Here is a 72,089-nt window from a genome sequence, read left to right as displayed (position 1 = left end):
CTATTTTATGGGCACTGCTGAAGTGAGCAAAGAAGTAAATGTGTTGATGTTCGGATCAGGGTCTCAGTGTGAAGGAAGGGAGATTAATGTATGTGAAATAAGAACATGTTGTAAGTTCTCTGCTTTGTTTCAAAAATCAGGTTATTGTACTAGAAGACATCAGTGAATTGTCGAAGTTAAGGAAGAAACCTTTGGGACTGAACTGGTTTTGAAATATATGTATTTCCTTTTTCCATCTGCTAAACAGGCTTATAAGCAATATTGCCTCAGTAGTAATGAGCCACTCAGAACCCAGGTTCTGGCTACTAAATACCATTCCCCACTAAGAGAACCAGGGCTCTTTGAAGAAATGCCTGTCTCCAGAGCTGGAACATCTTTTGTCAGAAAGTAAGAAAATACACGCTCAAAGGATGATGGGTATATCAAAAGGACATAAGAATCACTTTCAGCTGGCTTCTACTGGCCACATCTGGTACCAATTTAGCATCACAATAACTAAGATCACTAAGGTATTTTAACCTATTGAATAAATAAGAATCCACGGATCCATACTGAAAATAAATGGACAAAATAATAAACAAATAAGAGAAAAGTCAGGGTTCTTCCTTATCTTAGAAAACCAACTGATGAATGCGGAGGGAGTAGGGGAATTAGAAAAATCACCATTTTGCAACCAAGTGAGGTGGGTTCAGACCAGAATCATCAAAAATAATGATCTCCTCAAGGACTGTTTCTTAGCTGCAAGGGAAAAAGTACCCAAAATGCAGGGAAGAAACTGCACGGCACCCTGACTGGTACCACAACTAACATTATCCATGAACAACAGGTAGACATCGTGTGCCCCCGGATGCGATATCCTGGGAAGGACACAACATTACTTACATAAGTTCTGACTGAAAATGCACAACCTGAATCTTTCTTATGAGGAACCATGTTTGCAGAACACTACAGAGAATAACTGGCCTGTATTTGTCAAAAATTTCATTATCATGAAAGCCAAGAAAGGTTGAAACACTGTTCTAGACTAAAGGAGACTAAACAGGACAAATATAATAATCTTAGACTAGATCCTCTACTAGAGGAAAAAAATGCTATAAAGGATATTATTGAGACAATTTGGACAAAATTGAAATATGGAATGTAGAGGAGATAAAAATATTGTATAACTATAAATTTTCCTGAAATTGATCAATTATTCAATATATAGTGTGACTATATAAGAGAATATCCTTGTTCTTAGAAGTTAAATACTGCAATATTAAGGGATGTGATGTATGCAATCCACTCATGTGAAAAATAATAATAAAAATAAATCATAACATCAGTTTCTCAAAATAAATAATAGTACACACATAGGGATGATAAAGCCACGCAGTAAATGTTAAAGAAAACTGAATCTGGGTAAAGCATATATAGGAGTTGTTTGGGCTATTCTTGCAACTTCCTATAGATTTAAAATTATTTCAAATAAAAGTAAGAAAAGAAAGACTCTATATTTCATTGGAAGAAATAAACAGTAAGACAAGACAAGGAAACTGAAAGAACAGACTAAGAAGGATAGTCATGCTCTATCAGATATTAAAGCTCATAATAAAGTTTTAAAAAATTACAGAGGTGTACTACACTTCAAGGATTGATGAACAGATCAAAGAAAGAAAACTAAAGCTCCGGGTCTTCCCTGGTGGCGCAGTGGTTGAGAGTCCGCCTGCCGATGCAGGGGACACGGGTTCATGCCCCGGTCCGGGAAGATCCCACATGCGGAGCGGCTGGGCCCGTGAGCCATGGCCGCTGGGCCTGCGCATCCGGAGCCTGTGCTCCGCAACGGGAGAGGCCACAGCAGTGGGAAGCCCGCGTACCGCAAAAAAAAAAACCAAAAAACTAAAGCTCCCCTCACCCCACCCCCTGCCCAAAGACACTATCATTACGTATGTCAAAGTTGAAATTTCTATCTCTTGGCAAAAAATTCATGTCTTCAATAGGTAATGCTGGTACAATTTTATAATGATTTGAGAAAAAATTAAGCTAGATCCTTATCTCATAAAATAACGAAAACATATCAGGTACAAATAAGTGAGTATAAACAAATGAAAATACACACACACATGCAATAAAAGAAAAATACGGAAGAATAAAGATCTAACTTAAGAATTAGGAATGTCTTTTAAAGAATGAGACAAATTATAAAATTAAGGAAAATGTTAATTATTCTGACATAGAAATAAAAGATGGCTGTATGTAAAAATGTAACCGTAAATAAAATTAAGAGCACATAAAAAATTCAAAAAAATATTCATATCAGTTATGGCAAATAAAAGTTTAACCAATAATGATATACTCATTGGTCAAGTGGCATGAACTCTAAGTTGAGAGCCAGTGGTAGAGCGAAATGCCTGCTCTGTAAGGCATGAATGAGTTGACAGCACAGAGACTTGGGGGTCTTTAGCAAATAAGAGCCAATAAGGGTCCATCCAGCCACAGAGCTTCACGGAATTTTCACCAAGTCAAGGGAGACCAGGATACAAGTTACACTAATCAAAGACTCCAAAACCAACCCCAGATAAGTGATAGGACTGCATCACAGCAAACTGCTAAGTGAGGAATTCTGCCTTGGACATCAAGGGGACAGAGGACTCCTACTTGTCCCAACCTGCATTCAGTCACCCAAGTCATTGCTACTGCAAGTGTGGTCCATGGGCCTGCAGCATCACCTAGGAGCTTGTGAGAAATGTAACATCTCAGGTCTGCTCCACACCTACTGACTTATTTAATGTATTTTAACAGGATCCCAGATGATTCATAAGCATCTTAAAATTTAAGTACTGAATGAGGCCACACCCTCAACTCCTATATCCAGGCACTATCTCAGAAAGAGAAATGGGGGAGAGGGTGTTTGAGATACAGAATACCTTGACCAGAGATCAGAGCCCTTACTGTTTAGCTGGGGAAAATTATTAACTAAATGTCCAATCTAATTTAAAGTTTGGACCATAATTTAAAGAATCTAATTTGTGCCCACGCACCTGGGTGTTCTTGCAGGATTGACCTGACAGCAAGAAAGGCACAGAGCATGGTGAGGTACAAGCAGGCCATGGGTGATTATTAAAGGTGGTAAGCAGGACCAGAGGAGATAAGCAGGAATTTGAATATCCTTGATCTTGTGCTCAAATCACTGAATCCACTGCACATGCTGAAGTGAGGACTGGATTTCCTTCTCAAGCTCCTGCAGCGCCAAAATGGCATTAATAGTTGGAGGAAACTATTCACTTTCCCTTCTCATCCTGAAAGATGTTTACAAAAAGACATCAGTGGAAATCAAATGGGGACTTTCTCAGTTGATCAAGGTCTAGGTTCAAATTCTTGCTCCACTACTTATTTTTTTTAATTGAGGTACAGTTGATGTATAATATTATATAAGTTTCAGGTGTACAACAGAGATTCAAAAATTTTAAAGGTTATGGTCCATTTATAGTTATTGTAAAATATTGCCTATATTCCCTGTGCTGTACAATAGATCCTCGTAGCTTATTTATTTTATACACAGTAGTTTGTACCTCTTAACCCTTTACCCATAAATTTCCCCTCCCCCAAGCCTCTCTCCACTGGTGACCACTAGTTTGTTTTCTGTATCTGTGAATCTATGTTGTGTGTCCATCTACAGATGAATGGAAAAAGAAGATGCGCTTTATATATACAAAGGAATACTACTCAGCCATAAAAAAGAACGAAATTCTGTCATTTGCAACAACGTGGTTGGACTTAGAGGGTACTATGCTAAGTGAAAGTCAGACAAAGACAGACAAATACTGTATGATATCATTTATAGGTAGAATCTAAACTATAAAGCAAACTAGTGAATATTGTTCCACTATTTGTAAGTTATGTAACTGAACCATAAGTCACTTAAACTCTCTGAGCCACAGTTTCCTGATCTATGGTGTGTGGATAATACACATCCACAATCCATAATCCACAATTCTGAATCAAAAGATCTGAGAAATGAAAGGTTTACAGAACTTATTTGGTAGCAAATCTGACCTGACATGAACTCACTGGTGGTAAAGTGTGACCTGAACCAACATAGGACCATGGATAGTCTTTACTTATTCCATTTAGGATGATGATGTATGCATTCCACATGTTTTTCTGACATCAGAAAAGCACATGGGGACTTCCCTGGCGGTCCAGGGGTCAGGACTCTGCACTTCCACTGCAGGGAGCGCGGGTTCGATCCCTGGTCAGGGAACTAAGATCCCACATGCTGTGCTGGCATGGCCAAATAAAATAAAATAAAATCCAATGTCTAATTGTTAGAAAAGAAAAACACGTGATTTGATGACAGTGTTCTGCCCAAGATCCCAGCAGAATATGTACATTGTATAGCCTTTCTAAAATTAAAAAAAAAAGTTCTAAATTCTAAAACACATCTGGCTTGTAGGGTTTGGATAAGGGATTGAAGACTGCAAATCATTACAAGGATTTAATAAATGAAGTGTCTAATTCAACATCTACAACAGAGTAGATGCCTAAAATAAATTCATTTCCTCCTCTCTCTTTCTTCATCCCTAAATCTCTCACTTAAAAAGAAAGCCACCATGGTAAAGATTCATAAAAATGCATATTTTTAATCATTAAACTTTTAATGTCTTTCTCTAAGATATGCAAGCTAATCACAATTCTGTTTGGTAAAGAAATGCAACTGACCATAATGAAACTATGTGAATGAGCTATAAACATGAAACAAGCCATAACAATATATATCATTAACAACATTTTCTGGGAAAGGCAGTCATGAGTCGTATGTAGTTAACAACGTGAGGTTTGGTATCAAGCCTCTCTGGGTTCAAGTCCAGGCTTTGCTTCCGACCATCTGCATGACAGGTAGTAAGTTACTTAGATAAGCAAGTTAATTTACCGAGCCTCAGTTTTCTAAACTATAAAACAGGCATTTAAAGTTGCCCCCAACCCAAGTTTGTGCCAAAGATTAAATGAGATGATGTATGTAGAGCACTTAGCACAATGCTTGTCATCTTACTGTGTGGTAACAGTAACAACTTAATAATTGAAGCTGTTATTCTTACAGATTAAAGTTTCAGCCAACTAGATACTATAATCACCTTGATTCATTAGGCATCAACTGCATGAAAAAGCATTTCAGTTCCACATCTGATTATGCACTGAGTAAAAATATATTTATAAAGTTAATTTATACATTAATTGGGTTTTTACACTAACAAACAGGTTGTGAGAGCTGCCTAACATGTGTTGACATCCTAACAGCTATTGGGCATATTCTCACACTAAATTATAATTTTGTAAATATTTTGTCTGCCAAAAACCACAAAGTAATTACTGTATTATACTTCCAACTGCTAAATCTTCACCTGAAGATTAAGATATTATGTAATACACAGAGAATCGAATTGCTACTTTGCGTAGATTTCCTACAACAACCCCAAAGTTATGGGAAGTACCATTTACTCACTCTATCTAAACTTGGGAAAAATTTAAGAAACCAAAGACACACATTTGATTTTACACATTAGCACATTTTAATTAAATCTCTCAGAGTCTATAATAATATATGTGGATCTAATTAACTAACTCATCAAGCTTCTAAGTGGACCAAAGAGTAAAATATTTGAACTCATGCAAAGCAAGATCATTAAAGAAGAAAATCTGTCAAAATTTGTTGGAGTCTATTTGTTGGAAAACTGGCCTTTTTGTCCGTGCTGAGTCTTGGCTTTCTGAAAATATAGATCCCCATTTAGAGAAGCCTGAGGAATCCTCATTTCAAAGGTAGTAGATTAACATTATAGACAGTTGTTAGCCTATGAATAGACTGTGATTCAAAGGTTCAAAAGGTGTCAGCTGTAACTCAGAGGACAGACTGAGATAGACAGTTCAAGAGAGCTGTAAAAGCCTGCAGAGGAAAAACTGGCAATTCTTAATTATCTATGACAAAGATAAAGAGTTTGAAGAAGCAAGTGGATTTGTTGGCAGCATTTGGGCCGGATATAACCTACTTGTTTGCTTATTCCTTTAATCAAATAGTTATTGTGTATCTAATGTGTGCTGGACACTGTACTAGCAATGAATATCCAGGAGGTCTGGGAGCAGAGAATATGGGTGCCAAACACAGAAGCCAAGGACTAAAACATCCCCAAAGATCTGAGCGAGGAAGCTAAGGACTAAACTCAGAATTGTCAGCAGTGCAGTCCAGTAGCATGGAAATTAACTGAGTCACATGGCCAAGGTCCTGCATAGATGCAGGTGTATATAATGGCAAAGATCAAGCTAAATTAGCATCCATTGCTGTGGGGATTGGAGAATTGAACGGCAGGGCAACTGAGTGAGGCATTATAATTTGTGAACTTGGTTGTTTGGAACCCACAGGGTCATTTGTCCTGTGAAAAAGTCCACAAACATATATTTCATGAAAATCTCACGTACTAATCTAGTGGTGGTGTTAAAGAACATTCCCTGCATTTTTAAGTGTTTCATAGGGGGGAAGGTGTATGTGACATCAGGGGACACATCTTCCACCACCTGCTGGACCGACCTGGCAGTGAAATTAGAGACACTTCTTCCCTCTCTCCAGTCACTGGCCACACATTCAATGTCCATGAAAAGTTTCAGGCTGATCTCACACCTGCCCTCCATTCCAACTTCTTTATTAACCTCAGATACCTCTAACGATGGTCCAGTGTAATTTCCAAAGGGTTAAAACCATGACTCTCATATAAATACACAGCGAACACATACTGAAGTTTTTCTTTAGCTCATTCTTGAGAGAACAAGCAAGTTGGTTTGTATGGGTTGAACTGTGTCCCCCAAGATGGTATGTTGAGATCCAAGCCCCCAGTACCTCCAAAGTAACCTTATTGGGAAATAGGGTCTTTGCAGATGTGATGAGTTAAAGTGAGGCTGTGCTGGAGTAAGGTGGGCTCTAAATCCACTCTGACTGGTATTCTTATAAGAAAACATCCTGAAGGTCCAGAGAGAATACCAAGTGACACAGAAGCAAAGACTGGAATGATGTAGCTGCAAACCAAGAAACACCAAGGGTTGCCAGGCAACCCCAGAAGCTAGAAAGAGGCAAGGATGGATTTCTCCACAGGTTTCAGAGGGAGCAAGGCCTTCCGACACCTTTATTTTGGACCGTGAGAATGTGAGTTTGGACTCCAGAACCATAAGACAATAAAGTTCTGTTGTGTTAACCTCCCCAAAATGTGGCAATCTGTTAGGGTAGCTCTAGAAAAGTGATATCCTGGGTAAAGCTGGCCTAAAGAGCATTTGAGAAACTGGGTATTTATCACCATTTGGGGGAAAAAAAAGAATCTTGGAATAACATTGTCAAAGAAACAAAACTGGTTTATGTTCTAGAGGGCAGTAAAATCATTACCTTGGTGGAGACAAACTTTCTCTCCGGGATGAAGTTCTACAAGTTACCATGTAACTTCACCAAGCCTGAGACTTTAATCAATGGCATATGGCAAGCCAAACAAGTCATACCCCCTTAGATAATTAGAAAACCCACTGGTGTGCCCATTTGAAAATGCTCCAATATGACCTCAAAAGGACTTACTCCCACCCCCCTCCCACCAGTCTTTTTACATAATTCCCAAGATTTGCACCATTTTTCTTGACAAGTCCCTTATTCACATGCCTGCCCCCCTTGAATCTGGGGTTTTACTAGCATGCTACCCTGGCCACCACTCACCTACCTGCTGACTGCTTGCAGATGAAGCTTGTCTCCCTGCCCACCACCCGCAGAACTCTATTCTTGTCCCAATCCCGATAATGATCAAGCTCCTCCCCTTTAATATAATTAGCTCTTTATCAATTCTAGTCCACTTCTCAGGTGGACAGGAGGCTTAGTGAGATGCAGCTTATTTCAGTAGGAAACAAACAGCAAGACCTCATGACAGAATCTGGGAGGAAGTACAGCCCATTTTAATGTGAAAATGTAACTGCTTTTTCTTTGATGCACGAAGAAGGTGAAATGAAATACTCTCTCTCATCTACCGGGAGGGTGTGAAGAATAAGGCCACCCTGCCTTCCAAGAAAGGACACAGAGATCCTGCCTCACTAAGGATTTAGACTCCAGGTTGAATGGGCCAGCAAGGTCTGTTGTGAAAGAAAAAGGAACCTGGGTGGGGGTCTGTTCAGCATATTTAACACACAGTGTGGCAAGAGAACTTAGCAAGCAGCATGAAAGCTGGTGCTGCAAAACACAAGCAGGGGTCTGGAGGTCTCCAGCCATGCCCGGGGTCAACATTTTAAGTAACTGGGGGTTGGTGAGGGGAACTGAGGGATCCTGGGAAACAGATCAGGGCGGGGGAGTGGGAGGGGCACTTGGAGAGGGATTCTTAGAGGCCACTGATTAAGCACCATGAAACTGTTTCTAAAAAGGTACAGCTGCATCAGTACTTAGCAGTACTTAGCAGTACTTACACCTGCTAAGTATCGGTCCTGAAAAATTATAAAGGTTGAACAGAAACAGAACAGGAAATAGTTTGGTAAAATGAAGACGGGAAAAGGATGGACTTCCCAGATATCCCAGGACAACCAAGAGTCCAAGAGAAGGATATTAGGGTCCTTGGCTTTTGGCGAGTGGGTGTCAGAACTCTCCAGAACACAGGTATTTCTGGTGGTTGGAGAGCACAAGTTTGAGAACCCCTCAGCTGGAAGAATGATCCATGACACCCTAGTGCAGTCGATTTCCATTTTAAAGCTTAAAATAAAATAGAATCCATTCATTTATCTTTTATTTTTCCCCACTAGGCAATGCAGCCCAAATAAAGGATGAAAATCTAGGGATACATTTTTATATTTTATCTTGGGGTGGTGGAAGTTAGGGAGAATGATTTCTCCTTTCAAGTGTCAAGTGAACGGAACCAAATTTTTCTGGCTTTCAGCTATGGTAAATGATTAGATACATAGCAAAGCTCAGTATAGTGGTGGAGTTTTCATTGCCTGGGAGGAAGAGAGGTTTAAATCCACCAGACAATTCATTTGTAACAAGCTTACAACTGCTTGCAAGAATGCAGTAACTATCCACCCTGCTTGAACAAGTCAGTGAAGGAAAGAAAAGCTTTTGACCTCAAAGGAAAAAAAAAAAAAAAAAAGGGATTTGTCATTTTGACTTTGGTTCTGAATTCAAAATCAATGCCAAGATAGAAAATGCCATGATGCATATAAACGCTGTCAGTGACCTTCTTTAGAAAATGGGGTGAAATATTAGCAGTCACTGGACGAATTCGGGTCCTACACACAATCAGTAGGGATCCTTCATTCCAACAACAACAATATAATGATAATAATAGTAGCAGTTCCCACTGATTGAATGTTTATTCTGCTAGAGATGGTGCTAAGGGCTAAATCTGCATTCTCTCAATTGATCTCAAGCCACCCGAAGTACTTATTCTTCCCTGATTTTACAGATGAAGAAGGTACAGATACGACAGGTTATGTAACTTGCCATTAATAAATGGAGCAGCTGGAGTTCAAACTCAGGCCCATCTGATAACAAAGCCCAGGATCTCAAACACTGATTATGCCAGACTATTACTTAATAGCTCAAAAAAAATCTGTGGGGCGCCACCTAATGATGCATCCTGGACTGTAAGGCCAAGAGAATGAGTAAGCCCAAGAAGCTACCCCTGACATTAAAAAAACAAACAAACAACCCAAAATTGAAGACTGCTCTTGAAAGCTACCTAATTTTTATTTTAGTGTGATTTGATTTCCCTCCTTGAGATCTTTCTTAATTCTGCTAGAATACCCTCAGTGAAATACAGACTTGGCCCAAACTGTCCAAATGCAAACTGGAAAGCAAGACCAATCAGAAGTCCATTAGGAGAAGGATGAAGGGGAAGTGGCTGAACGCTGCCAACGCCAAGAGACTATCGGGATGCTTCTCAGGTGCTTCCGATGTCTTCAGTGTCAGGTGCTTCCTGAAATGCTGGGACTCTAGACTGAGTTTCCCTGTCCACCTGTGAATCCCCCTCTCTGCAGCTTTATCCTGAAGGCTTTGAAGGTTTATGCCAAAAGTGGCTCCTATCCTCATGTCGCTGACTCCGGGCCCTCCAGCTAGTTAGTGCTCACCTCGCAATGGAAGGCCATCTGACCAGGCTATGTGGTTCCTCTAACTCCCTAGTCCCTTCCCTACTGGGAAGCAATGGCTTTTCTTTCATCTGTATTTAGGTCTGTGCCATGACTGCTCTCCCAGCCCTGTGTGGTCACAGAACCAGAGACAGGAAGGGGTACAATCTGGGAAAGGAGGATTAATTCATTTTGGCTGGAGCCAAGAAATACGTATGTATTTATTTATTTTATTATTATTATTTTTTTGCGGTACGCAGGCCTCTCACTGTTGTGGCCTCTCACGTTGCAGAGCACAGGCTCTGGACGCACAGGCTCAGCGGCCATGGCTCACGGGCCCAGCCGCTCTGCAGCATGTGGGATCTTCCCGGACTGGGGCATGAACCCGTGTCCCCTGCATCGGCAGGCGGACTCTCAACCACTGCACCACCAGGGAAGCCCTGTATTTATTTATTTTAAGAGGTGGACTCCAACAAGGATTTACTGTATTGCACAGGGGATTATGCTCAATATCTTGTAATAACCTATCATGGAATATAATTTTCAAAAAAAAAAAAGCTGAATCACCATGCTGTATATCTGAAACTAAAATATTATAAATCAACTATACTTCAATGTAAATAAATAAATAAATAAAAATAAAGGAGGTGGGCTCATTCCCCCAGCTTACAGAACATTTGTACTGCATCATAATGGTTTAAAATTCTTTGAACAGGTCACATGACAGAAAGGTATGAAAGAAGATCAACTTCAAACTTTGCTTTATCTAAGCGTGATTTTTTCTTTCCTAATCAAGACGAAGCTTAGAAGGGATGAAAGAGCTCAAACTCTCTAGGGAAGTTGATCTGCGTTTGAGCTGAGGTTCCACCACTAACCGGCTGGGTGATCTTGGGCAAATGACTACTGCTTTCTGTCCCTCTCCAGGTCAGTGATGGAGACAATACTAGTACTTATATCTTCTGGGTGGCTGTGATTATACAATGAGATAACATATGAAAAGCACCTCATATAATACTAGGAACACTGTGGTCATTCAGTAAACTGGAGGGATCATCATTATCATTATCATTAATAGTATTAGTAACAGCAGCGGTACTGTTACAGAAAGGAGCAAGTTACAAGTGTTGGATATATTTTGAATAAGAGTTACCCCCCAAATGCAAATATTATATTTAAGAACTACATATATTTGTATATTTTTAAATAAGCATTGCCTCTAGCTATGAAATAGCTAGAATAGCTAAATAGCTATGAAATAGCATCTTACCCTGAAATAAGGACTAGCATAACTAATTAAGATGCTTTCCAGTTATTTATTCTTTGAAGATACTAATTCAAGAGAATTGCTTAATCTTCTTCTTTCTTAAACTATTTAAGCATGCAAAACATAAATGCATTTCCCTGAGACCCTAATAATATGAAATATGAGATAAGGCCACTTGCTTTCAAATGAAAACAAAATCTATGTTTCTATCTTTGTTCCTAATATAGTGACTAATGGAACCCTAATACTTTGATCTTCCACTTGAAAAATGTCAAAACATCTTTAATATGCAAATCAAGGCAAGAGCTTACGGGGTCATCTGCAGCAGGTTTTTTTCCCCTCTTATAGCAGTAACTGGAAAATCTATGGGGGCCCTGAGGATCATTACTTTAAAAATAACTCTACCACTAACAAAAATCCACTGGCTTATCCTTAGTCACATTTAGAAATGAAATTTAGATATTGAATAGTATTGATTTCAATTCAAAAGCTGCTTTGACCATCTCCATATCAATCCTCCTGACTTGGAATGAGGATGGGTGGAAATCATAAAGTCATTTATCTTGTCAAAAATCTTGGCAATGTGCCCAGATGTATCAACTACTAGATGAAGCTACTTTGAGTTCCCATTTCCACTGGGTAACCGACTGACTTCTCATAAACTCTTCAGTCAGGCTCAGCCCAGGTCAGACAGCTCTGAGGAGGAGGGAAAGGAATTTGAAAATACACATCATTAGAACTGACGAGAAGGACCTTTCAAGGTGGAGGTTAGGGGTGCGGGAGTGTGAATTAAATTTCCTTACAATTGAGGTAATGACCTCTAAAACCCTTGTTCACACTCCCAGGGTTTTTCAACACATACCTCTTCCTTTCTTCATTCAACAAATACGTATCTAGCTTTTACCTTGTGCCAGCATGCTGCTAGGTACTGGGATTATGGTGATGAACCAATACAAAAGAAAGCCTTAGAGAGCTTAAATGCTATTGGGGAAGGCAGAAAGGAAACAACTGATTGTACAAATAAATACATAACTGTAAGTTATGACACCTCCTATGGAGGAAAATCATAATAGCATGCTCTGAGAAGGAGTAATAGGGAAATTGATTAGATGGGGCGGGACTCTACAGAGGAAATGACATTTAAGCTAAGTTATGGGGGTAAGTGGGATTTAGCCAGAAAGGAGAAGCAGTCCAGGCAGAGGGAAGCTGTATGGCAGGAAACTGGAATCAGGAGCGATTCGTGATGAGTGATTAGCAGGTAGCGTGAGCGATTCCTGAGGGATGACACTATCCCAGTATGAGTGTGTTTTGGTGCAGACTCTTCTGCAAAGCTCCCTTGGATCACAGCAAAGATTGCAGAGCTGATTCTAAGTAAAAAGGGAATAATTTTAAGCAGGGAGGTGACATGAATAAAATAGACAGTAAAAATCGACTAGAGTTTTCTAGAATATTAGATATACTAGAGTGTTTCATTTGATTCCCACCCCCACCCCACCCTGGAAAATTTCTAGAGTGCAGCTTTTCCTCTTGCTGGATGGTGTAAGGCAATGTTTGATCAAGAGTGGTTCCTTGTCCCAGATCTCCTGCAAAAGAGTCAGCCAAGGTAGTTGTTAAAAATGCAGAAGTCTTCTGCAGACCTCCTTGAATGAGAATCTTTTGGTTATGGAGTCTAAAAATCTGCTCTGTAAAGGAGCACTCTGAACAATTTCAGCATACTCTAAATTGGCATGGACCCAGAGGTACTGGATCCAGCAGTTACACCACGGGTTGGACAGAGAAGATTCATTGAGAAGCAAAGCGTATTCAGGGCAGGCTGGCATCACAAGGATGATATAACAGAAGCCAGGGGGGCACAAGCAGATAAAGACTCCAGGTGGCACCTGACTGGGTGGTGCAGCTCTCCTCCAGGAGCATAGAAGGAGCATGCCCACAGGACATTTCATCCTCAAAACACAACAGCTAGGCTACCCATCTGTATTAGTTTGCTGGGGCTGCCATAACCAAGTACCACCCGACTGGGTGGCTTAAACAGTAGAAATTAATTTTCTCATGGTTCTGGAGGCTAGAAGTTCAAGATCAAGGTGTCAGCAGAGTTGAATTTTTCTGTGGCCTCTTTCCTTGGTTTATAGATGGCCATCTTCTCTCTGTGTCTTCACATGGTCTCTCCTCTGTGCCTGTCTGTGTCCTAATCTTCTTATAAGAGCACCACTCTTATTGGATCAGGAGTCACCCCTAATCACCTCGCTTTAACTATAATAAATTACTTCTTTTAAGACCCTGTCTCCAAAGGCAGCCACATTCTGAGGTACTGGGGTTAGAACTTCAAAATATGAATTTGGGAGGGACACAACTTAGCCCATAACACCATCTGACACTTCTTTTGCTGAATTTCAAGCTTAGACCCCGTATATCAGGATAATCTTTCTGCACCTCTTTCAATTCTGGGTCTCACGGTCAGTCAAACCAATCGTATCTTCTGACTTAACTAAAGCTCCTCAGAAGTACCTATTTTTAAGTGGCCTGACAGACTGCCGAGGGGGACTTTTCTGATAGTCCCTTCATCCTCACTGGTCCTTCTGGGTCAGTCATTGAGAGTGGGGCTCTGCCTGAGTGCTGGCATGCTATTTTTAAATTTTAATTCAAATAGATCAGTCACTCCTACTGTTTCTTTACTCATAATCATCTAGTCCTCATCTTAATATATTTCACTTAAAAATGTAATTGCTGCTGGGCTTCCCTGGTGGCGCAGTGGTTGAGAGTCCGCCTGCCGATGCGGGGGACACGGGTTCGTGCCCCGGTCCGGGAGGATCCCACGTGCCGCGGAGCGGCTGGGCCCGTGAGCCATGGCCGCTGAGCCTGCGCGTCCGGAGCCTGTGCTCCGCAACGGGAGAGGCCACAACAGTGAGAGGCCTGCCCAAGATCATACATGTATCTAATAGAAAACTAATACTCAGCCCAAGCCAATTAGATGTTCAGTAATACCTCTTACAGAATATAAGTATTTGGAGATTGAATTGTTAATTAACAGGAATATTGTTTATATGGAAAACATTAACTGTTCAAAATTGAGAATATGAGGTAGAAAGATGCTATTCCGACCCAAAGCTATTCTCAATATGAGAGTAAAATGTGATTATATCATTTTTCAGTGAATCAATGGAATAGAAAACACTTTTTTCTAACGAAAAACAAAATGTAATGAATCACTGACAATGTTCTGAAATTTAGCCAGTTACCGATAAAACAAACGTGCCCAATTTCTGATTGGGATTGACATATATACACCAATATGTATAAAATGGGTAACTAATAAGAACCTGCTGTATAAAAAAATAATAACGTAAAATTAAAATAAATAAATAAATAATTTTTAAGAAAGTAGTGACAAAAATCTTTGCACCCATTTCAACTGCATTTTGTTTTGAAAAGTTTTTTCTAATCTTAAAATAATTTATTTACACAGCTGTTTCAGCTCTCATTCATTCATTCATTCTCCCATGGAGAATGTGGGATAATGCCGTGGCCTTTCCTCACTGCCAGACGTAACCATTTAAACAAAAGCTCCCAGAGCACATCTCCGGCACACAAAAAAAAGTTTATGAGAAGGAAGTTATGTCAAATACCAAGCAAGCAGTAGACCTTGCAGCTTGGCCAACAAAGCCCTTTCCTATTTTATGATTTCTCCATGGCATCTAAATGATATGCGTCACGTGGATGGTTCCAGTGAAAGACAACAAGCTCCAAAAGCTTGCATGGGAATTAGCAGCGGTTGGATTCTCAGCCATCATCCTCTGATCCAGTAATCTTTAACATGTGGTCTCTGGATCAGCAGCAGTATCACTGACTGGGAACTTATTAGAAATGCAAATTAAATTCTCAGGCTTCACCCCAGATCCTCTGAAATGGAAACTCTAGGCATGGGGCGGGGGAGCCATTTATGTTTTAATAAGTCCTCCAGTCAATTCTGATTCCTGCTCAAGTTTGAGAACCACTGGTCTAGTCCAAAGTCAGAGTCCTAAGTTTCCTCTAGGTGCATCCTGCATTGAGTATGGGGATGGAGTGAGGGGCGAGGAGAGTGGGGGGAAGATGATGTCAGGGGAGTGGGGTGGCAGAATGTGGACCCAAGAGCAAAACCAATCATGGCACACCTTAGGCTCTGGTACTGACATCAATATGAGTACCTTTCTTTTACCTGTTTCATAAATCAGGGCTTCATATATGGCTTCATCAAAAAAAAAATCATTTTTCTGTTATTGTTTTTTAATTTAAAAACCTGCTGTTACAGGCAGTACATCTCTTAGAACAGGGAAAGAACTGCCTTGAGCTTTAAAAATCCTCTGCTCAGCCCTCCTCTGACCACAAGGACAAGGGAACATGCCCAACTAGGGCCTAGGACCTTCCAGACTTTGTTCTGCATTTGGAGTACCAGAACTGCCAGCCCATACATGCCCACGTCTGCTTCCCGGGCCTGTGCTGATGGCCTCTTGCCCGGAGCCATCTCGAGGGTAGACTATGCCATGTGTGTGTACTCTAGGCCCAAGAGGTCATGTATTATATCTTATTTTTTACTTTTTAAATTTTCGGTAGCTTGTGATGTTTTAACATCTTAAATAACAACAACAACAAACACATAACTTTCTGGCTGGAGACGGCCTGTGCCTCCTGGGGCTAGCTGCTTCTTCAACAGCAAAGGACCCAGCCAGGTGTATGCCTTTGACATGCAAGCCACCCGATCCTGAGATTATACCCCAACCACTGCCTTATCTAACTCTTGCACACTATGCCCTAAATCATCCCAGGGTGATCAGAGACAACTTCTATAGCTTAGACACCTCGGAAATTTTCAAACCAGTGAATTCTAAACATTTACCTTGTCCTGCTTTGCCTCTCCAGTGGAAACCTCAATAAAGGCCATGGCCTCTATTTATCACTCCTTCCTTCTGCCTCTTGACCACCATAGTGTTTTCCCCTGTGACCCTAAGGGGCATGTGGTGACTCCCTCTCTGGCACATGAAAGTATAATTAACTTCTTCCTTCCATAGCACACAAGGCCCCTCACAGTATGATACGCACCCAAGCTGCAAAGAGCAGCCTGAAGCCCAGGGCTGAAGCAACAAGTACCTCCATGTTCGGGCTCCAAGAATCCTAAATTCAGACCTAAATTCAAGTCATTATGAAGGCGTATTTGTCAAGGTAGGGAGATAAAACCTACTCTAATTAACAGTTTGTTCACTTGATTTATAACTTATACCCCTAGTAGGTGGGCGTCCATTTGTACTCCTGCCTCAGCTACCACAAAGTTTAGGAGAGAGCCCGGTTAGAGGGTAGGAAAAGTCATTGTGTTTAGGTGGGTTGCTTGTAGTAGTATTGTACTGTATTGAATTGTATTGTATTGCATTTTTTTATGAAGTAGTGGAAAGTTCTCCCACCTACCTTCAGGAAGGGTGAGTATCTAGAAGAAATGGGAACACTTCTGCATTCAGTCTGTACCAAGGTACCTTTAAGGAAGAAGAAAAACACTTTTCTATTGCCAAGGATTTGAAGTCAAGCTCCAATAAAGCATTCTGCTTTTCAGAGGACCTATGAGACTCTGTCACTGGGGTAGGAATTTTGTCTTATTTATCACTAGATCCTAAGTGCCCAGCCAGGAGCCTGGCACAGAATAAGATCTTTTCTGTTGTTCTTGCTCCTGAACCATTCTCAGCATCATTTTTAAACCATTATTGAGATGTGATTGGCATGTAAAAAGCTGTACATATACAACTCACTGAGTTTGAGGATAAGTATACCCCCATACCCATGAGACCATCACCACTATCAAGGCCATAAACATAGCCATCATTTCCCAGCATTGTCTGTCACCCCTTCATATTATTATACTGTTTGTGTGTGTGGTAAGAACACCTAACATAAGAGCTACTGTTTTGGTAAAATTTAAGTATACAATACAGTACTGTTAGCTATATGCTGTATAGTATATCTCTATGCTATGCGGTAGAGTGGATCTCTTATTTATTTTATATAACTAAAACTTTGTATCTTTTGACCATACTTCTACCCATTTTTCCCCTTCTTCCAGGCCCTGGCAACTACCATTGTACTCTCTGTTTCTATGATGTGACTATTTTAGATTCTACATATAAGTGAGATCATACAGTATTTGTCTTACTGTGTCTGGCTTCATGTGTCTTTGCATAATGCTCTCCCGGTAACTCATGTTGTTACAAAGGGCAAAATTTCCTCCTTTTTTAAGGTTGAATAATATCTCATGCTATGTATATACCACATTTTCTTTATCCATTCATCCAGTGATGGGCACTTAAGTTGTTTCTGTATCTTGGCTACTATGAATAATCCTGCAACGAACATGGGACTGCAGCGATCTCTTCAAGATCCTGATTTCAATTCCTTTGGATAAATACTCAGAAGTGGAATTTCTGGGTCATATGTTAGTTCTATTTTTAATTTTTTGAGGACCTTTCATACTGTTTCCCATAGCAGCTGCACCAATTTACTTTCCTACCAACAGTGCACAGGGTTCCCTTTTCTCTACACCCTTGCCAACACTTCTTAACTCTAGGATGTTAGGATGACTAGTTAAGTCATCCTAACAGATGTGAGGTGATAGCTTATTGTGGTTTTGATTTGCATTTTCCTGATGATTAGCGACGTTCTTGATAAATGTTTCTTAAATAAATGAAAGAAAAACAAATCGCAGAAGAACCAGTTCAAAAGGACCAAATTACATTACGTCCACCTTAACAATCACGTATTGCCTCTCTGCTGGGCAGGGCACCCCAAGATGGAGAGGACACCAAAACCATCCTTGAAGCATTTACTATTTAGCAGAAGAGACAAAAACGTGAACCAGTGATTTCTACGGGAGCTGGTGAAGGCACAGCTGTTTATCCTGTTTGTCCAAGGCAATTGTTTATCAGTCTTTGTCTCTAAAATTTACTGAAAACCCTGGGGTAACATTCCCAAAGGGATTAAAAGGGCAGGGTCCTAAATGTTGGCAAACTCGTCATAGACACTAAGGTTTCTTTATCCAGCACAAGTCTGGGATCAATGCTCATTCTGAGTGTGGGATGGCAGTAGGAGGGGGGTATTAGTTGCAGGTGAAGGTATCAGAAATTCAGATACACGAATTCTACATACTAGATTTATTTGGTTCTCTTAGTATTTTCAGAAGTGTGTGATCCCACAGCTGCAAATAAGACACGGTCACTGCTTGAACATTCACTTCCAATGAGACCATCAAAGAAAAACTAACAAAGTCTGCATTTTGTCCACTTTGCAGCCACCCTCCACTGTACGACCTGTCATCAGGGGAGCCCAGCAGATAAGTCATAAACAGTATAGGCCAGTGTTTTTACTAAGCTTCCTGCAAAATTCCAGGACTTAGCAAGCTTTATAGAGTAGAAGGACATTTGACATACATTGATTTGTACATTACAGGTATTTTTCCACATGAAGCCCTGCAAGGTGCAGTTATCCAAATGGCCAGACCTACAATTCAAGGCTGACAAGAAAGATCTACACCACAGAGGAAAATGTGCCGCCAACGGACATGAAATGAGTGGATTATCTTTTACGGTGATGCCATCAGTGAAAATCCTTCACATTTTTCTGATTACAATGTAAGCCAATACGAGAAGCCAGAGAGCAGAGGTAATTGCTAGTCAGCAATTTTCTCAGGAAACACCTCCATGGAATTTTAAATAAGCTTTGAATTGAACTAAAAATTGCCTTTTCCTAAGTTATTTTCTTGCCTGATCATAAAAGATATTTTAGAAATTAGTTTTAACTCATGTGTAGGTAACATGACCAGATCTGTCACTGCAGATCACAGAGCTGATTCGCTGACTTTAAAATTCTACATTTGGCCAACCCCTGTTATTTTTTTTAAGATAGAGGAAATTATTTTTATGAAGTTTGATGATTATGTTAAACTGCAATAACTTCATCCCTGTAAAATTATTATGCTACACAGATCTTCATACTTATGAGAAGCATCGGCACCTCCCATGCCCGAGGCAAGGCTGTCTTCTTAACACACAAGATAACCCAGTCTTACCTAGATACAGGCAGCCCCTGATACATGAACACTCAGTGCATACAAGTTTCCTTCCAAACCTCATATCCCAAGGTTGTGCATTTTAAAATGTTGTGCATAGACGATGGGGAAGTTCAAATTCAATGTAAGACTTGTGCAACTATTAACCTAAAAAGGGACTCCCTGTAACACAAACTTAAAAGTCAATAACAAGTTGGTAGTTTCGAAGAGCACCCCTCCACAGTGTCTATGGAGGGCACTAGGGGAGGTATGCATCCTTGATATTCTAATTTTAAATTATAGCATTCTCCCTATGGGGAAATGCCTTCTGAGATTCAAACAAATGACATATCTTTTGGAACACAATGCATTTGGAGGTTGAAGACAAGCTCTGGTAGTGTTAAGACTTCCTCATGAAGTACAGACAACTGCTTTTCAGGCAGGAAGCAAAATCTCTGGTAAGATTGAAGGGTTCACTTAAAATGGAGAGAGGAATACATTCCCTTATGTTCTACTTTTTGTCTTTGTTGTTGAAGTGGGCTCCATGTTGAACAGTGTTATCCACAATGAAATATTCACTTCCAAGATCATTATTCTAACTCCTGTATTCCGTAACAGGCTTAGGATAAAAAATTGAGGAACACTGAAGTACTTATGTAGGTCTTCCAATCTTAACAATGAAATGTAGAATATTCCTAACTCTCAGGGTTTGATAGATCAGTAGCCTGGCTTTCTCACTGTACTGGGAGTCAGTATAACATAGTGACAGAGAACAGGGACTCCAATTCCACCCCTTATTAGCTGGGTGACCTTGAGCTTTCTTTCTGTGAAATGGGATTAATAGTAGTGTGCACTTCCTTAGGTTGTTGCAAAAATTAAATTAGTTATTACCTGCAGTATTCTTAGAGTATCACATAGCCAACACTCAATAATAGCTCAACAATGATTACTACATTCAGTAGGACCACCTTCCACATAATCAATCTCCTCACACAACCTCTCAATAAGAAAAATAGACTTGAGAAGTGACAAATTTTAACTTCTTCCACAAACATGGATATAATAACTTGCTATTAAAAATACAGAGGGCTTCCCTGGTGGCGCAGTGGTTGAGAGTCCGCCTGCCAATGCAGGGGACGCAGGTTTGTGCCCCGGTCCAGGAAGATCCCACATGCCGTGGAGCGGCTGGGCCCGTGAGCCATGGCCGCTGAGCCTGCGCGTCCAGAGCCTGTGCTCCGCAATGGGAGAGGCCACGACAGTGAGAGGCCTGCGTACCGCCAAAAAAAATACAGTAATAAAAATACAGAAATATAACACGAAGGCATATATGCAAAAAATATACGTATATATTCAAAGGCTACCAAAAGATAAATTTTATATATACAAAATTTATATATATACCATATTATTATATATATTATATAGTATATATAAATTTTATAAACCTATATAAAATTTATCTTTTGTCAGCTTTTGATTTTCAAATGCCTAATAAATAAAATTAAAACAAACCCCACTTACACATTAAACAAACACACAGACAGAAGACAGGACACTGCTGGTTTTGAACCTATTTCATCACTGAACGCTGATATAGAGGGACAGAGCATGGCTTGCTGCCACACAAATAAAGCCAGTTAAGAAATCAGCAGATCCCACACCCTTATCAGGCTGCGGAAATGTGCTCCTGACCTGCCTTGTGGAGCAGAGGGAATTCTCATTCTTCTGAGTGCTGACAGATGGCTTTTAAGTAACAGGGATGGACTACAGCTACAGAGCCCAACTCTTACCAGTGCATTTATCATTAAGAAGTCTGGCCAAGGACCAGCGTCAGTGTGACTTTTCAGGATCAGAGGCTTCAGGGAAGAGGATGAAGGTTGGGCTGTAGGGTCAAACGGCTTGGGTTCAAATCCAGGCTCTATCTCCCAAGGGATGTTCAGCCTTTGATAAGTTATTCTCTATGCCCAAGGATCTCCCACATGGCTGTGAATGAAAATGGTACCCATAGGTATATCACAAGGGTTCAACCTGAATCAAGTCAAGTGCTTAGCACAACTCCTGGCACTAAGTCACTGTCCATATGAATTCCTGTGTTTCACCTACACTGCTGCAGGCTTGTTGTCCTTATTGTACCAAGATTCACATGACAATCTGTATTAGCATAATTATAAAACAACTGTGGAACCAGTCACAAAATGTTTCTAAATTCACAGTTCATCTGAAGATAAGAAGACAGGAAAGCAATTATTGATTATGTCTTACAAATAAGAAAAGCCAGGTGTTTGGTTTTCTGAAACCCCAAAGCTAGAAAGAAGGAGGGCTAGAACATAATTCCAAGGAATGTAACCAGAACTTTTCACTCAGAGTAACTTTTACTTAATAAAACCTATAGCACTGTGTCTACACCAAATATGACCTTGCTTCCTGCCATTAGTGGAGAGAGTGATGTCTCACTGTTCTTCAAAGTCAAGTCCTAGAAGAGGACTTGAATGCAGCACCAACAAGCACCATAAGAACAGCATGCACTTACATACGTTGTTATATTAAATGCTTTTTTGTGGGACCTCATTTAATTTTCACAACACCCCAATGACATGGATACTGCTAATAGGCCCATTTTCTAGATGAGAACACTGAGGACTGGGGAGGTTAATGAGTTCCCCAATGTCACACAGCCAGAGAGCCAAAATTTACATCCAAGTCTTTCTGGACTCCAGAGTTCTTAACCAAAACGAACTGGGTCTAGCATGACTCTAGTGTGTGGTGGTGGTGTTTTCTGTTTTTTTTCCCTCTGGAATGGTCTCCTTTACCTCTCAGGAGAGATGCACAGAGTGAAAACCTTAGGGCAGACTGTATTTTCCAAGGAGGATCACTATAATATCTCTCATTCCACATGCTCCTTTTTTCAATGTGAACTTGATAAAGGAGGCGGTTGGGGTATGGGCTGTAGGTTGGTTGCTTTGCATAGGAAAGGGCATCTGTCTGCTATCTCTAAAAATTAGCTAACCCTTAGAGCACAGTCTCTCCAGCATCAGAAAGGGTCCAGGCGTCAAATCATCAGAAATACAGAAAATAAAAGGGCAGATTCCACAGATGATTCCAGCCCCAGCCACCAACTTAATTCCAGACTTAAGATCTTCCCAGCTGAGGCGCCAGACATCTCATGGCAGAGAAAATCTATTCTTGCTGTGCCCTGTCTGAATCTCTGACCAAAAGAACCATGAACATAGTGAGTTGGCTGTTTTACACCACTACGTTTTAGAATAGTATGTTATGCAGTGGTAGATAACCAATACAAAGTTTTGGCTTGAGTGATGATAATTTCAGTCAACTCTCATTCATTTTGCCTTGCGGAAGGGGGAATTCCTCAGTACGCCGTTTCTCTTGGCATTACATTTTCACCCATTAGTGCTCATGAATGATATGAAAATGTGTTTAAGTTATTTTTACCTCTGCCTGCAGGAAGAGTTCTCACAGATTAGTGATGCTAATTTTTCAGTGTTCTCATGAAATTTTCCCTTATTAAAAAGAGGAGAGACAATGGCGGAGTAGAAGGACATGTGCTCACTCCCTCTTGTGAGAGCACCAGAATCACAACTAACTGTTGAACTATTATCAAAAGAAAGACACTGGAACTCACCAAAAAAGATAACCCACATCCAAAGACAAAGGAGAAGCTGCACGGTAGGAGGGGCGAAATCACAATAAAATCAAATCCCATAACTGCTGCATTGGGTGATTCACAGAAGTCCACCCACTGGAGTGAAGGTTCTGAGCCCCACATCAGGCTTCCCAACCTGGGGGTCCAGCAACAGGAGGAGGAATTCCTAGAGAATCAAGACTTTGAAGGCTAGTGGGATTTGATCACAGGACTTCAACAGGACTGGGGGAAACAGAAACTCCACTCTTGCAGGGTGCACACAAAGTAGTGGTGCATCAGGACCCAGGAGGAAGGAGCAGTGACCCCATAGGAGACTGAACCAGACCTACCTGCTAGTGTTGGAGGGTCTCCTGCAGAGGCGGGGGGTGGCTGTGGCTCACGGAAGAGACAAGGACACTGGCAGGAGAATTTCTGGGAAGTACTCCTTGGCATAAGCCCTCCTGGAGTCTGACATTAGCCCAACCAAAGAGCCTGTAGGCTCCAGTGCTGGGTCACATCAGGCCAAACAACCAACAGGGAGGGAACTCAGCCCCACCCAACAGCAGACAAGCAGATTAAAGTTTTACTGAGCTCTGCCCACCAGAGCAACACCCAGCTCTACCCACCACTACTCCCCTCCCGTGAGGAAGCTTGTGCAAGCCTCTAAGATAGCCTCATCCACCAGAGGGTAGACAGTAGAAGCAAGTAGAATTACAATCCTGCAGCCTATGGAATGAAAACCACATTCACAGAAAGACAGACAAAATGAAAAGGCAGAGGACTATGTACCAGATGAAGGAACAAAATAAAACCCCAGAAAAACAACTAAATGAAGTGGAGATACCTTCCAGAAAAAGAATTCAGAATAATGATAGTGAAGGTGATCCAGGACCTTGGAAAAATAATGGAGGCAAAGATCAAGAGGATACAAGAAATGTTTAAAAAGACCTAGAAGAATTAAAGAACAAACACCTAGAAGAACTAAAGAACAAACAAACAGAGATGAACAATACAATAACTGAAATGAAAAATACACTAGAAGGAATCAAGAGAAGAATAACTGAGGCAGAAGAACAGATAAGTGACCTGGAACACAGAATGGTGGAATTTACTGCCAAGGAACAGAATAAAGAAAAAAGAATGAAAAGAAATGAAGACAGCATAAAAGATTTCTGGGACAACATTAGATGCACCAACATTCACATTATAGGGGTCCCGGAGGGAGAAGAGAGAGAGAAAGAACGCTAGAAAATAACCGAAGAGATTATAGTCGAAAACTTCCCTAACATGGGAAAAGAAAGAGCCACCCAGGTCCAGGAAGCGTAGAGAGTCCCAGGCAGGATAAACCCAAGGAGAAACACGCTGAGACACATAGTAATCAAACGGACAAGAATTAAAGACAAAGAAAAAGTATTGAAAGCAGCAAGGGAAAAACGACAAATAATATACAAGGGAACTCCTTTAAGTATAACAGCTCATTTCTCAGCAGAAACTTTACAAGCCAGAAGGGAGTGGCATGATATATTTAAAGCAATGAAAGAGAAGAACCTACAACCAAGATTACTGTACCCGGCAAGGACTGCATTCAGATTCGATGGAGAAATCAAAAGCTATACAGACAAGCAAAAGCTAAGAGAATTCAGCAGCACCAAACCAGCTCTACAACGAATGCTAAAGGAATTTCTCAAAGTGGGAAACACAAGAGAAGAAAAGGACCTACAAAAACAAACCCAAAACAATTAAGAAAATGGTAATAGGACCATACATATCAATAATTACCTTAAATGTAAATGGATTAAATGCTCCAACCAAAAGACATAGACTGGCTGAATGGATACAAAAACAAGAGCCATTTATATGCTGTCTACAAGAGACCCACTTCAGAGCTAGGGACACATACAGACTGAAAGTGAGGGCATGGAAAAAGATATTCCATGCACATGGAAATCAAAGGAAAGCTGGAGTAGCAATTCTCATATCAGACAAAACAGACTTCAAAATAAAGACTATTACAAGAGACAAAGAAGGACACTACATAATGATCAAGGGATCAATCCAAGAAGAAGATAGAACAATTGCAAATATTTATGCACCCAACATAGAAGCACCTCAATTCATAAGGCAAATCCTAACAGCTGTAAAAGAGAAGTTGACAGCATCACAATAATAATGGGGGACTTTAACACCTCAGTTACACAAATGGACAGATTATCCAGACAGAAAATGAATAAGGAAACACAAGCTTTAAATGACACAACAGACCAGACAGATTTAATTGATATTTACAGGATATTCTATCCGAAAACAGCAGATTAAGCTGTCTTTTCAACTGCACAAGAACGTTCTCCACAATAGATCACATCTTGGGTCACAAATCAAGCCTTGGTAAATTTAAGAAAATTGAAATCATATCAAGCATCTTTTCTGACCACAATGCTATGAGATTAGAAAGAAATCACAGGGGGAAATATGTATAAAACATAAACACGTGGAGACTAAACAATACATTACTAAATAACCAAGAGATCAGTGAAGAAAGCAAAGAGGAAATCAGAAAATACCTTGAGACAAATGACAATGAAAACATGACGATCCAAAACCTATGGGATACAGCAAAAGCAGTTCTAAGAGGGAACTTTATAGCTATACAATCCTACTTCAAGACACAAGAAAAATCTCAAATAAACAATCCAACTTTACACCTAAAGGAACTAGAGAAAGAAGAACAAAAAACCCCAAAGTCAGTAGAAGGAAAAAAATCATAAATATCAGAGCAGAAATAAATGAAATAGAAAGAAAACAATAGCAAAGATCAATAAAACTAAAAGCTGGTCTTTTGAGAAGATAAACAAAATTGATAAAGCTTTAGCCAGCCTCATCAAGAAAAAGAGGGAGAGGACTCAAATGAATAGAATTAGAAACGAAAAAGGAGTAGTAACAACTGACACTGCAGAAATACAAAGCATCATAAGAGACTACTACAAGCAACTCTATGCCAATAAGCTAGACAACCCGGAAGAAATGGACAAATTCTTAGAAAGCTATTACTTTCCAAGACTGAATGAGGAAGAAATAGAAAATATGAACAGACCATCACAAGTAATGAAATTGAAACTGTGTCAAAGTCTTCCAACAAACAAAAGTCCAGGACCAGATGGCTTCACAGGTGAAATCTATCAAACATTTAGAGAATAGCTAACACCCATCCTTCTCAAATTCCTCCAAAAAATGGCAGAGGAAGGAACACTCCCAAACTCATTCTATAAGGCCACCATCACCCTGATACCAAAACCAGACAAAGATACTACAAAAAAAGAAAATTGCAGACCAATATCACTGATAACTATTGATGCAAAAATCTTCAACAAAATACGAACAAACAGAATGCAACAACACATTAAAAGGATCATACACCATGATCAAGTGGGATTTATCCCAGGGATGCAAGGATTCTTCGATATATGCTAATCAATCAGTGTGATACATCATATTAACAAATTAAAGAAGAAAAACCATATGATCATCTCAATAGATGCAGAAAAAGCTTCTGACAAAATTCAACACCCATTTATGATAAAAAATCTCCAGCAAGTGGACACAGAGGGAACCTACCTCAACATGATAAAGGAGATATATGACAAACCCACAGCAAACATCATTCTCAATGGTGAAAAACTGAAAGCATTTCCTCTAAAATCAGGAACAACACAAGGATGTCCACTCTCGCCACTATTATTCAACATAGTTTTGGAAGTCCTAGCCATGGCAATCCGAGAAGAAAAAGAAATGAAAGGAATCCAAATTTGAAAAGAAGAAGTAAAACTGTTACTGTTTGCAGATGACATGACACTATACATAGAGAATCCTAAAGATGCCACCAGAAAACTTGTACAGCTAATCAATGAATTTGGTAAAGTTGCAGAATACAAAATTAATGCACAGAAATCTCTTGCATTCCTGTTCACTAACAATGAAAGATCAGAAATAGAAATTAAGGAAACAGTCACACTGACCACTTCAAAAAAAAGAAAAAAATACCTAGGTATAAACCTACCTAAGGAGGTAAAAGACCTTTAGTCAGAAAACTATAAGACACTGATGAAAGAAATCAAAGATGACACAAACAGATAGAGAGATATACCATGTTTTTGGATTGGAAGAATCAATATAGTGAAAATGACTATACTACCCAAAGCAATCTACAGATTCAATGCAGTCCCTATCAAATTACCAGTGGCATTTTTTACAGAACTAGAACAAAAAATCTAAAACTTTGTATGGAAACACAAAAGACCGCGAATAGCCAAAGAAATCTTGAGTGAAAAAATGGAGCTGGAGGAATCAGACTTCCTGACTTCAGACCATACTACAAAGCTACAGTAAGCCAGACAATATGGTATTGGCACCAAAACAGAAGTATAGATCAATGGAACAGGATAGAATACCCAGAGAAAACCCACACAACTATGGTCAACTAATCCAAGACAAAGGAGGCAAGGTTATACAATGGAGAAAAGAGAGTCTCTTCAGTAAGCGGTGCTGGGAAAACTGGATAGCTGCATGTAAAAGAATGAAATTAGAACACTCCCTAACACCATACACAAAAATAAACTCAAAATGGATTAAAGACCTAAGTGTAAGACCAGACACTATGAAACTCTTAGAGGAAAACACAGGAAGAACACATCTTTGACATAAAATCACAGCAAGATTTTTTTTTGACCCACCTCCTAGAGTAATGGAAATAAAAACAAAAATAAGCAAATATGACCTAATGAAACTTAAAAGCTTTTGCACAGCAAGGGAAACTATAAACAAAACAAAAAGACAACACTCAGAATGGGAGAAAATATTTGCAAACAATTCAACAGACAAAGGATTAATCTCCAAAACATATAAACAGCTCATGCAGCTCAATATTAAAAAAACAAACAAACCAATCAATAAACGGGCAGAAGACCTAATTAGACATTTCTCTAAAGAAGACATACAGACGCACATGAAAAGCTGCTCAACATCACTAATTATTAAAGAAATGCAAATCAAAACTACAATGAGGTACCACCTCACACCAGTTAGAATGGGCATCATCAGAAAATCTACAAACAACAAATACTGAAGAGGGTGTGGAAAAAAGGGAACCCTCTTGCATTGTTGGTGGGAATGTAAATTGGTACAGTGACTATGGAGAACAATATGGAAGTTCCTTAAAAAACTAAAAATAGAATTACCATATGACCCAGGAATCCCACTAATGGGCATATACACAGAGAAAACCATAATTCAAAAGGACTCATGCATCCCAATGTTCACTGCAGCACTATTTACAATAGCCAGGTCGTGGAAGCAACCTAAATGCCCGTCAACAGATGAATGGATAAAAAAGATGCGGTATATATATACCATGGAATATTACTCAGCCATAAAAAGGAACAAAATTGCATTATTTATAGAGATGTGGATGGACCTAGGGACTGTCATGCAGATTGGAGTAAGTCAGAAAAAGAAATATCATACATTAACGCATATATGTGGAATCTAGAAAAATGGTACCGATGAACCGGTTTGCAGGGCAGAAATAGAGACACAGATGTAGAGAACAAATGAATGGACACCAAGGAGGGAAAGCAGGGGGGGTGGTGGTGGTGGTGGGATGAATTGGGAAATTGGGATTGACACGTATACACTAATATGTATAAAATTGATAACTAATAACCTGCTGTATAAAAAAAATTTTAAAAAAAAGCAAAGAGACAAGCTGCAATTTCTAAATCTGTACCATGTGAGGCAGCTCCCATCAGAAAGTAATGACAAATGCATGATAATATGCGTCTTCCATTTTATCCCAATAATATGTTACTTTATATTTAATAATCATTTTTGGTCATAAAATCTAGACGTTGTTTTGGGTTCAGAACAGGAAAGGATGAGTCAAAGATGACTGCAAAGTGTTTCTGATTCTGTTCATACTTAAAATAGTCACTCAACAAATTTTTATAGAAACCTACTATACACGTGGCACTGTAGTATGATGTTCACTTCAGACAACATAGGCACACTTCCCAGGGTACACGCTATTCTCTTGAACTAAGGGAACTAATTCATCCCAAAAGAATCCATTGATTTGTTTCTTCACAACCACGAAAGAAGACCCTGCTGTATGCCCAAACTATTTAGGTCCAGACATTCTCAAACTGTGGTTGAGCATCTGAATCAACAGGAGGTCTCCCTGAAAGAGATCTATGCAAAGATGGTGGTTTCCTTCAGTACACATGAGACAAGAGGCAATTTTCAAAAAACCTTTCCTCAATATCAAGAGGAAACCATAATAATAATAATAATGACAACAACAACAGCAGCAGCAGCAGTAACAATACTAGTAAAAAAAATAGTAGGATTCAAAAGCCTAGATTAAAAATAGAACTTTCCAGCATGGTGATTATACCTAATAACACTGCATTGTGCACATGAATGTTGCTAAGACAGTAGATTTTTTGTGTGTGGAATCAATGAACACTGTTCTAAATTGTTGCCAAAATCTGTTTGTGAAAGTTCTTTGTATAAGTGATGTGACATTCCTCCAGATTTCAAGTCATTCTGGCTATTAAATGCCACTAGCTTGATTGTACAAATTCTGGGTGCCCAGTTTCGTGTCTGTCGGGGACACTCTGTTAACCAAGCACTGAAAGGCAAAAGTCAGTTGGAAAATTAGCAGATATCTTTCCTTGAACACCTGAGCCTGTTTTTATAGGGTTTTATAGGGCGGGGAAGCTGTTCACACAGTTGGATGGGATGGGACCAGGTTACTGTGCTTCAATGTTGGCTTTCAACCAGCTTTGTACCGCTCTCCGAGAGGTTCTGTATACCACGTGGAGGCTGCATGCAGTGCTTTAGGTGCTCTTGACCTAGATGTGTCGGTTTCTGTTGTTTACATCACAGCTTGGAAATGAACAGCCATGATGGAATCTGTGACCTTTTAAAACGTAAATATTTTGGACTGTGCCACTAACCGGGATGTGAGACCCTGTGGTAAATTATCTCATTACTTAATCAGATTTTTAAAATGTGTATTTAAAACTTGCTGTGAAGAGTAGAACTGCTCACAGTAGTGGGGATACAGAGTAAAATGTGAAGGAAAAATGTGAAAAACAATCACAAAAATATTGCCCTCTTTAAGGTGAGAGACCCATTTCTTACAGGGAGAGATGGCTCAATACATTGGTTTTTTTCTTTTTTTGCGATACGCGGGCCTCTCACTGTTGTGGCCTCTCCTGTTGCAGAGCACAGGCTCCAGAGGCACAGGCTCAGCGGCCATGGCTCACGGGCCCAGCCACTCCGCAGCATGTGGGATCTTCCCGGACTGGGGCACGAACCCATGTCCCCTGCATTGGCAGGCGGACTCTCAACCACTGCGCCACCAGGGAAGCCCTCAATACATTTTTTACCTGAGATATAACTGACAGATGTTTCAGGTGTAGGACATAATGATTTGTTATATGTATACACTGTGAAGTGATCACCGCAATAAGTTTAGTTAACATCCATCACCACACATAGTTAGAAATGTTTTCCTTGTGATGAGAACTTTCAAAGATGTACTCTCTGAGCAGCTTTAAAATATACAACACGTTATCTGTAACGACAGTCACCACGCTGTACATTACATTCCCACAAATTATCTTATAACTGGAAGTTTGTACCTTTTGACCAACTTCACCCATTTCGCCCAGCCCTCCCACTCCACCACCTGCCTCTGCCAACTACCAATCTGTTCTCTGCACGTATGAGTTCTGTGTGTGTGTTTTAAGGTTCCACATGTGAGATTATACAGTATTTGTCTTTCTGACTTATTTCACTTAACATAATGCCCTCGAGGTCCATCTATATTGTCTCCGATGGCAGGATTTCTTTGTCTTTTATGGCTGAATTATATTCCAGTGTGTGTGTGTGTGTGTGTGTGTGTGTGTGTGTGTGTGTGTGTGTATGGCAAATACTGCAATTAACATGGGGCTGCAGATATCTTCTCAAGAGAGTGATTTCATTTTCTTCAGATGAATATCCAGAAGTGGCTGCTGGATAAGATAGTAGTTCTTTTTTTTAATTTTCTGTGGAACCTCCATACTGTTTTCCACAGTGGCTGCACCAGTTTACATTCCCACTAACAATGCACAAGGGTTCCCTTTTCTCCACATCCTTGCTAACATTTGTCATTTTTTTGTCTTTGTGATAATAGCCATTCTAACAAATGTGAGGTGATATCTCACTGTCAACACATCTTTAAATCACAAGATACTGCACCTGTGGTGAAGTTCACGGCTGAGGGTCAAAGGTTTCTGCATCTTACTGGGGACCCTCTTCACCCTCAGAGGCACTTTTAGGAATAAAGGACTATATCTGATCATTTTAAAAAGACTTGAGCTCTCAAAAATCTTAAATTGCAGTTTTAAAAGCACAAACATTAATTTCAACACATCTGATAACTATTTTACTGTTAGAACTTCATACTGATCCTTCAGAAGAGAATGCCTGTGGTCAGTACACACACATGGATATCAATTCAACTTCAAGATCTTTGCTCCCAATAAAAATGTTAGCCCTATGAAAGCAAGGAAGGATATATTTCATTAAAGCTTTAGGAAGGAAACGGAGTGATGGTGATTATAGCTAATGATACCATATTATACACCTCAGTGCTGCTAAGAGAGTAGATCTTAAATGTTCTCAATACAAGAAAAAAAATGGTAATTATGTGACAGGACGGAGGTGTTAGCTAACGCTACAGTGGTGATCATTTTGCAATACAGAAGTGGACAAAGTGCAATACAGAAGTGGATCAAATCAACACGCTGTACACCTTAAACTTACTCAAAGTGATATATCAATTATATCTCAGTAAAGCTGGAAAAATAAAAATTTTTTTTAAATGGAACTTTTATCACATGCCTAAAAGGCCCTTGAGGATTGCAAACCGACATTCATTCTTCACCCTCCCTAACATCATTATCTGGCTTTATTTGGCCCCGGTGCCCAGTTTGTCCCTGCCTGCCCTTCAGCCTCATCCCACTCCTCCTATGACAGGATGGACCTCCTCTGACTTTCTCTGAAGCACTAAGCTCTTTCAAGTCTTGAGGCTTTCCTCATCCTGGAACCTCTTCCCTCACCCATATAGTAGTTTGTATCCACTAATCCCAAACTCCTAATTTATTCCTCCCCCCCTTTCCCCTTTGGTAACCCTAAATTTGTTTTCTATGGCTATGAGTCTGTTTCTGTTTTGAAAATAAGTTCATTGGTATCATATTTTAGATTCCACATATAAGTGATACCATATGATATATTTTGTCTTGAGGGTGATGGTGGCCTCGTACAATGAGTTTAGGAGTGTTCCTCCCTCTGCTATTTTGGAAGAGTTTGAGAAGGATAGGTGTTAGCTCTTCTCTAAATGTTTGATAGAATTCGCCTGTGAAGCCATCTGGTCCTGGGCTTTAGTTTGTTAGAAGATTTTTAATCACAGTCTCCATTTCAGTGCTTGTGACTGGTTTGTTTATATTTTCTATTTCTTCCTGGTTCAGTCTCTGAAGGTTGTGCTGTTCTAAGAGTCTGTCCATTTCTTCCAGGTTGTCCATTTTATTGGCATAGAGTTGCCTGTAGTAATCTCCCATGATCCTTTGTATTTTACTCTCCTTCATTTCTAATTCTATTGATGTGAGTCTTCTCCCTTTTTTTCTTGATGAGTCAGTCTAATGGTTTATCAATTTTGTTTATCTTCTCAAAGAAGCACCTTTTACTTTTATTGATCTTTGCTATTGTTTCCTTCATTTCTTTTTCATTTATTTCTGATCTGATCTTCATGATTTCTTTCCTTCTGCTAACTCTGGGGGTTTTTCTGTTCTTCTTTCTCTAATTGCTTTAGGTACAAGGTTAGGTTGTTTATTTGAGATGATTCTTGTTTCTTAAGGTAGGATTGTATTGCTGTAAACTTCCCTCTTAGAACTGCTTTTGCTGCATCCCATAGGTTTTGGGTTGTTGTGTTTTCATTGTCATTTGTTTCTAGGTATTTTTTGATTTCCTCTTTGATTTCTTCAGTAATCTCTTGTTTATTTAGCAGTGTTTTGTTTAGCCTCCATGTGTTTGCGTTTTTTACAGATTTTTTCCTGTAATTGATATCTAGTCTCAGAGTGCTGTGGTCGGAAAAGATACGTGATAATGATCTCAATTTTCTTAAGTTTACCAAGGCTTGATTTGTGACCCAAGATATGATCTATCCTGGAGAATGTTCCATGAGCACTTGAGAAGAAAGTGTATTCTGCCGTTTTTGGATGAAATGTCCTTGAAATATCAATTAAGTCCATCTTGTTTAATGTATCATGTAAAGCTTGTGTTTCCTTATCTATTGTCATTTGGGATGATCTGTCCATTAGTAAAAGGGTGGTGTTAAAGTCCCCTACTATGATTGTGTTACTGTGGAATTCCCCTTTTATGGCTGTTAGCATCTGCCTTATAAATTGAGGTGCTCCTATGTTGGGTGCATAAATATTTAAAATTGTTGTATCTTCTTGTTGGATTGATCCCTTGATCATTATGTAGTGTCCTTCTTTGTCTCTTGTAATAGTCTTTACTTTAAAGTCTATTTTGTCTGATATGAGAATTGCTACTCCAGCTTTCCTTTGATTTCCATGTGCATGGAATATCTTTTTCCATGCCCTCACTTTCAGTCTGTATGTGTCCCTAGCTCTGAAGTGGGTCTCTTGTAGACAGCATATAAACGGTTCTTGGTTTTGTATCCATTCAGCCAGTCTATGTCTTTTGGTGGGAGCATTTAATCCATTTACATTTAAGGTAGTTATCGATATGTATGTTCCTATTACCATTTTCTTAATTATTTTGGGTTTGTTATTGTAGGTCTTTTCCTTCTCTTATGTTTCCTGCCCAGAGAAGTTCCTTTAGCATTTGTTGTAAAGCTGGTTTGGTGGTGCTGAATTCTGTTAGCTTTTGCTTGTCTGTAAAGGTTTTAATATCTCCATCAAATCGAATGAGATCCTTCCTGGGTAGAGTAATCTTGGTTGTAGGCCTTTCCCTTTCATCACTTTAAATATGTCCTGCCACTCCCTTCTGGCTTGCAGAGTTTCTGCTGAAAGATCAGCTGTTAACCTTATGGGAATTCCCTTGTATGTTATCTGTTCTTTTTCCCTTGCTGCTGTTAATATTTTTCTTTGTATTTAATTTTTTTTTTTTTTTTTTTTTTTTTGCAGTACGTGGGCCTCTCACAGTTGTGGCCTCTCCCATTGCGGAGCACAGGCTCCGGATGTGCAGGCTCAGCGGCCATGGCTCATGGGCCCAGCCACTCCGCGGCATGTGGGATCCTCCCGGACCGGGGCACGAACCCGTGTCCCCTGCATTGGCAGGCAGACTCTCAACCACTGTGCCACCAGGAAAGCCCTGTATTTAATTTTTGATAGTTTGATTAATATGTGTCTTGGTGTGTTTCTCCTTGGATTTATCCTGTATGGACTCTCTGCGCTTCCTGGACTTGATTGACTATTTCCTTTCCCATATTAGGGAGTTTTCAACTGTAATCACTTCAAATATTTTCTCAGTCCCGTTCTTTTTCTCTTCTTCTGGGACCTCTATAATTCGAATATGGGTGCATTTAATGTTGTCCCAGAGGTCTCTGAGACTGTCCTCAATTCTTTTCATTCAGTTTTTTCTTATTCTACTCTGTGGTAGTTATTTCCACTATTTTATCTTCCCAGCCACTTATCCGTTCTTCTGCCTCAGTTATTCTGCTATTGATTCCTTCTGGATAATTTTTAATTTCATTTATTGTGTTGTTCATCATTGTTTGTTTGCTCTTTAGTTCTTCTAGGCCCTTGTTAAATGTTTCTTTTATTTTCTCCATTCTAGTTCCAAGATTTTGGATCATCTTTACTATCATCACTCTGCACTCTTTTTCAGGTAGACTGCCTATTTCCTCTTCATTTGTTTGGCCTGATGGGTTTTCACCTTGCTCGTTCATCTGCTGTGTGCTTCTCTGTCTTCTCATTTTGCTTAACTCACTGTGTTTGGGGTCTCCTTTTCACAGGCTGCAGGTTCGTAGCTCCCGTTGTTTTTGGTGTCTGGCCCCAATGGCGAAGGTTGGTTCAGTAGGTTGTGTAGGCTTCCTGGTGGAGGGGACTGGTGCCTGTGTTCTGGTGGATGAGGCTGGATCTTGTCTTTCTGTTGGGCAGGCCATGTCCGGTGGTGTGTTCTGGGGTGTCTGTGCCCTTCTGATTTTAGGCAGCCTCTCTGCTAATGGGTGGGGTTGTGTTCCTGTCTTGCTAGTTGTTTGGCATAGGGTGTCCAGCACTGTAGCTTGCTGGTCATTGAGTGGAGCTGGGTCTTCGCACAGAGATGGAGATCTCTGGGAGAGCTTTCACCATTTGATATTACGTGGAGCCGGGAGGTCTTTGGTGGACCAATGTCCTGAACTGAGCTCTCCAACCTCAGAGGCACAGGCCTGACACCCGGCTGGAGCACGAAGACCCTGTCAGTCACACGGCTCATAAGAAAAGGGAGGGGAGGGCTTCCCTCGTGGGGCAGTGGTTGAGAGTCTGCCTGCCGATGCAGGGGACACGGGTTCGTGCCCCGTTCTGGGAAGATCCCACATGCCGCGGAGTGGCTGGGCCCATGAGCCATGGCTGCTGAACCTGCGCATCCGGAGCCTGTGCTCCACAACGGGAGAGGCCACAACAGTGAGAGGCCCACGTACCGCAAAAAAAAAAAAAAAAAAAAAAAAGAAAGAAAGAAAAGGGAGGGGAAAAAAGAAAGAAAGAAAGGAAAAAATAAAATAAAGTTATTAAAATAAGAAATAAAATTATTAATAATAAAAAAAATAAAAAAAGGAATAGAAAAAGAAAAAAGAGAGCAGCCAAACCCAAAAACAAATCCACCAATGGTAACATGAGATAAAAATGATACTAAAAAACAAACAAACAAACAAAAAACCAGATAGACAGAAGCCTAGGACAAATGGTAAAAGCAAAGCTATACAGACAGAATCACACAAAGAAGCATACACATACACACTCACAAAAAGAGAAAAAGGAAAAATATATATATATATATATATTAAAATAAAGGAAGAGAGCAACCAAATCAATAAACAAATCTACCAATGATAATAAACTCTAAATACTAAACTAAGATAAACATGAAACCAGAAACAAATGAGATGCAGAAAGCAAACCCCAAGGGTACAGTTGCTCCCAAAGTCCACTGCCTCAATTTTGGGATGATTCATTGTCTATTCAGGTATTCCAGAGATGCAGGGTACAGCAAGTTGATTGTGGAGGTGTAATCCACTGCTCCTGAGGCTGCTGGGAGAAATTTCCCTTTCTCTTCTTTGTTCGCACAGCTCCTGGGGTTCAGCTTTGGATGTGGCCCTGCCTCTGCGTGTAGGTCGCCTGAGGGTGTCTGTTCTTCACTCAGACAGGACGCGGTTAAAGTAGCACCTGATTATGGGGCTCTGGCTCACCCAGGGCGGGGGGAGGGGTACAGAATGCAGGGCGAGCCAGCGTGACGTTGCAACAGCCTGAGGCATGCTGTGTGTTCTCCCAGGGAAGTTGGCCCTGGATCATGGGACCCTGGCAGTGGCAGGCTGCACAGTCTCCAGGGAGAGGAGGTGTGTGGATAGTGACCTGTGCTTGGACACAGGCTTCTTGGTTGCTGCAGCAGCAGCCTTAGCGTTTCATGCCCGTCTGTGTTGTCTGCGCTGATAGCCACAGCCCGGGCCCGTCTCTGGAGCTCGTTTATGCGGTGATCTGAATCCCCTCTCCTCCCGCACCCCGTAACAATGGTCTCTTGCCTCTTAGGCAGTTCCAGACTTTTTCCCGGACTCCCTCCCAGCTACCTGTGGCGCCCTAGCCCCCTTCAGGCTGTGTTCACGCAGACAACCCCAGTCCTCTCCCTGGGATCTGACCTCTGAAGCCCAAGCCTCAGCTCCCAGCCCCCAGTCCCCACGCACCCCAGCAGGTGAGCAGACAAGCCTCTTGGGCTGGTGAGTGCTGGTCGGCACCGATCCTCTGTGAGGGAATCTCTCCGCTTTACCCTCTGCACCCCTGTTGCTGCGCTCTACTCCATGGCTCCGAAGCTTCCCCCCGTCCACCACCCCTCTCCACCAGTGAAGGGGCTTCCTAGTGTGTGGAGACTTTTCCTCCTTCACAGCTCCCTCCCAGAGGTGCAGGTCCTGTCCCTATTCTTTTGTCTCTGTTTTTCCTTTTTTCTTTTGCCCTACCCAGGTACGTGGGGAGTTTCTTGCCTTTTGGGAGGTCTGAGGTCTTCTGCCAGCATTCAGTAGGTGTTCTGTAGGAGTTGTTCCACATGTAGATGCATTTCTGATATATTTGTGGGTAGGAAGGTGATCTCCACCTCTTACTCTTCCGAGATCTTGAAGGTCTCTTCTCCAGTATTTATTACTTGTAGACTTTTGAATGATGGCTTTCTGACCAGTGTGAGGTGATACCTCATTGTAGTTTTGATATGTGTTTCTCTAATAATTAGTGATGTTGAGAATCTTTTCATGTGCCTATTGGCCATCTCTATGTCTTCTTTGGAGAAATGTCTATTTAGGTCTTCTGCCCATTTTTTGATTGGGTTATTTGTTTTTTTGTTATTGAGTCGTGTGAGCTGCTTGTATACTTTGGAAATTAGGCCCCTGTTTGTTGCATTGTTTGCAAATATTTTCTCCCATTCTGTGGGTTGTCTTTTCATTTTGTTTATGGTTTCCTTTGCTGTGCAAAAGTTTATAAGTATGATTAGGTCCCATTTGTTTATTTTTGCTTTTATTTCTATTGCCTTGGGAGACTGACCTAAGAAAACAATGCTATGATTCATGTCAGAAAATGTTTTACCTATGTTCTCTTCTAGGAGTTTTATGGTGCTGTGTCTTATATTTAAGTCTTTAAGCCATTTTCAGTTTATTTTTGTGTAGGGTATGAGGGAGTGTTCTAATTTCATTGATTTACATGTGGCTACCCAGGTTCTAGAAAGCTTTGCTTAACAATCCTCTACATGAGATCAAGTCCTTTGAGTGTAGGAAAAGAATCTAATAGAGGCAAACCTCAGAGACAGCGTGGGTTCAGTTCCAGACCAATGCAGTAAAGAGAGTCACACAAATTTTCTGATTTCCCTGTGCATATAAAAGTAATGTTTACATTATACTTTAGTCTATAAATTGTGCAACAGCATTACGTCTAAAAAATGTATATATCTTATGAAAAATATTTATGGTTAAAAAATATTCACCATAATCTGAGCCTTCAGTGTGTTGTGATCTTTAGGCAACAGTAACATCAAAGACCACTGATCACAGGTCATCGTAACAAATATAACAACGAAAAAGTCTGAAATATTGCAAGAAGTACAAAAATATGACACAGAGACACAATGTGAGCAAATGTTGTTGGGAAAAAATGGTGCTGATAGACTTGCTTAATGCAGGGTTGCCACAAACTTTCAGTTTTTAAAAATAAAACCCCACAATATCTGAAAGTACAATAAAGTGAGGCGTGCTAAAACTGGGTATGCCTGTCTATCTAAGGGCACACTGCCTGCCAGGATCCCAAACACTTTGGTAAGCACTCAATAAATATTTGGTACACCAAACTGAGTAGTTTGGTTTTAATTTTCTGTAGGAAATGAGGAACCTCATTTCATGTTTTAACATAAACATGTAAAGTGTCAAAAAGTCAAAACAGTTGTCTGTCTTGGCTTTCACTTAACATTTTTAACATATGCAGCAAGAATAAAGACAAAGAATAGCAGTGAAGCATATAATCATCTTTTTCTAACCATCTCAGAGGTATTTCCAGCATTCTGTAACTAGATATAGAAAATAAAGTTTCTGAAGGAAGGGAGATGATAGTTATAAATGAACAGAGAGTTCAAAAGAATGCGTATCATCACATTCTTTATGCGAAAAATAATCTTTATTCAAAAGAGTTTCTTCCTAGGCACTGCTTCCTTTCCCCTTCAGCAATCTCTTTAAAGTCTCTTGATCACACCACCTGCTCCCTCCTGAGCTTGGGGTTACACCTGTGAAATAGCAACCTTGGCTGGCAGCTACCTGCTGTTGGCTGTGAACTCCATTCAGTGTGATCCCTTTGAGTCTGAATTCAAACTCAGTGCCATGTACCTCAGTATGCTGTTTAAGAAAAAACAGCTTGGTCCTTAAGAGATTAACCTGCCAATCACAGGAAGATGCCTCATACCCGCCAGGCACAGGCAAGCTATACAAAGCAGTGAAAGCCTTTAAATGGAACTTTGAAATATCCAACCATTTATTCCCGTGTGTGTGTGTGTGTGTGTGTGTGTGTGTGTGTATGTTATAACTGCGTATATACTGTGTTTACTCATGAAATGAGATTTGTTTTGCTCAGATAAAGCTCTAAAAAGCATAGTGCTTTACATTTAGGTAGCATTTTATACCTTCAAAGCCTTTGTGCAGATAGTAAACAATTAGACAAAGAGGATACGATCCTTGACTTGGGAAGTGATTTACATTGAGGTTCTCAAAGTTCACATGGGCCTGGAAGCAGAAGCATCAGCATCACCCAGGAGCTTGTTAGAAATGCAGAATCCTGGGCCCTACCCAGAACTACTGATTCCCCAACTTTGGAGATGGGTTTTACATGTCCTCCAAGTGATTGTGAGACATGCTCAACTTTGACAACTGCTGGCTTGGAGAAAGATGCATGGGAGATTTCGTATAGTGCTGGTGAAGACCACAGAAAATGCTCACCAAGTGTTAGGGCTGAAACCTGGCTCCTCCACTTACTTCAACAACTTGTTCACTGACATGGTCTCAGAACCCCCATCTCAAAAATTGGAGTAATAATAATACTTACCACAAAGAGTTGCTGCAAAAATTAAATGGTAAGATGCATGAAGTGCTTGGGATAGCATCCAATAAATATTAGCAATTACTGAATGGGTCAGATCCATTAAATAGAGAGACTGGAAGTTGGGAAAGCCTTGAGGCCAAGAGGGTAGGAAAATTCTAAAATTATCTATGACTAAAAAGAGTAGAAGCCAAGAAATAAATAAAATGACAATGTTCCCCAATGTTCATACCAGCATTATTTACAGTGGCCAAGATATGGAAGCAACCTAAATGATGAATGGATTAAGAAGATGTGGTATACATATATACAATGGAATATTACTCAGCCATAAAAAGAATGAAATTTTGCCATTCGCAGCAAAATAGATGGACTTGGAGGGTATTATGCTAAGGGAAATAAGTCAGAGAAAGACAAATACTGTATGATATCACTTATATGTGGAATCTAAAAAATAAAACAACTAGTGAATATAACAAAAAAGAAGCCAACTCAAAGATATAGAGAACAAACTAGCAGTTACCAGTGGGGAGAGGGAAATGAGAGGGACAATATAGGGGTAGGGGATTAAGAGGTGCGAATTATTACGTATAAAATAAGCTATAAAGATATATTGTACAACATGGGGAATACGCCAATATTTTATAGTAACTATAAATGGAGTGTAACGTTTAAAAATTGTGACTCACTATATTGTACACCTGTAATTTATATAATATTTTACATAAACTATACTTTAAAAGAAAATAAAAATAAATAAATAAATAAAATGAAAATGCATGCATTCACTGCAAGGTTAAGTCTTATTTTTATACTTGATTCGTGTGGAAATCCCAGCCTACCCCACAAGCATCATAAAAGTATCTGATGGGACTTCCCTGGTGGTGCAGTGGATAAGAATCTGCCTGCCAGTGCAGGGGACATGGGTTCAATCCCTGGTCTGGGAAGATCCCACATGCCACAGAGCAACTAAGCCCGTGAGCCACAACTACTGAGCCTGCGCTCTAGAGCCCGCGAACTGCAACTACGGAGCCCACGGGCCTAGAAGCCGTGCTCTACAACAAGAGAAGCCACCACAGGGAGAAGGCCGTGTACCCCAACAAAGAGTAGCCCCTGCTCGCCACAGCTAGAGAAAGCCCACGTGCAGCAACAAAGACCCAACGTACCCCAAAATAAATGAATAAATAAATTTTTAAAAAGTCTGATAACATCATATAAGATCACCCATGTGCTTTCCTTATCTAACACAGATGGGAGGAAGAGTAAGCAAAGATTGACATATCTTTACAATTTTATAATAGTACTGCTATTTTTCAAGTCTTTATTATGTTACATCCAGAAATTCTATGGCTGCCTTGTTTCAGTACATTATTGATATTAAACATGCTGCTGTGGCTCCAGAAAAAATAAAACAGGTATGTTTTTGTGCAAAACAGCTTAGAGGGAAGCAACACTATCTCAGAGCTGCTCAGAGCCCTTAGGTTAAGAAACGGCGCATCCTCCCAATTGCACAGCTTGCACGCATGCTTTTTTGCTACACGGAAACAAGTCAAAGGCATCAAATGCTGACTCTGACAGCTGTTGTCTCGCATTTTCAACCTGACATAATGAGTTTTAAGACTCCAAGGCTGCTGCCCAGAAGTGGTGGTGAGGCCTGAGTAATTGGTTCGGAAGAGTGAAGAAACTGAACAAAAGGAAAGAAGGAACAAACATGGTCTCATTCTTACTCTTGAGCTATCAGTCTGGAAGTTCTTTACTCCTGGTGGAATTCTGCAAGTCAAACCATGATTCTTCATAGTGCAAAATATGCAAGGATATATTCGTCCTGTATTATACATGCCCAGCCTAGCGACACAAAGAGATGAGGTGGACACACGAGGGTGGCTGATGAGAAGAATCTTACTCACCACCTGTTGAGGGTGTGATACTATTTCTTGCTTCCTCATAAATTAAGAACATTCTCATTACACTGAACTAAATTTATTTAAAGCTACATTGTCTACTTACAGGATGCAAACTAAAATTCATTGCTTTTGAATCCTGTGCTGTCATTCCAGTAAGAGGAACTGGTAATTTGCGCATTAAAATTCTGCTTGCCAGTACTGAGATCCACCATATTCGATTAGAAAGTAGATTCCAGGGGTGAGCGAGGGAGTGATAACTGTAACCTAGTATGATAGAAAATATGCCACTGGTATTAAGTGAAACAAGGGGTTGGCAAGCAACGGCCCACAGGTCAAATCGAGCCAGCCACCATGAGCTAAGAGACATTTTCTCATCTTTAAATGGTTGAAAAAATAATCTAAAAATAACATTTCATAACTCATGAAATTTATGTGAAATCCCAATTTCAGTGCCCATAAATAAAGTTTTATTGGACTGTATACATATTGTCTGTGGCTATTTTGATGTGACAACAACAGAGACAGTATAGCCTATGAAGCCTAAAATACTTACCACCTGCTCTTTATAGAAAAAAATTTGCCCATGCTTGAGTTCAACAAAGAGCAAAAGTGGAGATGGGTCTACTGGTTCTATCTTTCACTCTTATACTTTCTTGCCAATTGCAAAGAAACATGCGCTCTTGAGAAACTATAATAATTACAAGAACAGGGACAGCCACATCTACTCAATGCTTCCAGTGTTCTGGGGAAATGAAACATGCATTATCTCACTGAATCCTCACATCAGTCTTGTGATGTCATTATTATTATTCCCATTTTACAGAGGAGGAAACTGGAGCTTAAAAAGCTTAAACTTGCCTGGTTAATGATTAAGGCTTATTTTTTACTCCCTGCAAACATCATTTAACCTTCAAAATATCACTAACTCCATTTCTAATAATTTTGAGTATCTACCTTTCTTTTTGGACAATAAAAAACTGGGCAGGACAATATGATGGAGACTAAAACATAAAGTCAGTTTGACCAATGAAGGTGAAAAGCATACCTGTGACGGTTGGCACTATTAGTTGTCTATCTATTACCTAGCTCCCTCTTTTCTGTTAAAAGACCCTGACTCCATTCAAGGTGGATCTGTACTTATTCCTTTCCAAGTCTCCCTGACAGCCAGAGTGACCCTGGACATGGTTTGGGCCAAGGACATGCAGGTGGAGGTCTGTTGGGGGCTCTTGGAAAATATTTTGTTCTAATAAAAGGAAAATTTACGATCAGAACCACTCCTGTTTTCTTCTTCTCTAGGCTTTAAAAGTGGATGTGGTGTCTTGAATTACAGCAGCCATCTTGTGATCATGAGGCAGCATGCACAGAAGTAAAACAAAGAACTGTAGAGATGCTGCTTCTGAACCAATGAAAGCAGCTGCCACCTCCAGATTTCTTTAGGTCATTTAGGTCATTACCTGCAGCCATTCCTAACTGATGGAGCTACACAGCAAAGCATACAAATCTAACTCATCTCTGCATTCAGTCCTTCCTGCTTCCTGGATGAACCGTCCCCAACACAATATATTGCAAATGCTTATGATATTTCTAAATAAACAAACAAACAAACGCTCTATACTTATCCCAGCTAGGCCTTTATTAAAACACAACATTCATTCATTTGACCTTTCATTCTCTCACTCAAAAAATACCTTTTAAGAATCTATTACTACATTTTTTTCCTCTAAGAGTTTTAGAGCATCTGTCCTTACATTTAGGTCTTTAATCCATTTTCAGTTTGTTTGTTGTTAGGGAGTGTCAGAACACTCTCTGACATAAACTGCTACAATGCCTTTTTTGATCCGCCTCCTAGAGTAATGAAGATAAAAACAAAAATAAACAAATCGCACCTAATTAAACTTAAAAGCTTCTGCACAAATGGCTCATGCAGCTCAATACCAAAAAAACTAACAACCCAATCAAAAAAATGGGTGGAAGATCTAAATAGACGTTTCTGCAAAGAAGGCATAGGGATGGCCAAAAAGCGCATGAAAAGATGCTCAACATCACTAATTAATGAGAAATGCAAATCAAAACTACAATGAGGTATCACCTCACACCGGTCAGAATGGCCATCATCAAAAAATGTACAAACAATAAATGCTGGAGAAGGTATGGAAAAAAGGGAACCTTCCTACACTGTTGGTGGGAATGTAAATTGGTACCACCATTATGGAGAACAGTGTGGAGGTTCCATAAAAGCTAAAAATAGAACTACCATATAATCTAGCAATCCCACTCCTGGGCATATATTCAAAGAAAACCATAATTCGAAAAGATACATGCACCCCAGTGTTCACAGCAGCACTATTTACAATAGCCAAGACATGGAAGCAACCTAAATGTCCATCGACAGAAGAATGGATAAAGAAGATGTGGTACATATATACAGTGGAATATTACTCAGCCATAAAAAGGAATGAAATTGGGTCATTTGTAGAGACGTGGATGGACCTGGAGATTATCATACTAAGTGAAGTAAGTCAGAAAGAGAAAGACAAATATCATATGATATCACATATATGTGGAGTCTAATAAAAAATGATACAAATGAACTTATTTACAAAACAGAAACTGACGCACAGATTTCTAAATCATACTTAGGGCTACCAAAGGGGAAATGATGGGGGGGGATGGCATAAGTTGGGAGAATGGGATTAACATATACACACTATTATATACCAAATAGATAACTAATAAGGACCTACTGTACAGCACAGGGAACTCTACTCAACATTCTGCAATAACCTACATGGGAAGAGAGTCTGAAAAAGAATGGAGATTATCTATCTATCTATCTGATTCACTTTGCTGTACACCTGAAACTAACACAACATATTACCACAGATCAGGCACAGTTATTTATAGACACTAAGGAAAAGAAGGCCTCAGAACTCATAGAAAAGGAGAAAGGCTTTGGTACCAGAAAGTCTAATTGCCAGGGATCATTTCTGTTACCATACTCTGGATAGCCATGCGAAGCAACCATAAACAATCCAGTCTCTTGAGTCAAAAAGATCCAGGTTTGAAATCATATGCTGCCACTTACAAGCTGGAGCACTTAGAAGAGTTACTTAACTTGCTCCTGAGCCTGTCCCTTCACCTCTAACGTGGGAATCATAATCTCCACTGATAAGGTCGGTGGGCGATTAAGTGAGACTGTGCAGCTGTGGTACCCAGCGCAGCCTGCCACAGAGTCAGTTAATGGAAATTGCCATTATTACTGTTAGCAGCATACCAGGATATGAACAACATATATTTAAGTGTTGATGAGGAAAACGGCTGGGATGGGAGAAGGCAGATACGAACCAGAGAAGGCAGTCTGGAGAGAGGGACATTTCAGCTAGAAATGGAAAGATGAATAGGAGTTGGCTGGAGAGAAGTAAGAGGGAGAGTGGAATCTTTTGAGCACGGATAACCGCCTTAGGGGGACAGTGTTTGGCAGAGAGGGCAGATGGAGGAAAGGCATGAGCCCTGAGAACTGGCAGGCAACGACACTGAAAGGCCAGGTTGCAGCCAGATGGTGAGAGGCCTTATATATACCAGGCTGAGTCTGGTGCTTTATCCCATAAGCAAGGAGCAACCTCTGAAGGACTGTAAGCAAAAAAGTGACATAATCGGATCTCTGTTCTAGATGGATAATTAGCAGCAGAATGGGAGGTGGACTGGAGTGGGTAGAAACCTGAGTAACAAGAACCATTAGAAGGTTATTTGTACAAACCAGCCAAAGGGTAATGAGGGACCAAACTAGGACAGTGATACTGGAGCAAGGAGCAGGTGGAAGAGGGTGGGTTTTAGAAATATTTGGGGGGTAGAAAGACAAAATTTAGAGACCAGTGCGTTTTAGAAGGTTAAGCAAATTGAAGACTCAAAACTGACTCTGTGCTCTCTTGATTGTGGGGTTGAGGGGCTATTAAATGCTATTAGCTAAGACAGGAATGTTCAGGAAGGATATTAATGAATGAAAGTTCAAATTATAAGAACACGGTCTTTTTGGGAAGTTAGATATTTCTGTCAAGTCCTCACTCAAGAGTCAACCTAATTCTTCTTGAATGCCACCCAAGCCTGCTTTGTCTTGTGACATCAGTGCATGGGAATAAGGACTGGCCACATTCCGTTCTTAACAAACCGTTACGAACGCTTGTGAAGGCACCTTAATGAGACAGATGATTTCCAGCTCCTCTACTGATAATTTTAAAAGAATTCCGCAGTCAAGAAACATGACTCATACACCCTATTATCCACTGTGCTGCTGCCATGCCTAGTGTGGGGCCTTGCAAACGGTAAGTGCTCAACAAAGCGTTGTTACTTTGATTTGATGGAAAATCACACTTCTTAAGTGTCAACTTTAAAGTCTTCAGTGATCACAGTGAAAACTCTGAAGAGACAAGTGCGGAAGCAGGTCTCAGAAGGAAAGAACATGGAGCTGTCTGCATGAATCTAGGCTCTCAGTGATCTGTCTACTCCTCCAGAGACAAAATATGGCATTCTGTGGCCTGAGTTCCAAACACTTCCCTGGGCTTCTAGGCATGATCAGTTCTCAACCTTTGACCCAGCTTTGCATGCTCGTCTCAATGTGCATCCCTCCCACCATTCAAAATGGTACATCAGAGTCACAAGCTGTTCCACTGCACATGCTCCCTGCATTAATCCTGGCGAGCTTGATGCCATGCTCATCACAGGCCATGGGAGTCTTCTTGTACTTTTTCTCATCCCAAACTTCTCTTGTTCTGTGTTCTCACTCACCATTTCCCATGTGCTCTCTAGAACCATGGTTCCATGCACATTCATCACATAGGCTGGGGGAATATGGGCACAGTGAAATAAGTCTGGTAAATAATGGATCCTTTTACTATGCTAATATGCACTGAAAATATTCAGAAACAGAAAACCCTTCATAATATTTCCCACACTGACCTGATAATGGATGTTTTAAGTGAGTGTACATCTCCAGGATGGATAAACGAAAAGGTAAACTGACCTAAGCACAATTACCAAAGAGTATTTGCTCATGGACTTCCCTGGTGGCGCAGTGGTTAAGAATCCGCCTGCCAATGAAGAGGACACGGGTTTGATCCCTGGTCCAGGAAGATCCCACATGCTGCGGAGCAAATAAGCCCAGGCGCCACAACTACTGAGCCTGCACTATAGAGCCCATGAGTCACAACTACTGAGCCCACATGCCACAACTACTGAAGCCCGCGCACCTAGAGCCCGTGCTCCGCAACAAGAGAAGCCACCACAATGAGAAGCCTGTGCACCACAACGAAGAGTAGCCCCCGCTCGCTGCATCTAGAGAAAGCCCGAGCGCAGCAACAAAGACCCAACGCAGCCAAAAGTAAATAAATAATAATTTTTTAAAAACTCTTTGGTCATAAGATACAGGGAATGAATGAATGAATGAGAAAGAAAGAGACAGAGGGAAGGAAGGAAGGAAGGAGGGAAGGGAGGAAGGGAGGGAGGGGAAAAAGGAAGAAAGCTAAGTCAATGGAATGATGGAAAAAGTTACCTGTATTTTTTTTTCTCTGAAATAATTATCTCCCCTCCATTCCTGACTGCATCAAGAGAAGAGGAAGAACATCAGGGGTCTGAAAACACAGGAGGAAATTCTGAAGTGCCCAAATTTAGGAAACTCCCCTTTACAGAAAGACTATTACCTTGGGCAAACACCCAAGAGGAGGCATTCCTGTGAAAGAGGAAAAGCATTCACAAGTAAGTGAGGGGTGACTCCAAAGGGACAGCCATCTATTGAAGCTGGCAGCTGTCTGCCACGAAACACACTTCTCTCCTTTGTCCATTTTGTGAACCTGATTCAGTCAGCACTCCTGCTCTGTAAGGAACCGTTGCACGAATGTGAACTGCTACCACTCGAAAGTAATGGACTGAGATGTCATTATTTGAAATTGTTTGAGGCCATGCAGTCCCGACTTCATTAGCTCCATTTCTAGGAAACCTATCTACCAGATTCTGTGGCATCTGCAGAAGTGGAAGAAATCCACACCAATGCCACTGTATCACAAATGCCATTCTCTGCATTAAGGTAAGTCACACACACACGGATAGGTATTTGTCTGATGGTAGGCAGGAAAATGGTCCCCCAAATATGCCCATGTCCTAATCCCTAGGATACATCAATATGATGAGATTATCCTAGAGTATCCCGATAGGCTACTGAAGAGCCTGAAAAGCAGAAGAAACAGGAAAACCAGGAATCAGAGAGATGAGGCCGAAGGGGGAGGCAAAAGATGATAAGCACAAAGAGAATTCATGACCGTGGGCTGAGAGATGTTGGCTCCAGGAGCTAAGAGCAGCCCCTGGCCCACAGCCAGGAACCACACAGAATTCTACCAACAACCTGAATAAGCCTAAAAGCAGATCGTCCCCCAGATAACAGCCCAGGCCTATCGACACCTTCACTTTCACCTTGTGAGATCCTATGCAGAGAATCTAACTGAGCCACCCCATGCCTAGGTTTCTGATCCACGGAAAGAGCAAGACAATAAATAGGTACTGTTGTAAGCCATCAAATTTTGGGTAATTTGTCACTGCGGCAATAGAAAACTAATAGAGGATTTGTGTGCAAGTAACCCAGGAACATTAACGATCCAACACTGGATCCATACAATGTGGGATCCATCCAACTGTCTATCGTGGGAGCGTCTCACCTACTCTGGCCAGGCACCTGGTGGTACGCTGTACGTGAATTAAGCTCACGGTGATGAACAAAAGCAGGCATCTCCTCCACTGCTTTCAGTCCATTCGGGGACAGAAACATTAAATAAACAACATTTACATAAATACATATGCAATAGTAGACTGTGATAAGTCAATTGGAGGGGAGGTGCTCGGCGCTGAGAGTCTCTATCAGAGGCTCTGGTAGGCGTGTGTCAGCTAAGACTTCCCTGACAAACTGACAAGCTGAGATGGGCAGTATATGTAGGAAGGATGTGAAGGTGCAGAGATCTGGGGGGAGAAAGACCAGTGAAGACTTTGAAGCAAGAGGGAACGGAAAGTGAAAATGCTGGGGTCGCAGGATTAGGCTGAAGAGGGATGCAATGGCTAGATCAGGAGGGTGTTATAAGCCATCCTAAGGATTTTCCATAAAGAAAATATAAACATGCACCATGCTTCAAAAGGAAAGGGACCGTTTACTGATTAATGCAAAGGAATTCTTTGTTGATTAATAATTCTAGAAAGTGTTGTATTCATGAACTGATACTCAGGCTGTCCCCTGTGAGCTGCAGGCTTACAAAATTTTAATCCACAGCTTAGGAAATGAAAAATGAAGTACAGAGCCTGCCCTTCAAACATCAGCTCACCCAGAGGTTTAGAGAAAGCCCCAAATTTGGCATTCAAAGACTGAGAGATGCATAGAAGGTGATTTAATCTCTCTGAGATTCAGTTTACTCATCAGCAAAATGGAAATGAGACTTTCATGCAAATAGAAGACACACCAAAAACTTGCTGAGTAAATAAGTGAATGAATTCCTGCCCTGTCTGACTCAGGATCAGATGAAAACCAAGTATGTGAACGTGCTTTGTAAAGCAGAATATATTTTACAAATATGAATAATAATTATTATTAAGCGACAATGTCTTCATACAAGAGACTGCTTAATGTTTCTAAAGAGAGAAATAAGAGTTGTGTTAATGACGCTGACAAATGGACTGGAACAGGTCAGTGAAAAAGGTCATGGAATTTTCATCCACTTATGCCTGGAACAGCAGTCACCTGCCATGGACAGATTAGGAGGGTGTCAGCAGAGGGACAAGCAGTCATTCTGGATAAGGCCCCAGGTTTCTATGTAAACTTGCTCTAACTAGAACAACTGAAATGCCCCAGTAACCCTGGGGGTTATTAATGTAACACACGGTTATCATTAAAGTAAAAATCTGCCCAAAATTGCCATCAGCACAAGTTTGACATTCTTTTAAAACATAATGTTTTTAGGTTCGCCTAAACCCTTCCTTGGAAACCTGAGAAAATGTTGTTTCTATGAGGGCTCTCTTTCTGAAATCTTCATTCTGGCCAAGACTTTCAGCCTAAGTAGTTTCACATCACAGAGAGGAAACAGTACTGCTAAAAGCATGAGCTGTGGAGTCCAAGACAACTGTGTTTGAGTCACAGCTCTGCCAGCTAGTAGGAAAGTCACTTAATTGCTAAGACAGTTTCCTCATCAGTGAAAGAGTGAGAGGACCTAACACACATGGTTGTGCTTTGCGCAGTGGCCAGCACAGAAAAATACTTGGCAAATACTATATATTATCATCATTGCTATTACTGATCCATATCGCGTGTGAGAACCTTAAAGCGTGAATTCTTTTAAGACAGAAAACAAGTGTTGAGAAAACAAGCTGTATCTCGCTAATTATTCAGCAGTCTATTTCTTTTGTCCCTACTACTAACAAAGAAAAAAACAAAAAACTGAAACCTGCCTACAAAAGGTTTCCTAGCTGAGCTCTTTGTCTTCACCGGGGGTTGTCTGTTCAAGGCAAAAATGAAAACTGCAAAAATTCAGGGTTGTGTCAAGTACAGAAACCACCACATCCTCACTTCAGAGCCCAATCTCAACTGCTGGCATTTGAAATACTTTGGAGATAGGAGTCATCAAAATTTCAAAAAAGCCTTCCCCTCAGAAAGCAGCTAGACCAAGTCATTCATCTGCAGTAACACAGCTGAGGGCTCAAAGCAAGCCCAGAGTTCAGGCATGTGGTAATTAGGTCTCTAAATTTACTCCACTGGCTGGGAAACCTGTCAAAGGAACTCTTATCACGGGCAGAGTTAATTACACATAAAATGACAGAGCAGACACGCTGGGAGATAAACGGTAACCTGGAGAGAGAGAAGGCCAGAGGAAGGGCAGCAAGAGGCCCTGTTCATGTGGCCTCTATGAATATGAAACCATACCAGCCCCACAAGGACAAATGGGTCTATTGGGATTGGAAAACAGTGTTTTCAGTGTCCAAACAGATTTATGTTGGGTTCATTCCCAGAAAGCTGAAATATACTACAAAACCAAGAACCTGGAACTTTCTAGTGTTTGATTTACTTCCTCACCAGTGCAAAAAGTTCTTTACATTCTTCTTTCATTTCATTCATTTGTTCAAACAATATTTACTAAGAATGGGCATGCATCAGATACAAAGCTTGACGTGGAAAGACAGGCAAAGCCCTCCCTTTGTGCCACTGACAGTCTGAGGGGAAACAGGAATCAAACAGCAAACCACAAATGGATAGGTGCCTCAGAGGAAAAGAACAGGGTACTGTGAAAGGTAGGTTTGGGGCAGAGTGAACAATTTGAATTGGCAAAGAAAGTGGAAGGGGGTGATATCTACATTTCGGACGGGAAGCAAAATAGGCATTCAGTATACTAAGAATGAGCAGAACGGTGTTCCAGGAGAACAGAGGGTTTCAGGGTCCTCTATTTCCTTTAGGTCTCTTCTATTCTTCCTTCCTTCCTTCCTTCCTTCCAACCAGACCTCAGAGTGTTGGTTTAGAATAGCCCATGTACTGTTAGAGATAAAAGGAGGATAATAAAATAAGGGACATGTTGTCCTTGCCTTTTAAGAGTTTTTATCTCGTTGAGGGCAGCAAAGCTTCTGTGTATGTGAAACAAATGGTAAACAGCGCCAAAGAGTGCATGGGAGAGACCCAAACCAAGCAGCCTGGGGCTCAGTCTCAAGGCCACGCAGCCCTTCCCTGGCTGTTGTCAATCTCCTTACTAACACCCCACCCTCTCGTCACTGGGCTGGAGGGTTTTTCCCCGCTGGGTTCCCTCTCCTCCATCCCCTGGACCATGGAGACCACGTCCGCCTGCTGTCACACACCTCTTATGAGCCAGATGGAATCCTTCGAAAGTGAACAAGGATCCAGACTGAGCCTGAGTTTGCTGTGTCCCTTTGGATTTTGTGAACTGGACCACTGGATTTTCACACGGTCCCATCCTTAACTGCTGGGTCCCTGCCATGACCATTCTTTCTCAGTTTAGAAGCCATCTGTACCCCAGCAGGCACAGCACATGGTACTGATATCTTCTGAGGCAATGATTCTGTTTGCTTGTGTATTTTGGGGGGTGAATTATCTTTGTATCCTCCCACCACATATGAATGCTTTCTTTTCAAATATGAATAAGTTCAATATTTTTTATTATACACAAACAAGGAGTTATGGAACTAGTGATCACATCTGCAGTCCATGCACTAAGTGACCTTTGACAGGTGTCTGTGCAGCTGATAAGAAACCTTCAGTAGTCCACATCAGTCGTCATCACCAGGAGTCCACGTCATGCTCATATAACTCTCATCTGAGCCAGCCCCCATGGGCACCCCAAGCACCAGCGCACGGAATACCAGGATGGGCATTACCCAGAGCCCATTACAGCCCTCAACTGTAAACCCTCTCTGAGAATTACCCTTATGAGCCTTCCTACATCCAATGACTGGTCCAAGCAGGGGCATCAGGGCTCAGTTCCCTCACCTCACCTAGGGACAACGGCAGAGAGCCATTGCAGCTTCAGAACTCCCCAAGGGGTTGGCAGAGGCTTCTTTGAAACTGTATCACATTCGAACTTCTCCATCCGCTCAATCTTTCTTTCCCTTTCCTTACACAAGTATTGAACACAACAGCCCTCTTTAATTAAAGTAATACATATTAATCTCAGAGTCCAGCTCCTGGGGACCTAATCTACCCCAACCAGAGAATGGAGAAACAGTTGTGTGGATTCTCCCAGTGAATTCACCTTACACCTCCAGCACTTACTGAACACTGCCGTGTGCCAGGTATTGTGTTCGCTTAAGAAGCTTATAGCTCTGGCAATACCTATCAAATTACCAAGGGCATTTTTCACAGAACTGGAACCAAAAAATTTTTTATTTGTATGGAGACACAAACGATCCCAAATAATCAAAGCAATCTTGAGAAAGAAAAATGCAGCTGGAGGAATCAGCTCCCTGACTTCGGACTATACTACAAAGCTACAGTAATCAACACAATATGGTACTGGCACAGAAACAGAAATATAGATCAATGGAACAAGACAGTAAGCCCAGAAATTAGCCCATGCACTTATGGTCAATTAATCTACAACAAAGGAGGCAAGACTATACAATGGAGAAAATCTCTTCAGTCATTGGCACTGGGAAAACTGGACAGCTACATGTAAAAGAATTAGAAGATTCTTTAACATCATACATAAAAATAAACTCAAAATGTATTAAAGAATTAAGTGTAAGACCTGATACATTAAAACTCTTAGAGAAAAACACAGGAAGAACACTCTCTGACATAAATTGCTGCAATATCTTTTTTGATCCATCTCCTAGAATAATGGAAATAAAAACAAAAATACACAAATGGGACCTAATTAAACTCAAAAGCTTTTGTACAGCAAAGGAAACCATAAACAAAACAAAAAGACAACCCACAGAATGAGACAAAATATTTGCAAATGATGTAACCGACAAGGGTTCAATCTCCAAAATATACAAACAGCTCATGCAGCTCAATATCAAAAAAAAAATCCAATCAAAAAATGGGCAGCACCCCAATATTCACTGCAGCACTGTTTACAGTAGCTGAGACATGGAAGGAACATAAATGTCCATCAACAGGGGCTTCCCTGGTGGCCCAGTGGTTGAGAGTCTGCCTGCCGATGCAGGGGACACGGGTTCGTGCCCCAGTCCGGGAAGATCCCACATGCCGTGGAGCGGCTGGGCCCATGAGCCATGGCCGCTGAGCCTGCGCGTCCAGAGCCTGTGCTCCGCAACAGGAGAGGCCACAACAGTGAGAGGCCCGTGTACCGCAAAAAAAAAAAAAGTGTCCATCAACAGACGAATGGATAAAGACAATGTGGTACATATATACAATGGAATACTACTCAACCATTAAAAAGAATGAAATAATGCTATTTGCAGCAACATGTATGGACCTAGAGATTGTCATACTGAGTGAAGTAAGTCAGACAAAGAGAAATATCGTATGATATCGCTTATATTGTGGAATTGAAAAAGAAATAATACAAATGAACTTATTTATAGACTCACAGACTTAGAGAACGAACTTGTGGTTACCAGGGGGTAAGGGTAGGGGGTAGGGATAGTTAAGGAGTTATAAGAGGGAGGGGATATATGTATACATATAGCTGATTCACTTCACTGTACAGCAGAAACTAACACAACATTGTAAAGCAATTATACTCCAATAAAATAATTAAATTAAAATAAGATACAACATAAAAAATAAAATGGATAACCAACAAAGACCTACTGTATAGCACAGTGAACTCTACTCAATATTATGTAACAATCTAAATGGGAAAAGAATTTGAAAAAGAATAGATACATGTATATGTATAAATGAATCACTTCACTGTATGCTTGAAACTATCACAACATTCTTAATCAGCTATACTCCAATATAAAATAAAAAGTTTTAAAAAATGGGCAAATATTTCCTCCCATTCTGAGGGTTGTCTTTTCATATTGTTTATAGTTTTCTTTGCTGTGCAAAAAGCTTTTAAGTTTCATTAGGTCCCATTTATTTATTTTTGTTTTTATTTCCATTTCTCTAGTAGGTGGGTTGAAAAAGATCTTGTGATTTATGTCAAAGAGTGTTCTTCCTATGTTTTCCTCTAAGAGTTTTATAGTGTCCAGTATTACGTTTAGGTCTTTAATCGATTTTGACTTTATTTTTGTGTATGGTGTCAGGGAGTGTTCTAATTTCAGAAAATATTTGCAAACAAATCAATGGACAAAAGGATTAATATCCAAAATATGTAAACAGCTCATGCAGCTCAATATCAAAAAAACAAACAACCCAATCCAAAAATGGGCAGAAGGCCTAAATAGACATTTCTCCAAAGAAGACATACAGACTGCCAACAAACACATGAAAGAATGCTCAACATCACTAATTATAAGAGAAATGCAAATCAAAACTATAATGAGGTATCACCTCACACCAGTCAGAATGGCCATCAACAAAAAATCTACAAAGAACAAATGCTGGAGAGGGTGTGGAGAAAAGGGAACCCTCTTGTACTGTTGGTGGGAATGTAAATTGATACAGCCACTATGGAGAACAGTATGGAGGTTCCTTAAAAAACTAAAAATAGAATTACCATATGACCCAGAAATCCCACTACTGGGCATATACCCAGAGAAAACCATAATTCAAAAAGACACATGTACCCCAATATTCATTGCAGCACTATTTACAATAGCCAAGACATGGAAGCAACCTAAATGTCCATCAACAGACAAATGGATAAAGAAGATGTGGTACATATATACAATGGAATATTACTCAGCCATATAAAGGAACACAATTGAGTCATTTGTAGAGACGTGGATGGACTTGAGACTGTCATACAGAGTGAAGTAAGTCAGAAAGAGAAAAACAAATATCGCATATTAACACATATATGTGGAATCTAGAAAAATGGTACAGATGAACTGGTTTGCAAGGCAGAAATAGAGACATGGATGTAGAGAACAAATATATGGACACCAAGGGGGGAAAGCGGGGGTGGGGGGTGGGATGAATTGGGAGATTGGGATTGACATATATACACTAATATGTATAAAACAGATAACTAATAAGAACCTGCTTTATAGCACAGGGAACTCCACTTCGTTGTAAGGTAGAAACTAACACAACATGGTAAAACAACCATACCCCAATAAAAAAAAAAGAAAATGGGCAGAAGACCTAGACATTTCTCCACAGAAGACATACAGATGGCCAAGAGGCACGTGAAAAGATGCTCAACATTGCTAATTATTAGAGAAATGCAAATCAAAACTACAATAAGGTATCACCTCGCACCAGCCAGAATGGCCATCATCAAAAAGTCTACAAACAGTAAATGCTGGAGAGGGTGTGGAGAAAAGGGAAGAACCCTCCTACACTGTTGGTGGGAATGTAAATTGGTATAGTGACTATGGAGAACAGTATGGAGGTTCCTTAAAAAACTAAAAATAGAGCTACCATATGATCCAGCAATCCCACTCCTGGGCATATATATATCCAGAGAGAACCATGGTTCAAAAGGATACATGCACCCCAATGTTCACTGCAGTGCTCTTTAGAACAGCCAAGATATGGAAGGAACCTAAATGTCCACTGACAGATGAATGGATAAAGATGTGGTTACATATATACAATGGAATATTACTCGGCCATTAAAAAGAATGAAATAATACCATTTGCAGTAACATGGACCTGGAGATTATCATACTAAGTGAAGTAAGTCAGACAGAGAAAGACAAATATCATATGATATCACTTATATGTGGAATCTAAAAAAAAATGATACAAATGAACTCATTTACAAAACAGAAACAGGCTCACAGACTTAGAAAACAAACTTATGGTTACCAAAGGTGAAAGGTGGTGGGTAGGGATAAATTGGGAGTGGGATTGACATGTACACACTACTATATGTAAAACAGATAACCAACTAGGACCTACTCGATAGCACAGGGAACTCTGCTCAATATCCTGTAATAACCTAAATGGGAAAAGAATTTGAAAAGGATAGATACATGTAGATGTATGACCGAATCATTTTGCTGTACACCTGAAACTAACACAACATTGTTAATCAACTTTACTCCAATATAAAACAAAAATTAGAAAAAGAAGCTTATAGCTCTACTATAGAACTTGGAGCCTTTTTTTCCCCACAGCTGTACATCCATCCATTAGAAACTTGTCTACAAAATGTAACGCACTAGTTGTTATTCCAAAGAGTTTGACCCTTAATATCCAATGTAGCTGCAGTGATTCAATGTGGACCATCTGTTGCTGTCAATCTGCGCAGGCAAGAGAGTTAAAATCCTAGGAGAGCGTGGAATCACAAGTTTTCTGCATTCACAAATAATGTGGCAGCATTTTCAGCCCAGCTGTGAAGCGCTGCACGACTAAGAAAATACAAGTCCCCAAGAAGACACACTGTGCTACATGATAATGAAATCAGGACGAGGCCAGCTTTATGATCTAATCGGTCATCCGAGAGGCCGATTTTTTAACCAGGTCTTTAAATAGAGATTTCCTTGCTGTAAACTCTCTTTTAAAGGCAGCTTTGTAGCTCCGACACTTTCCACTTTGACTCTTCTTTTTTCTTAACTCCAACGCCCCCCTGCCCCATTCTCTCCAAAGAAATAGTTCTGCTCCTGAAGATGAATTTTGTAAAATTAACAGGAAATGCTGGTATTTATAGGGTTGAGGACTAACAATGTGTATTGTTTTAGAGCTCAATTAAGAAGGCGTAGGCATGAAAGGGCTGGGTTGATATTTATACCTGGTGAAGGCTGAGTCTAGATAAGGGAAGCAAAATCAACACGAATCTTTGTCATGTATGAGTTAAAAGCAGAATCCACCATGTACTACAGATTATTTAGCACATTTCATCGGTGTAATAACTCTGCATCATCCTTCTTGCTTAAAGGGAACCCAGTATCACAGTTGCCATAATGTCATGAAGACATACACCATGACTTGTGTCTTCATTAAATCAAAATGTTGTAATTGGCCAGGGATTTTTAAAATTGTTTTTCCTTTCCTCCAGTGCCCCACCCTACCCCCACTCTCTTATTTACTATTTTGATGCAGACACTACAATATTTTGATGTAGGACACCAGTAGGTGAACTTACTGATTCAGAATTGTTTTCTAGAGATGCTCTGGAATCTGCATTTTTAGGAAGCCCAATGTGATCGTTATGCATAATAGTGTTTTGAAACTAATCTTTTGACAAGTGAAACCACAATTGGAACCCCCAAATACGAATGAACTATGCCATATTCTGGTCCTTTCATAGATGTACGTATTCCGACCACTTATATGGGGCTGCCCCCCACCCCATGAAAACATCCACCATGACCTTCAGCTCTTCACTCTTTACTTCCTTGGTTTCCTGGTCTTTTGGCCTCCACACCTTGACTCATAATAGTAACCTGACATTTCCCTTTCTTTCTGGTGGCCACTCTGGGTGAACTTTTTGCCCTTCAGATCCAGGCAACATGACATAGGGAAGAGACAAAATAAGGCCACAGTTGGTGGACTAGCTGAGCTCTCTTCCTGTCCAGTCACCACATCAATAGAGAAAAATGCATTCACTTATTCACTCATTCATTTATTCCTTCATTTATTCAATATACATTTATTGAACACCCATTACCCATCAGACACTTTACTACACCCTGAAGATACAGCCATAGAGAAAACAGGCTTGGCAGTCATTATGGTGTTTATATTTCAGCAAGCTTTAAAATAATTAGTTAACTGTTTAATTAAACTTGTGAGTACTATAGAGAATATTATGCTTAGTGAAATAAGTCAGACAGAGCAAGACAAACACTAGATGATATCAGCTATATGTGAAATCTAAAAAATAATACAAATGAGTGTACATGCAAAACAGAAACAGACTCACAGATATAGAAAACAAACCTGTGGTTACCAAAAGGGAGAGAGAAGTGGGACAGAGGGAGAGAGGGACAAATTAGGGGTATGGGATTAACAGATACAAACTACTATGTATAAAAGTTATAAGCAACATGGATATAGTGCATGGCACAGGGAATTAGACCCATTATCTTGTAATAACCTATAATGGAGTACAATCTGCAGAAACACTGACTCACTATGCTGTATACCCAAAATTAACATAATATTGTAAATCAACTATACTTGAATTTAAAAAAAAGAGTGATTATGGAGTTCTATGAGGGGTATACAGCAGTGGATCTACCTAAGTATAGAAGAGACAGGAAAGTCTCTGGGGGAGTAATATTTGATGTAAACACTCCACAGTGGGCAGGAGTCAACAACTTGGCTAAGAGTGTGAGATGTGGGTGAATGTGGGGTGGGGGTGATGCTAAGGTGTTCCCTGCACAGGAAGCAGTGTGTGCCAACACCCCAGGTGCAAAGGTGCTTGACCAAGTGGCTGGAAAGCTAAGGAGAGACTGGTAAGAAAGGAGGCTGATATCCTAGATCATGCCTGATCTTTATACTAAAGATTCTCTTCTTATTTTAAGAACCATGTGAAGCCCTGGGAAGGGGAATTATGGGATGCAATCTGCATGTCAATCCCTCTGCTCAGATGTAGAAGATGAAAGTAGGGGCAGCAGGGAGGGCTTTCAAGAGGCTATGGCAGGTGGAAGACAAGAGTAACTGAGAGGACAGTGGCGGGCAGTGGAGGTGGGAAGAAGTGTGCAGTTTGGGGATTTAGGAGAATTTGGTAATTGATGAAAATATGGGATGAGGAAGAAGGTGGTGTCAAGGGTGATGCCCAGGGAATGGACGCGTTGCTTTTCCCTTGTGAACCCTCATTCATGGTCTCTCCTCTGGGGAGGAGGGGCAGCTGACAGACACTAAGAGAACAGATTCCAAATGACATGTGCTCTGCATACCCCTCAATGCCTTCATCTACAACACGAAGAAAATGAGAGTAATTACTGCCTGGCATCACTGGTAAGGGTAAATGAGTTAATACAGGTCAGCTGCTGAGGTCAGCGTCTGGCACCCCATAAGCTCCCGTCACTATTACCTCTTCCTGCCTTGGCTCGTGTGGGAGAAGTAACAAGGTGTGTTAGTTAAGAGCCTGGGCTCTAGAAGCAGTTATACCTCACTCTGAATCCCGGATCTGGAATTTTAGCTATGTACTATTTAGCCATTATATCATTTTAGCTCTATTTTCTTTGTATTGATAATTAATAAAAGAAATTTTAAAATTTCTCTTTAGGCCTATGTTTGTTTTTTTATTTCTTTTTCCAAATCTAAACTTTTTCAAATGTCCAAAAATATGGAAAATAATGTATCAGGCACCCTGTACACACTCTCAAATTTAACAAATGTTTGCATTATGCATCACACCTACCTTTAAAGAAATAAAGTGGTGCGAGACCCTGTTAAAGAACTCTCTCCATGGACTTCCATTTCTTCCCTTCACTGAAGTAACCGTTATTCTGAAATTGGTGTGTATTTCTCTCCTACAGGTTCTTAAAATACTTTTACAACATATGTATATGTTCATCATAATATATAGTATTGTTTGGTATGCTTAAAATTTTCATATAAATGGTATCCTACTGGGACTAAGCAGATTTTTTTCCCAGGAAGAACGAATGGTTTTAACATTTGAAAATCTATTGCTAGAATTTATCGTAACACAGATTAATAAGGAAATAACACAATTACCTGAATATATTACAAGCGTTTGACACATATTCAATACCCATGCATGATAAAATGCTCTTCAACTTGCTAATGTATCATGTCACAGCAAAATTTCTTAACCTGGGCATTAACGACATTTTGGTCCAGAAGATTCTTTGTTGTGGGGGATACATGTACATTGTAGGATGTGTAGCCTCCTGTGCATGACGATCAAAAATGTCTCAGGGGCTTCCCCAGTGGCGCAATGGTTAAGGATCCGCCTGCCAATGCAGGGGACACGGGTTCGAGCTCTGGTCCGGGAAGATCCCACATGCCGCGCGCGGAGCAACTAAGCCCGTGCGCCACAACGACTGAGCCTGCGCTCTAGAGCCCGCGAGCCACAACTACTGAGCCCATGCGCCACAACTACCGAAGCCCACACGCCTAGAGCCCGTGCTCCACAACAAGAGAAGCCACCGCCATAAGAAGCCCGTGCACCGCAAGGAAGAGCAGCCCCTGCTCGCCGCAACTAGAGAGAGCTCGCGCACAGCAACAAAGACCCAAGGCAGCCAATAAAGAAATAATAAATAAATTTTAAGAAAACAAAAATGTCTCCGGACATTGCCAAATGTCCCCTAGGGACAAAATAGCACTTGGTTGAGAACCACAGAGTTAGGCAATTATTTAGTCCCTATGAGACTCAGTTTTCTCACTTACAAAATGGAGAAAATAATAGGACTAACGCTATAAGGAATCTGTGCAATAAAATGACATGATATATTTATGATGTGTGCTGGCAGTTTCCCAATGAGCCGTCAATAAATGTACTTGCTTGATGGTGGCCGTGGTGATGGTGCTGATGGTGATATCCATGTGGACAAGGGCAGGACAATATTGTTGAAATATAACAGGCATGTTTTTGGTTTTGTTCTAAGGGTTTCCTTCTCTCTCAGCCGCTCTTCACTCGTCAGAGGGGCCCTCTGCAGTCATATCCTCCAGGACGGATGATGCAGAGGAGCTAATTACCAGCCTCGGGGAATAAATGTGGCCTCACTGGCAAACAGAATAGATTTTGGGGAAAGATGTGATGATGGAAAGTTTTTATACCTGCTCTAGAACAAATGTCCTGGGCTGAGGGGAAAAGGAGGGATAAGAGTGCTGCAAAGAGGGGTTCCCTGGTGGTGCAGTGGTTGAGAGTCCGCCTGCCGATGCAGGGGACACGGGTTCATGTCCCGGTCTGGGAAGATCCCACATGCCGCGGAGCGGCTGGGCCCATGAGCCATGGCCGCTGAGCCTGCGCGTCCGGAGCCTGTGCTCCGCAACAGGAGAGGCCACAACAGTGAGAGGCCCGCGTACCGCAAAAAAAAAAAAAAAAAAAAAAGAGTGCTGCCAAGAGGATCAGAGGTCAGAGGGGTCCCTGAGACGAGGGGCAGACCTGGAGGGCCCGTCAAAGGCAGACAAGGCCACCTCATCTCCTGTGGGGCATCCCGTCAGGGTCCGCTATCCATCTTCCACATCCCTGGGAATGAGGCAAGCTCCTACACCCCATTTACTGTGTTTACATGAACAGTGCTTATCATCCCACTGAGGCCGCCAATAGCTGACCGTGCAGGCTCTGTCCATCAGGGAACTCCACACCTACCACCAGCACACTGTGCACTTGAAACCTAGCAGGACCCTGAGGGGCCCTCCCAAGTACTAAAGCCTTTCTGTGTTCCCCATTTCTTGTTTGTAGGAAAAAGGTTTCAGCCTCCCAGACCTTCCGTGACTTCCAAAGGGCAGATTCAAACAGTTACTAATTAGGGGAGGTGAGGGAATACAGAAAGAAACAAGAGTGCGGTGACGTGGGCCTGGGCCTGGTTCCTCCTCGGGGGATGTGCATACGTATCTCTGAGCTATTTTGCAGGAACTAACACCCCAACCCAGGTGGGGGATGGTAACTCCAGGCTGAGCACAAGCAGTGGACCCCAGACTGGTTGGAACCAGAAGGCTGATGACTGAGATTCCTGAGACACCACCCGGTTACCTTCCCACCAACCATCAGAGGAAGGTCTTACACCCTGCAGCCCTACCCCCAAAGGTTGCCTATGAAAACTCTTCCTGGAAGACCATCGAGGAGTTCAGGTCTTTTGAGCATGAACAGCCCCATTCTCCTTGCAATAAGCCTTTCTCTGCTCCAAACTATGACGTGTCAGTCTGTTTGGCATACCAACTGGGTTCGACAACATTCTCAGTGCTGCTATCTGTCCAGGGAGAGCCACACCTATCCATGCCCTGGACACTGATGGATACCTCATGTTTCATGACCTGGGAAAACAGCTTTCCTGGATATCTAGATGGCCCTTGACACCCTGGAGAAGGCGAATGTGACGATGAGAAAGTCACCTTGCACCCGTACCTCACCCTTACACGGGATACAACAGAACCAGCCCAAGACCCACATTGCTGCATTACAATTTTGTAGTGGTTGCTTTTTATCATGATGACTAATACTTGTTGCTGGGCAAGTAACAAAACTTGCCTAAGTCTCAATTTCCTCCACTATACATGAGCCCGAAATCCCTCAGCTCTAAAATTTTATGATTTCTCTCTCTCAACTTTTCCACAGGTTAACTGTTCTTCATAAATATGTAGTAACTGCTTGAGAAATATTCAGATGTCACCAGTTTTAAGTCATGAAAGACTGAGATGTAAAAAATAAAATAAAAATGAAAAGTTGGGCTACTTTAACAGACAGCGTGAATTGACTGCCAGAGAGAACTTGCTTATAAAATGTCAAATTAATGGCAGTTTTACTCAGTTTTTATTCACCTCCCTCACTTTCACCTGCTATGATTTTTAAATAGTGCCCGCACCTGGGGCCAGAGTGTACTGACGTTAAAACAGATCACCCACACTTCAGAATCAACAGTGAAATGAACGTCAGAAATGAGAAAATAAGTGATCTTTAGGTAACGGCAGTTGCAGGCACTACCCCCCTCTTTTATAGGTAAGAAAACTAAGGCTTTGAAAAGTTAAGCAACTGGTCTCACATAATTATTAAGTGGAGAAGTCAGAATTCAAGGCCAGGCCGGCCAGATTTCAAACTCCACACTCATAATCAGAGAATACTCAGGTACAGATTCTGTACATTTTCTTCCATGTGTCATTTATACTCATACTGTCTCACTAACTTGCAGATTTAGTCGAATGGCCAAACACCGTGGCTTTTCTTTCTTCTCTCACCTGATCATTTTTATTCAGATCACTTTCATTTGGAAAACCCATCACCATTTACAAGTTTGGGTTGAGCCTACAATTTCATACATTAGAGAGAACATTGGAGCAAAACAAAAGCATGAAACTTTCTAAGAATTTAAGTTACTCCTGTTCTTTTGTAACTGAGCCCCTGACTCTCCCCTTCTCAGAGTAGAGCTAAATTCAAAGGGGACTGCATTAAAAAATGAGTCATTCATCTTTCAGAGCTAATTTTAAATGGTTAGAAAATGAGAAAGTCTGTGCAAATATGCTATGGGTTATTAAATTCTGGTTTGGACTACACTGCAAATGGGTGTGGGTAAATATCACCCATAGAATGATAATTACTCTGGGACTTCCCTGCTGGTGCAGTGGTTGAGAATCCGCCTGCCAGAGCAGGGGACACAGATTTGAGCCCTGGTCCGGGAAGATCCCACATGCTGCAGAGCAACTAAGCCCGTGCGCCACAACTACTGAGCCTGTGCTCTAGAGCCCACGAGCCACAACTACTGAGCCCGCGAGCCACAACTACTGAAGCCCGTGTGCCTAGAGCCCGTGCTCTGCAACAAGAGAAGCCCCCACTCGCCACAAGTAGAGAAAGCCCATGCGCAGCAACAAAGACCCAACGCAGCCCAAAATAAATAAATAAATAACAAACAAATAAATAAATTTATATTAAAAAAAAGAATGATAACTACTCAAGTCCGAGAACTCCCATATTGCCAAAGCTCCACCCTGAGTGGATTTCCAACTGGAACTACTGTATAATCAGTTTCTGACTTTTCATTGCAATAAGGTCATAAACTAAGAAAGAAGATTGACACATTTGAGTATATAAAACAGTTTAAATTGGTATGGCAAAAGATACCATAAACACAAGTTAAGAGTGAGGGAAAAAGGACTGACAACATATGTAACATACATAGGGTAAATATTTATAAAATCTAAATAATTTCATCAAAAAACAAAACAACCAAATTAAAAAATGGTCAAAGAGCACAAAGATGTAATGACAAAAGCATTAGTGACAAACAATCATGTGAAAATATAATTGAGATCACCGTTAATTAAGGAAATGCAAAATAAATGAAAAGTAAAATAGACATGTAATTGTTTTAACTTTCAGATTAACAATGACTAAAAATGCACAATACCTTGTGCTGGTAAGAATGTAGGGAAATAGGCACCTTTTACACTACTGTGGAGGGTAATTTTGTAATATCTATAAAATCTTAAACACACCTACCTTTTAACAAATCAACATCATTTCTGGGTAGTTTTGCTATGAAAATACTAGATATCTGCTTAAAGATACATATATATTTTCAATAATGCTTAATAGGACATTAAAATTTGGGGGAAAAAACGAAATGGCTACTATTAGGGGATGGGATGCAATAATCATAATCCATCCTTAAATAAACTACTATGTAGCCATTAAAAATAATTAGGTAGATGTAGATACACTGGTATGGAAAGATCATAACATACTGTTCATAATATAGTTTAGGCAACAAAAGTAAAACACTATTATATTCCATTAGTAGTGATAATAATAATTATTACAAAATAATAACCACTGCAAATGGTTATTGAAAAATGTCTGAAAGGATATAAACTAATCTGCTAATGGTGTTTATCTTAAAGATAAACATAAGGTTGTGACTAAAGAAAAATTTCACTGTGTAGTGTAAACATTTCATATTGTTTGTCCCTTTGACAATTAGCATGTATTATTCCCTCCTTCAGTTAGAAAATGGCCAGAAAATATTTTTTAAAGATTTGATGATTTAATCATTTCACTTTGAAAGGCCTCTAGAATATACTAGAGCAAGTGAATAGACGTGTATTCTAGGAATGATCATTCTGTATCTGACTAATGACAGTTCAGAATTCAAAGCAGTCATCTGTTTGAAGAGGTTTAATTGAATCTACTTTAACAGAGTGGGTTTTTTCTGTAAGACTGAGGAACACCTGATGAGAAAACATTATGTTTAATATTTTAAGTCATTTCATTTCTTCTAGGTGTCAGTTTAGCCATATAAGAGGGCAATAATGATTCCTGCATCACTTCTTAGGATAGTGGTGTAAAGCCAATGAGTCCGTATAGGTAAAAACAGCTGTAAATTGAAGGACACTCAATGGGTATGATGAATTCTTTAACTATGGACAACTCCCAAGTAATACTATATGAGTGTTTCTTCAAAAGATACATCACTTACTTTAGTATTGTCCCTGTGACCCAGTATCTAAATTGCATCTGCAAGCATGCTTGTGGTCTCTGGATTTGCAACATCATCCATCAATCATAGGCAAACTCTTATGAAACAATAGGTTGATCAGAGGAAAAGATGGGCCAGAAAAATTCCAATGTCTGGGCATTACACTTAAAAGAGCAGAGAGTGATATTACCCATATTAGTCATACCTCATTCAAAACTTTGTTGTAACCTCCCATGTTGGGGTGCTATAATTTTAGTAGGAGCTGTCCTGACATTAGTCACCTCCTCCAGATCCTGTAAGAGACGACGACTATCCAAAACGAATCCGCTAAAGACAGACTAGAAGAGTAGAACTTTGCTGCCAGATAGACCCAGCTTACGTGGGCTGTTGGGTTCGTAACTCATGGCAAAGCCAACAGCAAGCCAACACTCATGTCCACTTTCTCCCTTACTTCCTTCCTCTACAGAAAAGGCAAAAACTAAATACCCACTTCCTCAGTCTTCCTCACAGAAAGGCATGGCCAGGGGACACTGATCTTCCCAACAAGACTACAGAGGCAATCTGTCGAGGCTACTTTCTTCCCTGATAAGAGATAGATGGGATGGAACAGGTGCCTCTCCTTCCTTGCTCCTACCTGGAATGCAGACATGCCTCCTGCAAAAGCCATGTTAAGTCTAAGAGGAGAAGGCTGAGAATATCACAGAGATGAGTGCCTTAACATCACCTAGTTGCTTAATCAGAGTGAGGAGCTGCCGACTTCCCCAGACTTCTTCTCACTTTAGAAAAAAATCATCTATTTGTTTAGGTGACTGTTAGATGGCTGTTCTGTTACTTGCTACTGAAAAGCATTTCTAATGCATACTAAACCATTTTAATGCATACTTAGTGTCAGTTTACACATCTGTAAAATGGGGAGAGTAACGATTACATTGCAGTGATATACACACACATACACAACATCTGTGTAAACATATATGATAAAATCTGTGATATATTCACAAATATTCAAATCATTGCTCAGAGAGGCCCTAGCTGAAAACTCTATGTAATTGGCATCTCTCATCATTATCCGCTTTATTTTTCTTCATACAAATTTGTATGAAGAAAAAAAATATCAGTTTTTGTTTCTCTACTTGTTGTCTGAGACTCTCCACTACAATGAATCTTCCATGAGACCAGAAACTGAGTTTATTGCTGTTACTCCAGCACTTAGAATAGTGTTTAGCACATAAATCATATTCAATAAATATTTATCAACTATTGAATGAACAAATTAATGTATGTAAAATGTTTAGCATATAAATGCCTTAATAAATGACAGTGGTTTAGCTATTGTTAAAACAGCTAAATAGTGAGTAATGGTTATTGCACAAGCAACACCCACTGGGAGAGACAGAGCCTGAGGGCAAGAGGTCATTCCATCTACCTTGGAGATGTAGCACACACATGTATATAAAGACATGTACACAGATGTTCACAGCAACACATCTTCTGTAAAAGCAAAATAACGCAATTTAAATGTCCACAGATGTGCTAAATAAATTGCGGTACATCCGTATCATGGAATAATGTGTTCATCCTGACAGAGGATAAGTCAGGGGATGGACAGAATGCAGTGAAGCCTAGGAGAGCAGAACGGGAAGGCTCTTTCTGTGGATCAACTCTTGTCTTAGGTAAAGGAGATCTTTCACACCTGCATTGCTCTAGATTGGGACTGACACTCCTCGACTGTTTTGAGGCTCTGCCTTGGAAGAGTCTGTGTCCTGTGGTGCTGTCCACCAAATCTATATACTGTATATGTGTGTGTGCGCGTGTGTCTTGTTAACTAAAAGGCTTACAAAGACAATGCACAAACTTTCATCTTTCAAAAGGAAGAACCACTTGTTGAAATGAAAATACTGCAAAGGACCTTTGAGATTATCGTATTTGGCTTCCTCTTTTATGGAGCAAATAGCAGGCTTAGTGAGATTATAAGTAAACTTGGTGGTCATAAAGATATTGAATGATACTGCTGAGAGTAATAATACTTTCTGAACAATACACTCTTGATGGACCACTGGGTGGCAGGTGCTGACCTAGACATCTCACACACACTAGCTCCTTTCATCCTCATGACCACTCCAAGAGATATGTTATGGTCAACCCTGCTGTAAGGAAGCTTAGGAACAGCCCACTACCGGAGATCTCAAAGGCTCCGATGTCAGAAGCCCAGGGTTCAAACCCAGGCTGGTCTGACTCCAAATATCATCCCATACATCATGTGTGCTCTCCTCACCTCACATGTCTTCTGCACAGTACAGCAAAACAATCCAAACTCAATATCCCTTGGCCATTCTTGAACACATTCATTTTCATTTTTATGGGAGATGATCCAAAAGTTGATTACCAAGAATTCTTTAATTTACTTAAAAAAAAATGTCACGGTCCTCTCCATCTGTTGGGAAAATTAATAAACTAATCTTGTTCAGGCTTCAGAGACAGAAGTAGGCCTCTGACTGACCTGTGACTCTGCCTGGACGGTGTACCTGCTTGCACACCTAACAATTGCTGCTAGCAAGTGAAGTGGCACTTACGATCAGAAAGGGAGTGGGTCTTGGAATTTCTTGAGCCCTGGGGACCTGGCCGGTCCCCCAGGGTCTGGAAAATCTTGTGACCCACATGGTGAAACCAACAGCCTTGTTAAAATAAATCCAGAGCTGCATTTCGGCACGCAGACTGATGATATCCTTTTACGGCCTGGAATTATAAACGGAAGCCAGAACTCCAACCTGAAGTCTCACCCGTGGGACGGACGCACCGCCCGGGACCCTTCCCAACTGGGGCTCCAGACTGCTGTCACTCAGGACTTCCCAGCTGCTGTCTGGATCTGGAAGTAGGTGTCGGCCCAATTTGGTGATGTATACCCGGTTTTGTTTCTCTAATATTCTTATTCCGTTCCTTCTAATGACTATATATTAAAATTAAGTTAAATCACCTTTCATTAAAGAATTGATTAAAGCTATTTATTTGCGTGAAACGAGTGGTTATTTTGACAGTGAATCCAACGAACCTTAAAACCAAAAGGAGGCTTTCAGCAAAACACCATCTTGAAGTATGCGTGTTCACCTCTGCGGGGTTTCTTACAGGCAAACAAACACAAATCACCATTAGGTTTTAATTCTGGTTTATCAATTTTGCCCAACACAACTCCATGGGCCGAAATCCACACGCTCTTGCAAACCTGTATCAGTTAGCAGTCTCTACATAAACCATCTTCAGTCCATCATTAGGATGACCAGTCAAGAGGTTCTAATAATGTAAGGTTGCAATAAAAACGAGATGTCTATCCTGAGATCTAGCACACGTATGCATAAAAAGACATTAGACACAGATGTGCACAGCTACAGCTTTTTCGTAAAAGCTAAATAGTGCAATTTGAATGTCCATCAATATGTTAAATAAGTTGTAGTACACCCATTATCATGGAATACCAATCAGCACTTAAAAAGAATGACCTAGATCTACGTGTATTGATGTGGACAATCTACACAGTAGAGTGTTAAGTGAAAATTAAGCAAAAACCACAGAAATAATAATAAAATATGATCCCATTTACTTAAAATAATCACAAAGCAAAACATATATATTGTTCTCTGCCCCAATTTATACATGTGCATTCATGCCAAAACATCTGCAAGACACACACACCTAACTAGTATTAATGGGGCAAGGAACGGGTTGAAGGGTGGGGATGGAAGTGTAAAATTCCTCTGTTCATTATAGGAATTTTACCCCCCAAAATTAATTTATATTTGTATAGTAAAAAGATGACTAAAACCATAACTATGAGGAGTGGAGCCTGAAACTACCAATGTGCCATGTGCAACATATAAGCAAATCTCCCACCTAATTCCAAGTTTCCTTTCATGAGAAATGTCTCAAATATTAGAAAGTTATCATTTAGGAAACTAAGCAATTTATTTTTAAATTTAGAACATCCACAGAAAATACACTTTTTCTTTTTTTTTTTTTGCGGTATGCGGGTGGCCTCTCCCGTTGCGGAGCACAGGCTATGGACGCGCAGGCTCAGCGGCCATGGCTCACGGGCCCAGCCGCTCCACGGCATGTGGGATCTTCCCGGACCGGGGCACGAACCCGTGTCCCCTGCATCGGCAGGCGGACTCTCAACCACTGCGCCACCAGGGAAGCCCGAAAATACACATTTTGATCCTACGCTACCTTGGCTTGGCTCTGACAAAATGATGATCACTATAACCCCTGTTTCACATAAAAACGGTGACCACCATCACCATCGCATCCCAACCACAGGCTGAAGCAGCTTATCCGTTTGTGAATAGTCCCAGGGGAAAAAAACCAAAAAACTTTATAATTATTTACATTCCTTCTTGAAAAGAAAACAAGAATGCTCCTTGGAAAGCTACAATACATTGAAGGAAGAAGGTGAGACACAGAAATCACTTCCAACAATGTTCATTTATAAGGAAGAAACAAGGTGTCTGGGAGCTTTCCTCCTTCAAGGATCTCTGTGACTCCTATTTCCAGAAGCTCCACACCATCTCCACCAAATTAAGAGGAAATGGGTTAAGGAGATCAAGGCAGTCAGTGAAAGCAAATTGTCCATTCACTCCTGGCCGCCTCAGAAGTCATTACTGAACATATTCCAGAGGTTAATAAATAAAAGTGATTTGGTGTGTGGCTAAGAGCCTTAAAGGAACATGGAGCGCCTTCAAAGAGCATTGTGCCGAGAGAAGAGTATTAAAAAGTGAGGTATTTCCTCTCTTCACATTTAAATGTGGTGGCTGGGGAGAGCAACTGTACTTGAAATGGATAGGAGTAATTTTCCATCATTATGGAAACCTTAAACCACCTCTGACTGCTTACACCGTCATCTTTTAGCATCCTAGTAAATTGCAGTTATTTGCTCCAAACAAATAGAGAGGCCCATGGTAAAATGGAGCCATTTAAGGCTGCAAGAATACACCCGTAATTCAATTCCATGGCAGCTGGTTTCACACATGCTCCTCTACCTCCGCTTATGACACAGGAAACTTCCCTCCAAGTGTAACAACTCTTCTCTCGCTAAGCCGAGAGCTCAAGGCGATAAGTGGACCTTAAACGGACAGAGACACTCATCACAGCCAAGGGATAACTCAGCTTCGGTTCCCCAGGGAAGCTTGACATCCACGAGGCGCTGAGGCTAGCATGGAATTATTAAACTCTCTCAACTACAAGAGTGAAACAAAGAAGGATTCTAGAAGAAGCACTCTGGAAAAAAAAAACCTCACCAATTATCACAACACATCTCCACTATGCAAGACGATAAAGAAGGAGCTGCACAAAATATATGTGTGTGTTTGTATGTATACATATGTACATATTTAGAAAACCTAAACTATCCTTTGTAAAAGGACTATAAACAAAACACAAGACAGCTAATAGCAACAGCTGGTTAAAATCTGATGGGTGGAATGAAACCTTGAGGTTAATGAACATTTGGTGACTGTCTGCTACCCGAAGCAAAGCAGTATTAATATTAATACTGAGTGAGCAGGTACCCTTGTGCTAACCAACTTCAGTGAATTCTCTAAAACTCTCCAAGAATTTAGGACCACTACTGTCACTCCCATTTTAAAAATGAGAGAAATGAAGCCCAGAGAGGTTTCATACTCACCCAAAGTCACACAGCCTGTAAGAGGCTAAGCAGGCGATTCAAACCGTGGCAGAGTGATCCACACCTAGATGCATCCCACGGTGTTCTGCAACTTGCTGATGTGGCTGAAGGGAATGTTTTCAAAATGCTGTCATGAAAACTTCTGACTTCTGGCTAGTGTTTGTCAAGCGCTACCCCACACAGTGCCTTACTAATCTCTCGTAATCGTAAGAAAGGGTATGATTACCCTCATTTTACAGTTGAGGACACTGAGACTCAGATAAAGCCAAGGGACTTGCCCAAAGTTTCACAAGTGGCAAGGGAAGACACAGAACCTGATCCCACAGCTTGATACCAAAATTTGCCTTCTCTGTAGGTCTGAGATTGGAATACATGTTGATGTTCAAGATGCTAAAGTCAAGTTGGTGTGAATTCACAATGTCTGGGTGGGCATTTATTTTTTTATTTTTTTGCTGTACGCGGGCCTCTCACTGTTGTGGCCTCTCCCGTTGCGGAGCACAGGCTCCGGACGCGCGGGCTCAGCAGCCATGGCTCACGGGCCCAGACGCTCCGAGGCATGTGGGATCTTCCCGGACCAGGGCACAAACCCGCGTCCCCTGCATCAGCAGGCAGACTCTCAACCACTGCGCCACCAGGGAAGCCCCGGTGGGCATTTATTAAAAGGGTGGCGGTTCGATTTGGATTTCATAAGAGTATATACAATGCAAGACTTCCAGATACTTCTCTTTTCATCAAGAAGTTTCTCGAGGTTTGTGTTTTAAGTGAGAGTATGCTGTTTTAAAAGGTTGAGCAGATTTGCAAACATTTACCCATGATTTAAAAAGTGGTTTAACTCAAAGAAGCAAAACTATAATTTCAGGAAGAGAGCACTAGGTAGGGAAATTCCATTTTCTTCAAGTCCTCCTACCCATATTTATTAAA

This window comes from Lagenorhynchus albirostris, chromosome 3 (genome assembly GCF_949774975.1).
Source record: "Lagenorhynchus albirostris chromosome 3, mLagAlb1.1, whole genome shotgun sequence".
NCBI classification, from domain to species: Eukaryota; Metazoa; Chordata; class Mammalia; order Artiodactyla; family Delphinidae; genus Lagenorhynchus; species Lagenorhynchus albirostris.
Note: the sequence above shows the minus strand (reverse complement) of the source record.